General features: G+C 36.9%; 2 long non-coding RNA genes across 2 annotated transcripts; both read right to left on the reverse strand.

The window, feature by feature from the left end:
- Positions 1-20776: 20776 nt before the first annotated feature.
- Positions 20777-43712, reverse strand: LOC141633064 (uncharacterized). The gene is made up of 3 exons (XR_012537875.1): positions 43060-43712; positions 42712-42868; positions 20777-20847 (listed from the first exon to the last, which is right to left on the reverse strand). It is a non-coding gene; the product is annotated as an uncharacterized LOC141633064 (long non-coding RNA).
- An 8238-nt stretch (positions 43713-51950) lies between these two features.
- On the reverse strand, positions 51951-52362 carry LOC141633710 (uncharacterized). The gene is made up of 3 exons (XR_012538492.1): positions 52296-52362; positions 52100-52186; positions 51951-52016 (listed from the first exon to the last, which is right to left on the reverse strand). It is a non-coding gene; the product is annotated as an uncharacterized LOC141633710 (long non-coding RNA).
- Between the last annotated feature and the right edge of the window lie 19727 nt (positions 52363-72089).

Consider the following 72089-nt stretch of genomic DNA (forward strand, 5'->3'; position numbering starts at 1 on the left):
CATTCATAAAGTTAATGCAGAAACAAGAGTAGTGATCATTGTACAGAATCGGCGCAAACACAAGGTCGGAGTTCAGACGACATCTTCCATTGCAAGAATCGAAAAACACATTCCAGAATGCCAACAGCTTCTTACCTGGACCGTCAAGAGGGCTTGAGGAATCAAAGTTCTCTAAGAGTGAATAAAGAGGATCCTTCAAAATAGAAAGCATAAACAACCAAAAATAGTGCACAAGTGTTAACTTTATATCAATACTTGTGAGTCAATCTGTAGGTAATAACGCAAAATTGCAAAGGAAAAAACAAAATACCATATGACGAACTCCGAAAAACATTGAGCTTGGTTCTGAACGTTCCTCAAACTCCAACGAATTCAAAAGAATCGACCAAACATCCACTACTCTTGTTGTCATCATAGCAGCTGCATCTACAATGGAAACAATATCCCCCCTGTCCAAAAACACGCCGACGTCGTCGTTGTACAACACTAACATCTCACTGCATTCACAAACAATAACATAGGATGAGAATAGTGGAATTACAGTGGTATAACAACAGAGTAACAGTTCAATAACAGAACAATAACAGCGGAATAATAGTGATATAACAGCAGAATAACAAAAGGGAATTAACAGTGGGATTACAGTGGACTAACAGCGGAATAATAGTGGTATAATAAAGAGAATAACGATTCAATAACAGCGAGAATAACAAAAGGACCTAACGGTGGAATTAGACGACCGACTAGGTTGACAAAATAAAAGCATAATAACAGATTAACAACAGACTAACAAAGTGGGAAACAGAAAGACTAATCGAACAAAGAACACCACAATCAAAGAAATGAAAATTGACACATACTTTTCTTTCAACTGAGCGTCTTCACGAAGAACAAAGTCCACCACTTGCTTCCACACCTTCCGCATCTTAGAGAACTGTTTTTTGTTCTTCCGAAACAAATCCGACACCGCAACAAACTTACTGTCCTCTGGCCCGCAATCCATAGAGCAACCCAGCCCGTCGTCTGCCTTACCCCTTTTACGACTACCCAAAGCCGACTTTGGACTCACGGTGCTACCCACACCCCTGCTTCCCACTTGACGGCTGGCAGTAGGGGTGTTTCTAGAGAATTTAGTGTTGTCAATGACAGTAGGAGAAGCGACGGGCTCGACAACAGGTTGCGTCGTCTTAACCTTCTTACCAACAGTTTTCACCCTGCCAGAACCACGCCGTTTCTCTTCAAGCACACTCAGGGTTTCCTTTCTCGTCTTGTTCAACTCCTCCAAACTTTTCAACACATCTTCCATGGACTCGTTCATATCAGACAGCACCAACAAGGCAACGATCTCAGCGCGGTAAAGGGCTCTTGAATCAGAATTACCCAAGTCACAATCAAAAACAGTTCCACGGTAAAAGAGCATGTGCAACATCGTATATACACCGCAGTCCAAATTTTCAATCGCAGCGGTTTGCCAGGTAAAAGGGACATTGACAATTTTATAATCTTTAACCTCCCCACCTCGGGCAACTCCTTTGTGGACCAGGAAATCAGACATCAAGTTCACCTTTAAAAAAAAGGAAAAAGAAAACATAATTACTAACAATACTTAAACAAACTAGGCTAAACACCAAGAGAAAATTAACCACAATAAATGACTTACAACAGTTTGACAATACACCAAACGTACACACGCCTGTTGATCATCAGCAAACATCGCCTCTTGAAATACATTATCAAGATATTCAACCCTCTTCGCAATGAAATTGATGCACAAACAGCTAAAGTGCTCATGCAAAAGAATTGGGATGAAAATCTGGGAAAATATTTGGCCAAAAAAATTGTTACTAATTAAGTGGTTTTTTTAAAAAGCGAAACACAAACAGAATAATAAAGCAGAGTAATAGTAGACTAACAAAGAGAATAGTAGTAGAAAACACACAAAGTACAGAAAACATACCATATCAGAAGTAAGATCACACTCTCTCTTGTTGTTATTGACAAAGACAGTAAATGACAATATGACTTCCGCACATAAATCACTCCTGGAAGCCTTATCATCTTTCGACGGCATACAAAGTCGCCGCAATGGATACTAAACAAAAAGTGGAGAAAAGAGTTGAAACGTGATGCAAACATGAAAAATAAAGTAAAAGAAACGATAAGATAGAATAACTAACCGTTGCACCCATCCCAAAGAAAAGTCGACTTGGACTTCCTCTTATACAAGTATCATTAAGAAAGAGGGACCACCAGTCCACAACACCAAGCATTATCATTGTATCTGGAACCATCGATTCCATATCCTCTCGATTCGATGTAATGTTCACACCCCAAGTGACAAGATTTCTCCTTCAAAACCGAATAAACAGGCAAAATAAGAGTCACATGAATATATTTTTGAAGAACAAAAAGCAGTATAATATATTAAACAGAAAGCCGAAATTTTTTACAATAAAAACAAGCTCTTACCCTTGCGAAATGTTATGAATCATTCAAGAAGCAGTAGTCTGCAACCTCTTTCCGCTTGGATAACATTGGGTTGAAAACATGTCCCGTCGTTATCATTGATTTTGACAGCACAACTAGCTGAGGATCCACAGGACCACAATCATAGGTTCATCCGAAATTATGAGGCACAACAGACAACAGTAGCTCCTCATGTGCAGCAGAGTGAAAAGAAATAACTTGTACGAGATAGTAGGAGCATTCAACCCAAAGAACGCCATTGTCCTCTCGGACAGCCTCACCAACAACAAAAGACTAGCCTCCAACACAACCTCGGAATCCTGTTTATCAGATTTATCTATCTCAGACGCAGCCCCAAGCAACAAGTCTGCATGACAAGACATCACCACATCCGCTACCTCCTCTTCTGCAGTCACGAATGCTTCACTGCCAAGTTGAGTGGAATGTTGAGTGTCATTACGCAATGGAATGTCAGCACCGATATCCGTCACCTCCGTCTCAGGCAAACAAGCATCAGTCTTTGGAATTTGAGTTGCTTGAACCTCTACCGGTGTACACTCAACAGTATTAGGCACGTCCTCTGGCGGATTATCAACAAGATAGTCTTCAACTTGAATGTTAACGTCCTCCACATCATTGTTAACATCCTCCACGTCAATGGTAATATCCCCAACATCAACTACTTTCTCACCGACATCAGCTGGCTCTCCATAACAAAACTGAATGTCAGCACAGATATCCGTCGGTATAGAATCTAAACCGAGTGGTGACAATTGTGGAGTCCCCACCTTTGCACTTTGTTGAATGACGGGACTATGTTCAATGACCTTCTTTTCGCCTACATCCTTCTTTTCGCTATAGTCGGGTGCACATCCGACACCGACACACTCCTCATAAAATTGAGAAAACAGGTTAAATGATGGGGGTTCAATGATGACATCTTCATGTCTAGCTTTTTTGGAAGCTGGTTCTTCAGGAACAGTTGATCGCGATTTATTTGCCGCTTGCATAGCCAATACATGCTTTACCCGTTCGTCACGGATAACTTGATCTATGAAGAAAGATGGGGTGGCAACCAAATTCTCTGACCCTTCACAACCAACTTTTTCTGACTGTTTGTTTGTGCTTTCTTTAGCAGCTCGTCGGGTTACTTGGCTGGGCAACTTAGCAAAGAGGTGCTTGACGATAGTCTTTCTTTGGTTCTTCTTCATCATCTTCGACTTTATAAGTTCCGCCCGTTCCAAGTATCGGTGGCATAAAATCTGAGAGTCCCTCTCATTAAGCAGTATAAGTTGATGAATATTCTGTCAAGATAAAATCCCAAAATTTTACTTAAAATAGTACAATAATAGTAGAATAACAGAGGAATAATAGTACACTAAGACCAAAATAGATAACAGTGGATTAATAGTAGAATAATAGTGCAGTAATAAAATAACAAAGGAATAACAGTACACTAACAGCAGAATAAATAACAGTGAAGTAGTAGTGGAATAAAAGTGGAGTAACAGTTGGAAGGAAAATTAGAATAACAATGGAATGACAGTAGGAAAACTGAGGAATAACAGTGGAATAATCGTAAAATAATAGCAGTAGGACAACTAATGCTTAAAGACAATGAATAACATTTTAGAATGATTCGTTTTAAAACAATCAAACAGGTGCTTACGTCGACCGGCTGCGGATCTGTACTTGCTCATCCGTAAGAATATCATCGGTAGATCCAAAGACAAGACATCGACGTTGAGTACGTTGACCGAGCCAACGATGTTTGGACGAGACAATGGGAAAGCAACGTCGAACGCTCCCAGGTGCCCAGAGCACCGCGAAACGCCTCACGCCGCAACCTCTCATTGAAAGACTTAAAATCCCAATGTTTAATGAGCGGTAGCTCATTATTCACCTGATCACCGCTAAAGAAATAACGGTGAAAAAAGGTGATAGCCAACAGCACTACACAACAACGAATATTTTTCCTCCCGTTAAGCGTTTCACGCACAGAAGTCACCAAGTCTAAGAAGACAAACTGACAGCAGTTAAATTTCTTGATCCTAGAAACATCTTCCACAGCGCTTAGAAGTCTAAGATCAACCACATAACCCGACACAGGAGCAACGAAACACGACATGGCAAGCGAACAAAAGTCTTCTTAAACTCATCATCCGCAACCAAAGACTCTAGCAGGGTCTCCTGAACTTTGTTAAGTGGTATCCCACTTTTGTTATTGGCGATACCATACTTCTCACGCCAAGCACGCTTCAAAGCTTCTCCATCAGCGTCTGCAGAACCAGGAAACCCAGTAATAACGAAATCCAATTTTGGACCAGAATTTGGTAAACCAAACACATCGTACACATCATCTGCAGTCAACTCGAACTTCTCCGTTTCATATTTTTCAAAATACTTCCCACTCCTAAAAGCATATATAAACTCCCGGAACATGGTATGGGGGAGGGAAGAAGGCTTCAACTCAAGTAAATCCCCGAATCCCATTTCCCTAACAACCTCCTTCTGCTCCTCGGTGAGGGCTTCAATAACTTTGAAAAGAAAAGCAGCCGACAAGCTGACTAACAAATGGATCAAGCACTGCACACAAAGGGAAAAAATATACAATGCATTAAAACATTTAAGATAACATAAGTAAAAGCAGCAGAATAATAGCAAAATAACAGGAGAGCATAAAAAAATAACACGAAAAGTAACATATTAATAGCAAAATAACGACAAAATAAAAGTAGAATAACAGTAGTACATACACTGGGTTATTTCCTGCAGCAACTCCAGCCTGAGGTTGGTTGCTAGTTACCATAATTCCCTTCTTATGCTTAACTTTGCCAGCCAACTTACTACTAGTCTTTGGTGGACTAGACGACAACTTCGCAAGTTGGGTCTCGCCCTTTCGTTTGTTTTTTTAGTGGGTGGTTCGGTTGTACATATTTCTTGACTACGAGTACTCCTTCTCTGAGAAGCAGTGCTCTTTGATGGAGATGTGACACGGGATTTGGATGGAGACGGACCAGGAGATTTTGATGATGACGGTTGAGTAGACTTTGATGAAGCGGTGGATTTGATTCTTAACTTCATTTTCTGCTGTACTATCCAGAAAATAAAGATAAGGATCACTTTCAATGATAAATAGGTATTCAGCTAGACTTTTTTAATAATGACGCTTGAGAATGAGAGTACCGTAATGAGAATTACGTAACACTAACAATTAGTAAAACTAATAACAGCAGTGAAAACACAAAAAGAACATGATGGAAGTGTAAACAAAAACACGAAAGAGAATCAAAAGAAAGCCTCTTTGAATAAAGAGTCAAAGACAGTTTCAAAATTACATACGGCCTACATAAGCCTTCATAAAACAAAATAACGTACTAAATTACAACCAAAGACGGTTTCGAATTACATAATACCCAAAATACATTCTTTCCGAGGAAGAACCAAAATGTACTTCCCAAAAAAAAAGGACATAACGTAAAAAGTCAGTCAACGTCAACAACATCAACTGATTTATAATACAATTCGTGAGCAAGATCATAAGCAGAAGGATAATCCCTGAGTGAGTCAAAGTACTCGTGAATTAGCCTGATCCGTTCAGATACAGGTCCATTAAGGATCTTGTCATAATTGTATAAATACTGGCAAGCATGCAACACCGCCTTTGCTGGCTCACTTGCAAGCATATAGCACTTGCATCGTTTGGAAACTACTTTCGAGCCCCTTGACAAAATCTTAAAACCTTTACTGTGACTTGTTGTTAGAACTTTCATAAATTCGGCGTGAACACCGGGCGCACTTTTATGAAATAGGAACATTTGTGACCATTTCTTACAAACAAGAGACATATTGCTCTTGTCCAAAGTAGTCTCTACATAATCGAAAACATTTTCCATTAGGTCCTGGCTATTTAAAACTGCCGACATTGATTGATTACGACGACGAACTCGTACATTAACTTCAAAGCACTTCTCACTCTTATCTTCCAATAACCAACCCAATTTATTTTTCTTTTCAGTAGCGAACTCTCTAGCAAATAACAATTTATCTTCATTCACTATATTTATTGCCCATCCCTCACAAACTAAGTCCATTAGTGATGCTGAAACCTACAAACAAACAAAGCCAAACAAACAAAACCACTTGAATAACAACAGAATAACAGAAAAAGAATAACAGAAAATTAAACACAGGAAAAACACTACAATGACAGCAAAGGAAAAACACTACAATGACAGCAAGAGTAACGCTGCAATGACACCATAGGACCATTATAACAGCGGAATAACAGAAGTACTGAAAAGTGAAGACAACACGAACAAACACAAAAACCCTAGAAAAACACATTAAACAATTAAAACATGACAAATAACTTGACAACAAACTAAGCGATAGAATAACAGCGGAATAACACAAAAAGTAAAGTCTGTAGAGATCAATAGTAAAGTTCTCAACACAACGCGTCACATAGAACATGCAAATCACTTCAAAACTATAGAAAACTGCAGAAACGACTAAGAACATGCAAATCAGTTCAGGAAAAATTAGAAACTCAAAAATGCAGCATAATATTACAATGAAGAAACTGCATAAACACAATAACGACATTAAAGCCCTTGATTAAGTAAACCTAGCGATAATTAAACTGAAAAACGAATAAAAAAGCATGAAATAAAACAAAATAACAAAATAAAAGAGGAAAATGTCATGAAATTACCTTCAATCGGAAGAAAGAATGATGAACGACAAAGAGAAAACGGGAGAAAACACGAAGGAGACGAACAGTTGAAGAAGAAAAACACAAGAATAATAGAAGAGAGAGGAACGCTTGCACTTGATAATGATTATATAAACCGTTTTGCAGTAATGTGGAGAATTAATTAGAGAGGGAAACAGTTAAAGAGTTAATGAGGGAAAGAAGAGAGAGAGAGAGAAAAAAAAAGAAAAAAAAAAGAGAAAATAAACTAAATAACAATGCTTTTGTATGACAACTAAGATTAATCTTGGCCACTCATCTCTAATTTAATCTAATGGCTGAGATTCACCCAACTCACAACTCACCATAAGAACCAAAATCACCAAATCCAATCTCTCTCTCTCTCTATATATATATATATTGTGGACAAGGCCCTCGGGAACTGCGTCCGTGGGATCCACACTAGGCATAATCGACTCGAGGTTCTTTCGAATCGAATTAAGAGAAATTAGAGTCGCCACCAAGTTTTATGGGAACTTGGAACCGTTCAAGTCAACTTTACACCTTTCATCGAAAAGCATAAAGCCCATCGACTACGAGTGATTAAAGATAAAGACTTGTACCCTATATCACTCGATTTGAATGACTCTCGTAATCCAATGGTATTTAGACGGATCCACAAACCATAGATCTTGAGTAAGGGGTGAGGGTACGTGTTAGGAAGCCCATAAGGACACCTAATCCCGCCCGTCAATAACGGCCTCTACTAAGTCAAGTGTCGGATTTCAAACAAGGTCATAGCTACTACGATATATGATATGCAAACATCGTTTTCAAAACCCTAACATGTGAAGTTTCTATGTCGATTTAGATGCAACTAAACTAACTTTGTCAAAGTTGTAATTTAGCATGTGGGTTGATTGATCTAACAACATACAAAACAAAGCAAACAAGGCTTAGGGGGAATGAGGGAGCCGTTGGGATCTACCCTATTACAACCCAGGCATTTCATGCCGACACAACGATAAATTAAAGATACAACTCGATCTAAAATACAACGCTATACACAAAACCATACACGACACATTACACGTCCATTCGGCCTAGGAAAACGTGCACAAAGGGGTGGCCCACGGCTTACATGACTCACGGCCTTGGGTCACTCCTCGTAATGCGTGCTTTCACTTAATCTTATCGAATTAGACATAGGGTCACACACCAAAGCTTGCATTAGCATAAATCGGGCCATGTTGCTTTAAACAACATGCGATTTACTACGCTCTTACATGAATTGGAGCACAACCGTCTAAACAAATGAGAGTAAGGTTTTTGAAGAGGTTTTGACTCGATAGAAGTAAAACAAACTTGAAAATTACAACTCGATGAACAAATTATAAATTACAAGCTACAAAACAACAAAGAACAAACGATGTATAAAAAAACGAAGCAAGAAAGACAAAATACACGGCCAAGCACACGGCCAAGCCACGTCCACCCTAGTTCCTAGGTTAGATTCATTAGTTAGATCAAATGATTGCGAAACGAGTTAGAAAACAAGTTAGAAACGACGTTGATCGATTGAGAAGATGTCACGCGAATGTGTATTCTACACGGCCTAAAGGGTCCAACTAGGTCACAATATTACAAGAATAACGCTTACTCATCGAGTGTAAATAGGAAGGTGCTAATCACGCACTCTTATACTAGCGAGAAATCAAGTGAAAAGAGAGATGCATTCAATTAGGTTATAGAATTGTTAGTTGATTTTTAAAGCTATGTCGATGTACCCTAACGTGTCTAATTAGGTTATTAAACTGATCTAATGTCATCTAAACGAGTTATATGTTAACAATCAGAGGTCATACTAACATGTGACGGGTCCTAGGGTGGGTCGAATTACACGAAACAAAAGAGGGGTCAAAAGCGAAGAGCGAAGTTAGAATTCGTTTTATTAATGCCCTACCTTGAACACAAGGATATGTAAATGAGACGGGGGTTACGACCAACTGATGTAGCGGATTTCTTTCCCATCTCAAGTCAACGCGGGTGTTCATGGTGGTACTTTAACTCATACTCGGACTAAACTAGTTTCATAGTTAATGATAACAATCGATAAACAAAATCAACCGAAACAATAAAAAACAAACATAAAAAACGAAATAAAAGGGAGAAAGTGGAGGATTTGATGCACCCTCAACCTACATGTATCGTTGACACCGTCTTGGGTCGTAATCGATGGTAGATTTTATCTCGAGAGGCCGTCGTCGACGAAGAAACAAAGCAAACAACACTTTTTTTTGCAAATCTGGACAGCAACTTTCAAACTGCGATTTCTCTCTCGTTTCACGGTGAAAATTCGATTTAAAAGATGTTTTGAAAACTAGAAAGATAGGAGAACAGAGATCTTAAAACAATCCTTGCTCGTTTTGGGTTATTGGGCACGAAAAACGAGCACAAACAGAACTGGACAGACAGGAAAAGCCGCGAAAACAGAGTGTATAACACTCTGTTTTTCGAGGGAATTCGTGTACTCTCAAGGGCAATTTGGCTCGTAAATCTTTGTCTAATGTGTAGATGGATTTGTATGGTTAATTTGGAACAAGAAACTCGAATTTTGATGGAGGTTTGAAGGGAGAACGAAGGGTTTCAAAGAGGACACACAAACTGATTCTCAGTTTGTAAGTCGGTTTTGTCGAGGGTTTTTGAGAGGCAATTAGGGTTTGTTTCTGGAGTTTAAAGCTTGTGAATGACGGTAGTATGTATGGAGAACTTAGAGGAATGAATGTATGGTGAAGGGGGTGTATTTATATGGAGTTAAAGTAGGGTAAAAGGGAGCCATAAGCAGTCGGGCTCGGTTTGCATAGCTGCTGCCCATCAGCTATTCGTGGGGTTTTTTAGGGTTTTTATGGGGGGTTTTCTTGGTGGTTAAGCTAAGGTAATATGGGTAGGATACTAGGGTATGGGTTATGGTTAATGGGCACGGGTTTTGGTGGTATTTGGAGCGGGTTTTGGGCTCGGGATTTAGCACGCAAAACAGGGGGGGAGGCTGTTTGTTATGCGGGCTGTTTGGGGAGGATTTGGGACGAGATTTGGATGGGTTTTGTGGTGTTCTAGGTGCTGGGTTATCGTGGGTAATGTGGAGCACGGATTGGTGGTGATGGGTTGCGGGTTTGGACCAAGTTTGAGTCGGTTTAGAAAGGCTTTCGACGGGCTATGCAAACACGGGTAGAGGAAAGAAATTGGGCTGTGTTGGGGGGATGTTTGGGACGAGATTTGGGTGTGGATATGGGGGTTCGAACTGGGGTTGGATGGGTAGAGGCCTAGGTTGGTTAGTGTACTCGAGATTCGTGCTAACTCGTAAAGAAAACGGGCTCAAAAACCGAGCTATAATCGAGCTCCAAAACGCGTGGTTAAAACGAGTTTTCGATTTTCAAATTCGATTTTTCAAATCAAATTAACACATTAAAATAAACGATTTTTTCAAATCAAATACACTCATAAAATGATTTTTCAAATCAATTATTTATTTTATTTTCAATAAAATAAACTTGAGAAAATAAATTCAAAATAAAGCAATAAAATGAATTCACTTTAAAAAAAACATTTAATTTAAATATCATTTAAGTTAATAAAATACTCCGTCGACAACGCTCATTCTACATCGTAAAACGAACCCAAATAATGACAATGACAACTAATAAATACATGTGTCCTATCATCATCGGGTGTTTGTAGGGTTCTCTATAAATTCCAATATCGACGGATACGGGTATCTACAATATATATATATATATATATATATATATATATATATATATATATATATATATATATATATATATATATATAGAGAGAGAGAGAGAGAGAGAGAGAGAGAGAGAGAGAGAGAAAGAGAGAGAGAGAGAGAGAGAGAGAGAGAGAGAGAGGCCGGATCCGGTGAGGCCGTTAATTATGGCGAGGCGGACGGCCTCACCAAATTCCTTAAACTTGGGTGGACTGATTATCAATGTTCATTGGGCTGGATATTTGGGGTCATTCTTAACTTTTTATTTGGCCCAAATATTTTCTCTATCTAAAATAAATAATTAAGAGCACAAATACTTTACTCTCTCTAAAAAATATAACACACAACGTTGCAGCGATTTTCAAAATCTTGTTTCCAAAAATCCAATCAGCAACATCAATTGCAGCGATTTCCGACAAAATTGTTCGTAGATTTCATCAGTACGACATACAGCAACGCGATTTCAGCAATTTTCGAAGAAGATTTTGATTAATTTCCAGGTAATTTCATAATTTTGATCAAAATTGAGCATATTCATATAATTCTGTTAATTCACTCATAAATTGATGATATAAGGCTCGATTGATCAAAATTGAGCGATTTCCAAAATATAAGGTTCAAATTTTATGATAACCATTGCAACGGATATGGTACACCAGTGATGGAGTTTGAGATTGTTAAGAATTTTTTGTGAAATGGTACACCAGTGATGGTTATTTCATGTATTTCAGCTGAAAGTTTCACCTAGTTTGATACATTGAAGATTGAATCTTTGATCATCTTTTAGGTCGATGATTCCTTTGTATGTGCTCTGAAATGTATGAGAATTCATTGTAGTTTTTGTGATTATTTATTGATGGTTTGACGTATTAAACTTTGATGTGAAGTCAACTCTTTCGACATTTTGTGAAGGGTCAACTAGTCTTGCTTAAGACGACATTATCTGTTTTTATGGTAAAACGGATTCAAATAGTACCATCACTTGATTATAATCACAGACTTTTTGCTATTAACTAGAAAATTATCAAATGATACCTATTTAGATTCGTTATACCATTAACATAGATATGCCCATGTCTTAAATAAGAATTTGTGAAAAATTAAGCTAGTATTAGTTCCTTTGGCCTTGAATCTTGTTATATGAGAACTTTAATTGTGTCTGTTTGTTTTTATCTTAATTTTGTGTTTTTTTGGGTGAATTTATGTGTTGAAAAGGAAGCATTGGAGGTTTATGATGGATCTAGTAAAGGAAAATACACCATTGGACTTGGACAAGATTGCATGGCTTTTTGCACTGACGTAGAGGACATCATTTCCATGAGGTTTCTAGTTTAACTCCCTAATAAGCTCTATTTATCTACTGTTTGTTCATCACCGCTTCGAGCGAGGCAGAGGATACGTGATCTGTTGTTTCCGCAATTTGATGACTTTTGACATTACCACATAGTCAACATATTACTTGGGCTTCCTAAGATTATTGGGTCTCTCAATGAGTTTGTTCTCGATAGCGAAACATGTCTGGCTGCATTATTTTAAAACATGGTTACTGATTTCAGGCATCCTGAATCGTGATATCGTTATGCTCCCTCCACCCTGTTTGACTTTGGTGCGTTGGAGTTCAAGCAATGTCAACTTTGGCCGATATTTTCTGATTAATAATATACAACCTACAGAGTACAATTTTTTGTGAAATGGTTCTTCTGGTAGCTACTTGTATGATAACCATTGCAACTGATATGGTACACCAGTGATGTGGACTTTAAAGTGTTGAACTGACTAGCAAATGACGAAGTTTTATGTGACAATACTTGTCTCTTCCTTTAAGATTGTGTTTGTTGTTCTAGGAGATGCTTGCGTTTGTTTTGAGTATAAAATCCAGAAGCTTGAATAATAGCCTGATAAGTCCTCTCCGGCATTAAATTTGAAGGTTGTTCTGTTAACGTTCTTATCCACTGGTTCAACCGTTATGTTGCTTGGACTCGGTTAGAAGTATCCCACACGGATACGTGTCCAAGTGTCAAATACGGCTATTTTATGACAAAAATTGTGAAACTAAAAGGTAATATTGTGAAACGTGGTTATAAATGGTTGAAATCACCTATTTTGCTCTTGTTCTTATTTTGTAAATCCTAGAGCTTGTTTTGTGAATCCTAGACCTTGTTTTGTGAAACTTGGTCATAAGTGGGTGACATGAAGTTTATTTTTCTTATGTTGTGAAACTTGGCCCTCATTGTGTGAAACTTGACCCTCAATTTGTGAAATCGTTTAGTTAGGACGGAGATTAGGACGATGTCTATAACATTGAAGTTGATTTTGTGAATCCTAGAGCTTGTTTTGTGAACTTATATGGTAATTTTGTGAAACTTGATCATAAGTGGTTGAAATCATGTACTTTGCTCTTTTCCATATTTTGTGAATCACAGACCTTTTTTTGAGAAACTTAGAGCTTGATTTGTGAAACACAAAGTTAATATTCTTAAACTTGGTCATAAGTTGTTGAAATCGTCTGTTTTGCTATTTCTCTTATCTTGTGAATCTGAGACCTTGTTTAATGAATCTTAAAACTTGATTTGTGAACACAGAAGATAATACTCTGAAACTTGATTGGTTGAGATCACGTACTTTGCTCTTTTCCTTATTTTGTGAATCATAGACCTTGTTTTGGGAAACTTAGAGCTTGTTATGTGAAACGCAAAGCTAATATTCTTAAACTTGGTCATAGGTTGTTGAAATAACCTATTTTGCTATTTCTCTTATTTTGTGAATCTTAGGCCTTGTTTTGTGAATTTCACAGCTTGTTTTGTGAATCTTAGAGCTTGTTTTGTAAAACTAGAAGGTAATATTGTGAAACTTGGTCATAAGTGGTTGTTGAAATCACCTATATTCCTCTTTTCTTATTTTGTGAATCTTAGACCTTGTTTTATGAATTTTAGAGCTTATATTGTGAAACTAAAAGGTAATATTGTGAAACGTGGTCATAAATGGTTGAAATCGCCTATTTTGCTCTTGTTCTTATTTTGTGAATCCTAGACCTAGTTTTGTGAATCTTAGAGCTTGTTTTGTGAATCTCAGACCTTGTTCAGTGAATCTGAGAGCTTGTTTTGTGAAACTTGGTCATCATAAGTTGTTAAAATCACCTTTTTTGCTCTTTTCCTTATTTGGTGAATCTCAAACCTTATTTTGTAAATCTCATACCTTATTCAGTGAATCTTAAGGCTTGTTTTGTGAAACTTGATCATCATAAGTGGTTAAAATCACCTATTTTGCTCTTTTTTTTATTATGTGAATCTCAGACTTTGTTTTTTAAATCTCAGACCTTATTCAGTGAATCTTAGAGCAGTTTTTTGTGAAACTTGATCATCATAAGTGGTTAAAATCACGTTTTTTGTTCTTTTCCTTATTTGGTGAATCTCAGACCTTATTTTGTGAATCTCATACCTTATTCAGTGAATCTTAAGGCTTGTTTTGTGAAACTTGATCATCATAAGTGGTTAAAATCACCTATTTTGCTCTTTTATTTATTATGTGAATCTCAACTTTGTTTTGTGAATCTCAGACCTTGTTCAGTGAATCTTTGAGCTTGTTTTGTGAAACTTGGTCATCATAAGTGGTTAAAATCACGTTTTTTGCTCTTTTCCTTATTTGATGAATCTCAAACCTTATTTTGTGAATCTCATACCTTATTCAATGAATCTTAAGGCTTGTTTTGTGAAACTTGATCATCATAAGTGGTTAAAATCACCTATTTTGCTCTTTTCTTTATTAGGTGAATCTCAGACTTTGTATTGTGAATCTCAGACCTTGTTCAGTGAATCTTAGAGCTTGTTTTGTGAAACTTGGTCATCATAAGTGGTTAAAATCACGTTTTTTGTGAATCCTAAAACTTGTTTTGTGAACTTATATGGTAATTTTGTGAAACTTGATCATAAGTGGTTGAAATCATGTACTTTGCTCTTTTCCTTATTTTGTGAATCACGGACCTTTTTTTGTGAAACTTAGAGGTTGATTTGTGAAACACAAAGTTAATATTCTTAAACTTGGTCATAAGTTGTTGAAATCGTCTGTTTTGCTATTTCTCTTATCTTGTGAATCTGAGACCTTGTTTAGTGAATCTTAAAACTTGATTTGTGAACACAGAAGATAATACTCTGAAACTTGATTGGTTGAGATCACGTACTTTGCTCTTTTCCTTATTTTGTGAATCATAGACCTTGTTTTGTGAAACTTAGAACTTGTTATGTGAAACGCAAAGCTAATATTCTTAAACTTGGTCATAGGTTGTTGAAATAACCTATTTTGCTATTTCTTTTATTTTGTGAATCTTAGAGCTTGTTTTGTAAAACTAAAAGGTAATATTGTGAAATTTAGACCTTGTTTTGTGAATCTTAGAGTTTATATTGTGAAACTAAAAGATAATATTGTGAAACGTGGTCATAAATGATTGAAATCACCTATTTTGCCCTTGTTCTTGTTTTGTGAATCCTAGAGCTTGTTTTGGGAATCTTAGAGCTTGTTTTGTGAATCTCAGACCTTGTTCAGTGAATCTGAGAGCTTGTTTTGTGAAACTTGGTCATCATAAGTGGTTAAAATCACCTTTTTTGCTCTTTTCCTCATTTGGTGAATCTCATACCTTATTCAGTTAATCTTAAGGCTTGTTTTGTGAAACTTGATCATCATAAGTGGTTAAAATCACCTATTTTGCTCTTTTCTTTATTAGGTGAATCTCAAACTTTGTTTTGTGAATCTCAGACCTTATCTAGTGAATCTTAGAGCTTGTTTTGTGAAACTTGGTCATCATAAGTGGTTAAAATCACGTTTTTTGTTCTTTTCCTTATTTGGTGAATCTCAAACCTTATTTTGTGAATCTCATACCTTATCTAGTGAATCTTAAGGCTTGTTTTGTGAATCTTAGAGCTTATATTGTGAAACTAAAAGGTAATATTGTGAAACGTGGTCATAAATGGTTGAATTCACCTATTTTGCTCTTGTTCTTATTTTGTAAATCATAAACCTTATTTTGTGAATCTTAGAGCTTGTTTTGTGAATCTCAGACCTTGTTCAGTGAATCTGCGAGCTTGTTTTGTGAAACTTGGTCATCATAAATGGTTAAAATCACTTTTTTTGCTCTTTTCCTTATTTGGTGAATCTCAGACCTTATTTTGTGAATCTCACACCTTATTCAGTGAATCTTAAGGCTTATTTTGTGAAACTTGATCATCATAAGTGTTTAAAATCATCTATTTTGCTCTTTTATTTATTATGTGAATCTCAGACTTTGTTTTGTGAATCTCAGACCTTGTTCAGTGAATCTTAGAGCTTGTTTTGGGATACTTGGTCATCATAAGTGGTTAAAATCACGTTTTTTGCTCTTTTCCTTATTTGGTGAATCTCAAACCTTATTTTGTGAATCTCATATCTTATTCAGTGAATCTTAAGGCTTGTTTTGTGAAACTTGATCATCATAAGTTGTTAAAATCACCTATTTTGCTCTTTTCTTTATTAGGTGAATCTCAGACTTTGTTTTGTGAATCTCAGACCTTGTTCAGTGAATCTTAGAGCATGTTTTGTGAAACTTGGTCATCATAAGTGGTTAAAATCACGTTTTTTGTGAATCCTAAAGCTTGTTTTGTGAACTTATATGGTAATTTTATGAAACTTGATCATAAATGGTTGAAATCATGTACTTTGCTCTTTTCCTTATTTTGTGAATCACAGACCTTTTTTTGTGAAACTTAGAGGTTGATTTGTGAAACACAAAGTTAATATTCTTAAACTTGGTCATAAGTTGTTGAAATCGTCTGTTTTGCTATTTCTCTTATCTTGTGAATCTGAGACCTTGTTTAGTGAATCTTAAAGCTTGATTTGTGAACACAGAAGATAATACTCTGAAACTTGATTGGATGAGATCACATACTTTGCTCTTTTCCTTATTTTGTGAATCATAGACCTTGTTTTGTGAAACTTAGAGCTTGTTATGTGAAACGCAAAGCTAATATTCTTAAACTTGGTCATAGGTTGTTGAAATAACCTATTTTGCTATTTCTCTTATTTTGTGAATCTTAGGCCTTATTTTATGAATTTCACAGCTTGTTTTGTGAATCTTAGAGCTTGTTTTGTAAAACTAAGAGGTAATATTGTGAAACTTGGTCATAAGTGGTTGTTGAAATCACCTATATTCCTGTTTTCTTATTTTGTGAATCTAGACTTTGTTTTATGAATTTTAGCGCTTATATTGTGAAACTAAAAGGTAATATTGTGAAACGTGGTCATAAATGGTTGAAATCACCTATTTTGTTCTTGTTCTTATTTTGTGAAACCTAGACCTTGTTTTGTGAATCTCAGACCTTATTTTGTGAATCTCATACCTTATTCAGTGAATCTTAAGGCTTGTTTTATGAAACTTGATCATCATAAGTGATTAAAATCACCTATTTTGCTCTTTTCTTTATTATGTGAATTTCAGACTTTGTTTTGTGAATGTTAGACCTTGTTCAGTGAGTCTTAGAGCTTGTTTTGTGAAACTTGATCATCATAAGTGGTTAAAATCACGTTTTTTGTTCTTTTCCTTATTTGGTGAATCTCATACATTATTTTGTGAATCTCATACCTTATTCAATGAATCTTAAGTCTTGTTTTGTGAAACTTGATCATCATAAGTGGTTAAAATCACCTATTTTGCTCTTTTCTTTATTAGGTGAATCTCAGACTTTGTTTTGTGAATCTCAGACCTTGTTCAGTGAATCTTAGAGCTTGTTTTGTGAAACTTGGTCATCATAAGTGGTTAAAATCACGTTTTTTGCTCTTTTCCTTATTTGGAGAATCTCAAACCTTATTTTGTGAAACTTGGTCATCATAAGTGGGTAAAATAAATGGGGGTATGATTTTCTTTCACATTCTTTCAAGATGGAATGAACTAAAGCAGCACATATTCAAAAAAACCGCAATTAATTTTTTTCCTCAACATGAACGTGGAAAAAGATCAGAAGCTATATACACAACTATACTAGTACAGAGCAAAATACCAAAGTGACAACTATTTGTTTTCAGCGTAGCAGTTAACCAAAAAAATGGAAACTTCCAAGGTAAGGACTAGAGCACACCTCGAGAATCAATTTCTTCAGTCGTTCCTCTAATGGCAGGGGGAGCAGAGATAAGGGAACAACTCACATGATGAAAACTAGTGGAATGATTTAATTATTTTAAAACCAATTAGCTCAAATGGCAGAGCGTTGTGCAATCCACAAGGTGTGGGTTCGACTCCCATGTTGGTTATTGACTACTACTGTTACTTCAAAGCCTAATTGGTATTTCTCTAGTGGACTTTTGGGTTTTGGCCTTTTCTGTCATGTCCAATTGCACCCAATTTAGATAATTTCTAACATTGACTTTACAAAGGACTCAAAATTGTAATCCTTAATTGTGTTATATTGACCTGCATTAACAGGGCGGAGGTTAGTTTCCTCGCGCAATTATAAATGTCAATGATAATAATCGTTATGAGAGTTCCTTATCCGCTAATCTCAACTACCAACACTAATTAAGTTACTTCATACTTCTAATTTGGCTTATACAAAGTTTGTGACTGATGAGTGGGTGCTACCAGAAGCGACTCACTACGTACTTAACGAAACCAAAGAGATTTGAAAATCATACCTCCTTGCATTTTGGAGAATGTTGATGCAATAGAACCTTTATTAAGCTGCATCAAATAGCGAAAACCAAATTCAGCAAGCTTAGGCTCCATGGACTCCTCAAAAACTATGTTGCTTGTCATGACATCGCCATGCGGAATTGCAGGATGACAATTATGATGAAGAAAACAAAGCCCCTTTACAATGCCTAATACAATCTTATACTTGGAGGCCCAATCAAGTTCCAAGCTTATGTTTTCAGCCAAGTTGCCTTTTGGTGAGAAATCATACAGAAGATACAAAAGATACCAAGCAACCTAATGAGGTTCTTATGCCTCGTGTTGCCCAATCGGACAATGAACTCTTCCATAACATCCATTTTCTCCGGACTCAACTCAATCTTCTTTACTAAAACTGTAATTCCTGTCGGCAGTGTGATTTTGTAGACTGGAGATGATGTGGCTCTGCACGACGTTTTGGCTTATGCACGACGTTTGTGCACATCTAAGTTTGAGCTTCTTCTACTCATCCTCAATTTTGCACATCTGAGTACGGATTTGGCTAACTCATGCTCAATGTTATTGTATTTAAGTTTAATACACTAGATTCTTAAATTAACTAGGCTATATGAGATTCGAACTCATACCTTTGTGCAAGATTTGCACATTGCTCTCCCATTTGAGCTAATAGCCGTTAAGATATACGAGTACATAACAAAGATTAAATAAGGGGAACCTTAAGCTAATAGCCTTTAGATATGCAACAATGAAAAGCGTAACCTGCGATTGATTGTCAATGTGATGAAAAACCCTAGATTCATTACCATATGACTCCGTGATTGTAGAACGGGCATCAGGAACGAACTTCTGAAAGTCTCTCTCACAGCTGCCTGAAGTGAGATTCTTGTTACTTTCATAATAACAGGCATACATGAACTAAGTCCAACGTGCAGAAATCCAGCATGCTTCACAAATTAAACCACATAGTTTAGTTTAGGCATCACTTTATCAACCATATAACAAGGATACAATTGATGAATACTTGGCCGAAATAACCCATTTGCAGTAAACGCTTCACAAACACATTTTCAGAGGTGAAATTGTCAAATGAACAGAGGATGTACCAGAAACATGGGTGTCAAAAGTCTTCACCATTCTCCGAGCATGATCAAATCATTAACCTTGGCGCCATACATCAAAGGCAGTGACCAAAGGTTATTGTCAGAATTCTTTATAGGGCTTGCTATCTCGAATAGAAACACCGCGATGTTCATTGAAATCAGTATACTTCCGCAGGTAAAAAAAAACACAGGAAATCACTGGATTAATTTACAAGCATGCATTTGGTCTTCTGAAGTAGCTTATGCACCTCATTCAATCATACTTTAATCAAATTTCCCTTCTATTGAGGGATGTAGCAAATAGAAGAGGTACCTAACGACAAGGACGCATGACGATAACTGGTCTCCCTTTCTTGTCCACGGAGGCTGATCTGTATACTTTCCAAGTTTCTGCTTCAAAAGCAACATCTTCCTGTATCATTGGAAACAGACAAGTTCAACATATTGAGTGTTTTGAGTAAAGAGGAAACATTCTAGCCAATCCTATCCTATAGAATCATTAGATTTGGCAAGCCACAAAGTGACCCAACCTCAATCAACGCAACTTAAACCCGCCCTGAGTCGCTGAGCGTGAAAGAAACGTTGTCACAGACCTGATTATAACCGTAGCACAAAAAATGCTCCGGAAGGGCTTATTAATAAAGGTTTATCAGTCACAACCTGAAAATGACCTTATTGACCCAACTCATAAGGGTAGACTTGTGCCCTAGATGACCTTTACCCGAAATGATCAATAAGAGCACACTCGAAATGACTCGTTTGTTTGTTCTAGTTTTCTGCATAAGAAGTGTACCACATACCCATAGAATTTCGTTAGGCTTGTAGTCTGACCTCCATTTCAGACATTCTCTCAACATTTTAGTACCCTTTTGAACATTCCAATTATTCACTTGCAGGAATCTAGCAATGATTGCATCGTAAAAGAATATTTCTCAACTTCTCCGGCGCGGACCTAATCCCGATCTCACCTCATCAATCGAAATTAAGTAACGAAATTACGATCGTATTAAATGGGCAAACTCAGAGATGTGCAAACCATGATTTGTCAATTTTGACAACAGGAAAATTCTGGTATGTACCTTTTGCTGCTGTTCTTTTGTCGCCGTTTTTTCATGGTTTGCAGCAGTGTTCTTCAATTCTGTACTCATTGCTGTAAAAAAGGTATTCATTTTCATTTTCATTAATAGACTAACATATATAAGTCGTTGATAATTCATGTTTTCACCTGATGTATCACTTTCATATACACTTTTATAGCTCCCTTTATACCGCTTTACATACCGTTTCGTGCCTATTATATCATTTATATGCTTTATTTCAATGAATTGTCGATACTGCCGCTATTTTGTGTTTTGATGCAGAAATGACTCAATATGAGTGTGATCAAGCTGAGATTAGCATAGCGGAGACGGCACGGTAGAGTAGACGAAGCATGGCATGGGAAACGAGGAATCATGAAGACTAGAAGTGAAAGAAGAGAAGAAGGAACCTGTGAAGCTAGTTCCTCGATCGAGTCATCACTTGACTCGATCGAGTAGGTGTCCTCGATCGAGTCACCTCGACTCGATCGAGGATCCCTCTCAGCGGGTTTATTTAGGAATTTCCTAAAACGTTAATCTTTTGTTATAAATTAAAGACTCGTGTTTTATTGTAAACCTACGTTATACTTTGCTTGGATATTGCTGGAAAACTCTCTTAGAACCCTAATCTTCCTTTTGTATGGTACTAATCTTTCCTCATTAATTAAAATCATTATCGTTTTATGCTCTTGAATTATTGTTTTATGCTTGCAATTATGTCTTCATCTTTAATAGTATTTGTTATTGTTGTTATAATTATGAGTAGCTAATCCCCTCATCTAGGATGAAGGGGATCTAGGTTAATTAAAAAGGGAAAATCAATTAGTTGCTATTGATATCATAAAAGTTGTTGTTTGATTATTGTAATTCTTCTAGTTAATCACTTGAGGCCTGAGTTATTAATTAGTGTAGCGAATCGATCCTATCGCCGACCGGGTTAGAATTGATATAGGCTGCGATAATCAAATAGAGAGCATCTAATCATAGCGACCGCATGTTAGAATCGATCTAAAGGGCATAATTGAGTCGACCGATCTTATGACCTTAAACAACTTGATAGATTTAGTAATTGATTGATAATCCCCGACTGATTGACCTAGTGAACCTAATTCCTAGACTTTTAATAATATTGTTATTCACCTTTTATTTACGTTGCAATTAGTTTGTTAGAATCAACTCAAAACAAAACCCCCCCAAAATCGGTTACTTCTAGACAGCTTAAATACTCTTAGACTTAGCTTTTACCGCCTCCCTGTGGATTCGATACCTGTCTTATCACTAGCTATTCTTGTTAGTCCTGAGATATTTTACTTTGATTTGGTAATACGACTTTAGCCACATCAAATTTGGCGCCGTTGCCGGGGAGGCAACAATTGGTTAGTCTGTTTGTGTTTATTTTGTCTTTTTGTCTTAGGGAACCCAGTTCCTTGAGACCGCTCTCACACTTTCTTGTTAGTTCCGTTTATGCCCAGGTCTAATAGGTCCCAGATTATTCCTTTTGATCTTGAACCTGAGAAGACTTTTCGCTACAGACGGAAATTTAATCAAGAAGTGGGTCAAGTAGAAGACTTGAGTATACTTGACGTCGAAACGGCGAGATCAACTGAGACAGCCGATCGGTCCTACGAAGAGGAAGAGGACGAAATTCCTATTCCTGAAATTCCAGTTATCACTGAAAGTCCTAAAGCCCCCATCATGCCTACCTTAGCCAGTCACTCTGAGCCGACCTTAGACTCTATTCCACAAGGGTTTAAGTTGCCCACTACTACCAATGGAACATTCGAGATTCGACCATCTTATATCAATTTGGTGGAACAAAATATGTTTGGAGGGACAGCTGCTGAGGATCCTGCGACGCATATGGAGAAGTTTGTCACCTACTGCTGTTCTATCCCATTAACAGCTGGAGTGACACAAGATCGTTAAGCGGTGCTCTTTCCTTTCTCTCCGAAAGATGGAGCCGAGTGGTTGAGGATATGGATATGGATATCTTGAAGGAGTTACTGATTTGGAATTCCTTGGCTCTTGCTTTCTACAAGAGGTACTTCCCACCTCAAAAGACTAATGCTTTGAGGAATCAAATTACTAGTTTCAAGCAAGCACCATCGAAGATTTGAATGAAGCTTGGACTCGCTTCAAGCGTTTAGTTCGATCGATTCCCATCATGGTTTCCCAAAGTGGTTCCTTTGCAACCTTGATTTTATAACGGGTTGTTTGACGATCATCGTGCCCTTTTGGATTCATCTGCGAATGGGAGGTTTCAAGATAACACCAATGATGGTGACGCGTGGAAGTTGATTGATCAGATTGCTACCCATACCGCCAGGTATGGAAATCCTAGAGGAAGCACGCGAGGTAATCGGAGTTGATAGTGCTCTGGCGGCATAGTTGGAGACTATTTCAGCTAAAATTGCTGAGATAAAGACTACCCAATCATTGGGTAGTAAAGAGAGAGTTCATGCTATGAGTCAGCAAGTAGAGGAGACTTGTGCTAGATGCGGTTTAGATGGACATGGTGCAATTGATTGTATGAGCACATTTGAGCGAGTTAATGATTTTCGGGCTTACAAACAAGGTGCACAAGGTACACCTTTCTCCAACTTCTACAATGAAAGAACGAAGGAACATCCTTTCCTTCAATGGTCTAGTCAGAATGTGCAAAACCCAGCAGTCACAACCGCAGAAGAATGTTTATATCCCTCCCAACAATCGTGGTAATCAATCACAAGGGGGATATCAAAGGCAAAATCAAGGAGGCCAGCAGTTTAACAATCAATATCAATGACCTCCTCAAAGAAACTCCTCAACAAATTCCTCAACAAGCTCCGAACAATGATATGGCAGAGTTGCGCAATCTTTTGCAACAAACTTTGTCAATGCAAAGAGAAGGACGGCTCAAATTTTCGAAAGTGATTGCCCATAACAAGATACTAGATAATCGGTGGCTCGGATGGCGCTTCAAAATCCATCAAAACAGCCGTGGGTCTTCCTCCTCAAGGCAAACAAGCTCATGAGCAAGCTAATGTTATTCAGCTGAGAAGCGGTACTTCTTATACGAATCCCGACCTGCAAAGTCTTGAGAATGAAGTGCCCATTACTGTTGATGAAGTCCCTTACATGCATCCCAAAGGATTGGGTAATTTGGAGCTTAGTGATGATGAGAAAGAGCCTGACGAAGTTGAAACACGAAAGTAAAAAAGACGAAAAAGCTGAACCTGCAAAAGTTCCTCGACCGAGTCACAGGCGACTCGATCGAGGATCCATCCAGCTCGATCGAGTCACCCCTGACTCGATCGAGGATCCAATATTGCCAGCCGACGGTGTTTCAAAAGTTGTTTCTAAGGAGAAGTAAGCCGAGCCCATAACTATTTCTCTACCTTTTCCTCACCGACAACAAAAATCCAAGCTGGATAAGCAGTTCGGTAAGTTTATGGAGGTCGTGAAGAATCTACAGGTAAGTGTCCCTTTTACTGAATTGATTACTCAAGTGCCGGCTTATGCAAAGTTTATGAAGGAGATTTTGACAAGGAAGAGATCCTTTGACGCGGTGGAAACTATTTCTTACACTCAGAAGTGCAGTGCCATGTTGCCAATTAATACACCACCCAAATTAAAGGATCCAGGAAGTTTTTCTATCCCTTGTCATATTGGTCATCTTTTTATTAGTAAAGCTCTTTGTGATTTAGGAGCTAGTGTCAACGTTATGCCGTATTCTGTCTCTAAGAAATTAAATATAGGTCCGTTAACAGTTACTAATATGACACTGCAGATGGCCGATAGATCAGTTAAGCACCCACTGGGGGTGTTAGAGGATGTTCCCGTTCGTATTGGGAAATTTTACATCCCCGTTGATTTTGTTGTCATGGACATGGCTGAAGACAACCAAATCCCTATCATCTCGGGCGCACGTTCTTACACATCTGCGGGGGCGGTTATAGATGTTAGGCGGGGAGATTGACCTTAGTTGTGGGGGATGATACGATTATTTTCAACTTGGAAAAAGCATTGAAAAACCCCATGATAGAAGAGACTTGTCATAGTATAGATGTTGTTGATTTTACTATTGATGTGTGTCTTCCTATGTGTTTGGACAGGATCCTCCGGAGATTGCCCCGGTTTCGATCCCGGTGATCGACGGGTTCATGGAGTCCAGTTCATCGAATTGAGAAGCTTCTAATCGGAGAGGAATGCCCACATCGAAGGTATACGATTTGGGTGTCACACCTAAGGTAACCGAGGTAAAGAAACCTGAATTAAAACCTCTTCCCTCTCATCTCAAATATGAATTTCTTGATGACTGTGAGATGAACCCGGTGATTGTCAATGCTAACCTAATCAAGGTCACTATCCGCTTTTTGTCGATCGTTTTGAGAACTCATAAAAAGGCAATTGGGTATAGCATTGACGATCTCAAAGGTATTAGTCCCGACTTTTGTATGCATAGAATTCACTTGGAAGAAGGCCACAAGCCTAGTGCACAAGGTCAGAGACGACTAAATCCTCCAATGCAGGAGGTGGTAAGAAAAGAGGTACGAAATTACTTGATCGGTATTATTTTCTCTATTTCTCGATTCTAAATGGGTGATCTGTCCAAGTTGTACCTAAGAAGGGAGGTACTACAAAGTAGTAAGGAATGATAAAAATGAATTGATTGCTACTAGACTTGTCACAGGATGGAGGATGTGCATTGACTATAGGAAGTTGAACACGGCCACTAAAAAGGACCATTTCCCACTTCCTTACATTGACCAAATGTTAGAGAGATTAGCATGTCATAGTTATTTCTGTTACCTAGATGGCTACTCAGGTTTCTTTCAGATACCCATTCATCCTGAGGATCAGGAAAAGACCACTTTCACTTGTCCGTATGGTGTATTTGCTTATAGGAGGATGCCCTTTGGTTTATGTAACGCTCCTGCTACCTTTCAGCGTTGTATGATGGCCATATTTTCTGATTACATAGAGTCTATCATGGAGGTCTTTATGGATGATTTCGGTGTATATGGTGCGATTTTGATATTTGCTTGAGAAACTTGACTAAAGTTTTGCGTCATTTGTGAGGAGAGCAACCTTGTTCTCAATCGGGAGAAGTGCCACTTCATGGTCACTTTGAAGGGGTGGTACTCGGTCATTTGGTGTCGTAAGGGCATTCAAGTGGATAGAGCTAAGGTTGAGGTAATTGAGCAACTCCGTGCCGGTTAATGTTAAAAGTGTGCGTAGTTTTCTTGGTCATGCAGGGTTTTATCGCCGCTTTATAAAGGATTTTTCTAAAATTGCTCAACCTCTAACTCAGCTTCTTCATAAAGATGCTCCTTTTGTGTTTATTGACAAGTGTGTTCAAGCTTTTGACAGGATCAAACAAGCACTTATCTCAGCTCCTATTATCCGTTCTCCGGATTGGAGCCTTCCTTTTGAGATTATGTGCGATGCCGTGACTATGCGATTGGGGGTTTTTGGGACAAATGCGAAAGGACAAGGTGTTACATGCCATTTACTATGCAAGCAAGACTCTCGACGATGCACAAATCAACTATGCTACTACAGAGAAGGAGCTTCTTGCAGTTGTCTATTCATTAGACAAATTTAGAGCTTATCTTGTTGGTTCTAAAGTTATTGTACACACTGACCATGCAGCTTTAAAGTATCTTTTAACCAAACAAGAGGCTAAACCTAGACTTATTAGATGGATTTTATTATTTCAAGAATTTGATTTGGAAATCCGTGATAAGTCCAGTCTTTGAAAATGTTGTTGCGAGATCATTTGTCCAGATTGAGATTCTCGGGAAGAGAGATTTTGCCCATCGATGATTCTTTTCCAGACGACCATCTTCTAGCTGTAGCTGCAAATACCCCATGGTTTGCAGATTATGCCAATTATTTGGTAGGAGGTACACTTCTGTTGGGGTTGGTGTCCTTAACAGTTAGTGCAAGGACTTATAAACCTCTAAAAGGATCAAAGGGCATACTTTGGTATTATTATCAGTTGATCCACGTTTATCAATAACGGTTGGCTTGCTAGATAAGTTTGACGTTATTGTCATACGGATGGCGGTGATCAACTGGTCCCTAAAAGTCACACCTATAGGATACGTTTGAGAGACGTGAAGATGGAAATACGATCATGTAGATGCCAAAATTGACTAACCGGTTAGTCCGAGTTATTTGACTAGTAATTAGTCAAATATGTGATGTTGAGATATTATATTTAATACGGATTAAATATCATGGGCTATGGCGAATTAACTGATTAATTCAGAAATTAAATATAAACGATTTATATTTAATTAAATGTATATTGAATATAATTATACAATCTTTTTTTTCGGACACGAATTAATAATTCAACTAACCCGTATTATTAGCTGATGCCTTAATTTCCGATAACCGATGACAGTTTATAATATAACCCGTCATATACATTTTAGCATTTGCTTAACCGGACCTCGAGCTAAAATTAAGAGGAAGTGGAAGCCCACTTCCCCATGCATGCACTCGGTCCGGCCGAACCAAACAAAAGGAGAGACTCCCTCTCCTTTTGACCTAGACAATTTCATTTGCAGAAAAACTAGGGTTTTGAAGAGCATTCTCCTCTGAAAAACCTGAGATCTCTCATCTCGACAAAACTCACATCAGTTCTCCCTATATTGCAAGGCAATCGGAGAACACTGTTCTAGCACAAGGGCATATCTCGGACAAAGTCTTGGGTGTAACAATTAGGAGGAAATCGCTTTGATTTCTCGTTCTTTACGCCGCAATTTTAAAGGACCCGAGGTTATTTCTATACATTAATCATTTCATTGTGTTTATCGTTTTATGACTATAAATTGCATGTTTAAATTTACGTTATAGTCCTGCAATTTTAGGGTAGTATACGGATATTAACCCACAAGTGGTATCAGAGCGAGGCCACGTAAATTTTTATATGTGTTTTTCATCAAACGATTGTTGAAAACGATGAATTTTGGTTAAAATTTTGTCTCCTGCACCATTTTTTTTTCTCAGAAATTTTTTAATTTGCTGCGTTTTTTGGTTGCATTGGGAATCGTGTCTTGTTTACACGGTTGCTCTTGTTGTTGTTTTGTCTCAAAAACCAAACCGTGCCATGTTTTACACGGCTGTTTTGTTTCAAATTTCTTGTTGTTTTTACATGTTGATATTTTATACGGAGATTATAGCAACATGTCAAGTTTTTGTCAATTGTTAGATTTTGTTTTCAATCATTTTTGATCGAAAATTGCAATTGATTTTGTCTCAAAAATGTTTCACGAGGGTTTTAATTTTTCCAGAAAATTTTGAACTTGATCGAACTCGTTTTCAATCGATCGAGTGGTTTTTCTGTGTTGTTTTACTCGATCGAGTCCTTTGCACTTTCGATCGACGCTTTAAAACCCTCTCATCGCTCGATCGAGTTGTCCTCGATTTCGATCGAAAGCGCCTTTTGCGATATAGGTCCTCGATCGACCTCATGTTTAGTCGATCGAGCACCTCCTGATTGGCAGACCCCTCGATCGAATGGCAGCCTCATTCGATCGATCCCTCCTGTCCCTCGATCGAGCACTTGTGTCCCTGGATCGAGGGATTTTGCCTTTAACAGCTTTGAAAATTTGTTTCTTTTGATTTAAATTTTCTTTTGGCTTCAATATGTACTTTATACGGATATAGTACACTCGCTTAATAGTGAATCGGTTCACTCACGTACCATATAGTTGTTTTGAAGCGTCTTTAAAATGACGGATTATAATGGATTAAAATTAAATGATAGAAGCGGTTTTATCACATGAATTTTAATCATTAAAAGGTGGTTTGGATAAATTTAACATAATTACGGAATTATGTCACGAATGAATTTGTTTTTAGTTGATGCATTTTTATTTATCGTTTTGTTGAATGCCGTGAATGCCATTTTAATTACGTATTTAATTTTGCAATCAGTTGTAACTTAGTGTGGCCTTAGTAGAACGTGTTACCGTAATGATGGAACACGGTCTTGGTTGTATTTTGAGATCTTGTATCTCCGTTTTGGATTTTTCACTTGTAATTACAGTTTTTAATTAGAATGTAAATAGGTTTATATTTTGTAATTTTAATTGTAATTTTTGAGAAGACCAAAGATGGAGACCGGATGCTCACTCCCGCTACATGGATCAAGATGGAACATCAAGACAAGCTTTTCGGGTCCAACGGTGGATTCCAAAGTTGTATTATGTTCTTTTACTAGGATAGGCCACACTAGGACCTTTTATTTACGTATTGCATTCTTTTATTTATTTTTCGCAACGATAATTTGCATCATATTCCGCCTAAAAACCAAACCACCTAATTATTGCATGAAAACTGACACATATAGAGGTCACGAGTTAGTTTTCATTGACATTCGTATGTCACACGATCATGCTAAGCCATCATCTAAATTGATTCATTCACGACAGACGCTAGTTATTCGTTCACTTAAAATGAATTATAATTTTTGTTGATGGGATCTTCCTCGTATAAACTAAAATTGAGAACGGTCTTTATAGGTCAAACTCCAATGAGTCCCTTCTTCGTCGGTAGGCATACTATGACCCCTTCTACGTCGGGTAAGTTGGAACCGATTGACCTATTTTATCTCAACACCATGGTCACTCGTACGATCCTGTGACTATGGTGGACTATAGATAGGATTTACAGAAATCTATCGACCAAGAGTTCTTAGGGAAGAATTAGCTAAACAGTTGGCTTATCAATTTACGTAAATTGAGTCTTGGGATCACTTGTATCTTTCTTGAGGGAGATCAATTATGCAAGTGCAAGAGTCTACATGTTTAAAATGAATTTTAAAATAGACTTAAATCACCTCGATGAGTTGCTTATTTCGTTTTGTTTTTCTTTCTTTTTCGGTGTAGATCACGATTTTAAATCGCTTAACAACAAATGGTCGGGTTCAAGTGATAACCCAATGCCAAGTGCCACATTGGACCGTGAGACCTGGCTTAGGATCTTCATGAGTCGATGAATCGATCTACTCGATCGAAGAATGACGGATCCAACTTCGCGGGACCGGGAGGCAAAGATTACGGAATCCGCCGCCGCCGACGGAAGCTCGGATATCGCTGAGCCCATGCCGTTAAACCTGTGCCCCACGGTCGGGAATTAACGAAATCAACGAGTATAACGATTTCGCTTTAGAAGCGGGTGCGGTAAAGAACGTACTTATTTTTGCAATGGAACCCAATTTGCATAAACGCTTCATAGCCCAAGGTGCAAACAAGATTTTCACCACGCTCACTAAGGAATTCTCGAAAGCACCGAGAATCGTGACCTATGAGCATACCACTCGCTTCTTTGATGCGAGACTCCGGAAGGGCCAACCGGTTAGCCCACACATTCTCAGCATGATTGAGAATGTCGAGAAACTGGAGACCTTTAATCGTAACATCGGTGAGAACATTGTTATCGACCGTATTCTTCATTCACTCCACGATGGTTATTCGCATTCGGAGCGAATTACTATATGAATGATTTGAAGAAAACTCCCCATGAATTGCACTCCCTCCTCGCATGCACCGAGAAGGACATGAAGTTCGATGGGAGCTCGAAACAGATATTCTTGTTGTGTCAAACAAAGGGAAAGGTAAGGGCAAAGCTCCGTGAAACCTAACGAGAGGTAAGGCGAAGTTCAAGAAGTCGGGTTCGGGGAAGAGTGGTCCTGGTGAGGCGAGTAACTCATCGGCATGACAAAGAGCAAGAGTGAAAACATGGAATGCCATCATTGCCACAAGACCGGGCATTGGAGACGCACATGTCCTGTTTATCATGAGGACTTAAAGGCAGGTCGTGTTAAACCTGTTGGTATGTCTTCTCTCTCTTCTACTTTTATTCATATGATTGAGATTAACCACGCAAGTTACGGAACTTGGGTACTTGATATCGGGTTGTGGTTCTCATCCGTGTAATCATGTGCGGGGGCTCCGAAACATCGAACCCCTCGTAAAGGGTGAGGTGGACTGCGTGTCGGGAATGGAGCAAGAGTAGCCGCCATCTCCAAGGGGACATATGTGATCCAGCTTCCAAGCGGATTTGAGTTATCATTATATGATTGCTATTATGTTCCTAGTCTTTCCAAAAACATTATTTCGGTTTAACGCTTGATAAACTTGGTTTTTCATTTGTAATAGAAAACAATGCTTGCATTTTCTCATTACACGATATGATTTACTGGCGTTTCCATGAACGGAATTTATGTTTTAGATCGACCTCGGAAATATTACACGTAATGAATAAAAAGTTAAAGGTTGGTGACAAAGATCAAACGTATCTATGGCACTCCCGTATGGGACACATTAATGAGAAACGCGTAAAAATGTACGACTCATCAAACATGGAGCTATCTCGGCTTTTGATTTTCAATCATTTGGCACGTGTGAATCATGTCTCATCGGTAAGATGACTCGTATTTCCTTCAAAGGTGTTGGAATGCGCGGCGCCGACCTATTAGGGCTCATACACACGGATGTATGTGGTCCTATGTCAATCACCGCACGAGAAGGCTATAGGTATTTCATCACTTTCACGGACGATTTGAGTAGATATGGCTATGTCTACTTAATGAAGCACAAAAGTGAATCCTTTGAGAAATTCAAGGAATACCAAAATAGGGTACAGAACCTATTAGGTAGAAAGATTAAAACACTACGTTCGGATCGTGGTGGCGAGTATCTTTCTCACGAGTTTGATCAACACCTTAAAGACCGTGGGATCGCCCTACGATTAACTCCACTGGAACACCTCAATTGAATGGTGTGTCCGAACGGAGAAATCGAACACTACTTGATATGGTTCGATCCATGATGAGTCACACGGTTTTACCTGATTCATTATGGGGTTATGCTCTTTTGTCAGCCGCTCTAATACTTAACCGAAGTCCGTCTAAAGTTGTTGACAAGACTCCATATGAACTATGGAAGGGAACGGTCCCTAACTTGTCCTTTATACGGGTTTGGGGTTGCGAGGCTTATGTCAAGTGGAGACACGAAGATAAGCTCGGCCCGCGATCGGTCAAGACATACTTTATAGGTTATCCTAAAGGATCACGTGGTCATTACTTCTATTCGCCAACCGAACAACGTGTTTTTGTTGCGGCTAGTGCGACATTCTTAGAGAAGGAATTTCTCGAGAATGCAAAGAGTGATAGAACCTTCGACTTGTCGGAGATTCCAGAACCAAACACCGAGCAACCATTGGAGGAACCTATTCCTTCAATCCATTTGCGGTGAACATTCCGAGGAACCAAGGAGGTCGGGAAGAGTCTCTATTCCTCCGGACAGATACATCGGTATGGTCGAGGAACATGACATAGATGACGTTCTACTCTTAACGAGTAGTGAACCCGCAACCTATAAAGGTGCCATGACCGATTCGACTCAAAGCTATGGCTTGAGGCCATGAAATCCGAGATGGACTCTATGTATGAGAACAACGTGTGGGATCTTGTTGACTTACCGGCTAAGGTTCGTCCCCTTCAATGCAAATGGCTTTACAAGATAAAGCATTCTGTGGAAGGTCAACAAGATATCTACAAAGCACGACTAGTTGCTAAAGGTTTCACCCAAGTGCCAGGTTTGCACTACGATGAGATTTTTGCACCCGTAGTCATGCGGCGTTCCATTCGGATTATCTTAGCGATCGTCGCTTTTCATGACTATGAAATTTGGCAAATGGATGTGAAAACCGCCTTCTTAAACGGCTTTTTGGAGGAAGAGTTGTACATGGTACAACCCGAAGGTTTTATCGATCCAAAGACATCCTAAGAAAGTGTGCAAGCTTAAGCGTTCCATTTATGGACTTAAGCAAGCATCAAGGAGTTGGAATCATCGCTTCGACCAAGTGATAAAAGAAAATGGATTTACTCGATCCGTCGAGGAACCATGTCTATATATCAAGTCGAGTGGGAGCAAGATTGTCTTCCTAATATTGTATGTTGACGACATACTCCCGATTGGGAATGACATACCTCTCTTAACTTCGGTGAAAGTATGGTTGAAAAACCATTTCCGGATGAAAGATCCGGGAGAGGCGCAAAGAATTCTCGGGCATCCGTATCTATCGAGATAGATCACGTCGGATGTTATCTCTCGATCAGAGTCTTACATAGACAAAGTCCTAGAGAGATTCAAAGATGACTAACTCCAAGAAGGGGTTCCTTCCTATGTCTCCAGGGGTGCATTTGAGCAAGTCTCGTGCACCGAGACAGGAAGAGAAAGAGCGCATGACACGGATTCCTTATGCTTCGGAATAGGATCAATCATGTATGCCATGATATGCACACGTCCGGACGTGGCATATGCATCGAGTATGACAAGTCGATTCCAACAAAGATCCAGGTGAATCACATTGGTTAGCTGTCAAGAACATTCTTAAGTACCTACGGAGGACTAAAGATTGGGCATTGACTTATGGAGGCGAACAAAAGCTATGTGCAACCGGTTACGCAGATGCTAGCTTCCAAACGGATCGTGATGACTCGAAATCTCAGTCAGGATTCGTTTTTACTCTTAATGGCGCTGCAGTCAGCTGGAAGAGTTCGAAACAAACTGTTACAGCAGATTCTACGACTGAGTCCGAGTACTATGCCGCGTCGAAGCAACAAAGGAAGCGATATGGATGCGTCAATTCTTACATGGGCTATCTGTAGTGCCTAGTTCGAATGACCCGATCACCATCTATTGCGACAATAGTGGTGCCATCTTCCAAGCTAAGGAGCCTAAGTCTAGCAACAAGTCTAGACATGTACAACGGAAAGCTCATCTAATCCGGATTACGTGGAGCAAAAGAAAGAGTGATAGAAAAGATTGCTACGAGATGACAACATAGCAGATCCTCTCACTAAAGCATTACGACAAGATAAGCATGAAGGGCACGTTAATTCCATGGGAATTAAACGTGTTCCTAAGTTGTAGTACTCTTTTATGGATTAGATTCATTCGCTTTTGTACTCTATACGACCTCATCGTTTTGATATTTTATATATATATTTTGTTTTTCATGTGGAATTGTACGACGATTTTGAACACCACAAAGTGAACTGAACAAACATCATATCTTGTTAGTCCTTAATTGCCCACATGAGCTGATAACTCTGGCAATTATTTTGTGACGTTGGTTGATGGTGGGTTCAACGAGCCATAAGTCAACCGGTTGACTGACCAATCACAGAGGCGATTTATACGGATATTTCGTAGGACACAATTGTGACATCGACGTGGAGTCCTAAATGTTTTATAACATTCGTTGTCTTGGTCGTGGATAGGACTTCCATGGTGATCCTAAGAGTCGATTCTTAGACTATCGACTGTCTCTTGAGACTACGGCAGATTTTGGGTGACTTTGGTTTCTTTCTCACGGTCATCCGTAACAGGGGCCAAGTAGATTTTTTTCTGGGTCATTTCATGTTGTGCTTAGATCGGAAGGAGTCGAGTTGAAGGAAATATTCAGCCTTTATCGGGTACTCGATATTTCTCAGGGCCACTCGAGGAGTCAGAATCGAAATGCATGGCCATGCTCGGATACGGATTCGTTTTTATCAGTTAAGTTACTCTCTAGTCGGGGAAACCACTCTAGATACGGATCGATTGTAAAATACGACCTTTGTGGATCCAGATCCGCAAATTGTTTTACATTGAGTGGGAGAAATTTTAAATGAATATGAGAATCGGTTATCGCACATACACTTGTACGGACAAGTGGGAGTTTGTTGGAGCTTGTGTCCTCCGGTTAGTGCGGATAACGTCATTGCACATACACTTGTACGGACAAGTGGGAGCTTGTTGGGGTTGGTGTCCTTAACAATTAGTGCAAGGACTTATAAACCTCTAAAAGGATCAAAGGGCATACTTTGGTATTATTATCATTTGATCCACGTTTATCAATAACGGTTGGCTTGCTAGATAAGTTTGACGTTATTGTCATACGGATGGCGGTGATCAACTGGTCCCTAAAAGTCACACCTATAGGATACGTTTGAGAGACGTGAAGATGGAAATACAATCATGTAGATGCCAAAATTGACTAACCAGTTAGTCCGAGTTATTTGACTAGTAATTAGTCAAATATGTGATGTTGAGATATTATATTTAATACGGATTAAATATCATGGGCTATAAGCGAATTAACTGATTAATTCGTAGAAATTAAATATAAACGATTTATATTTAATTAAATGTATATTGAATATAATTATACAACACGCTTTGTCGGACACGAATTAATAATTCACTAACCCGTATTATTAGCCGATGCCTTAATTTCCGATAACCGATAATGTGATTTATAATATAAACCCGTCATATACATTTTAGCATTTCGCTAACGACCTCGAGCTAAAATTAAGAGGAAGTGGAAGCCCACTTCCCCATGCATGCACTCGGTCCGGCCGAACCAAACAAAAGGAGAGACTCCCTCTCCTTTTGACCTAGACAATTTCATTTGAGAAAAACTAGGGTTTTGAAGAGCATTCTCCTCGAAAAACCCGAGATCTCTCATCTCGACAAAACTCACATCGATTCTCCCTATATTGCAAGGCAATCGGAGAACACTGTTCTAGCACAAGGGCATATCTCGGACAAAGTCTTGGGTGTAACAATTAGGAGGAAATCGCTTTGATTTACATTCTTTACGCCGCAATTTTAAAGGACCCGAGGTTATTTCTATACATTAATCATTTCATTGTGTTTATCGTTTTATGACTATAAATTGCATGTTTAAATTTACGTTATAGTCCTGCAATTTTAGGGTAGTATACGGATATTAACCCACAACTTCCTCTTGACTTATCTTATCAGCAGAAGAAGAGGTTCATGCATGATGTGAAGAGGTACTTCTGGGACGATCCCTATCTGTTCCGAGAGTGTGCCGATGGTATATACAGACGATGTATCCCAGAGGGTGAGGTACGTGCCATCCTTTCTCATTGTCACTCTTCTTCATATGGTGGTCATCATGGTCCTTCTAGGACATTTGCTAAGGTAATGCAATCGGGTTTTTATTGGCCTACTATCCTTAAGGATGCTACTAACTTTGTTCGTTCTTTTGATGCTTGTCAAAGAACTGGCAATATCTCGCAAAGGCATGAGATGCCTCAAACTGGAATCTCCGAAGTAGAGATTTTTGATGTTTGGGGCATTGATTACCAAGGGCCGTTCCCTACATCTTTTGGGAACCAATACATATTAGTAGTGATGAGATTATGTTTCTAAATGGGTGGAGGCAATTGCCACCCCACTTGTGATGCTAAATCATTGTTGTTGTCGTTTAAGACTATATTTCCACGGTTTGGAGTGCCCCCGCAAATGATCGTGATGGAGGCAAGCATTTCAATGAGCGTCATCTCAATTCTCTCATGAAGAAGTATGGCGTTACACACCGAAGAGGATTGGCTTATCATCCTCAAACCAGTGGACAAGTAGAAGTTTCCAACAGAGAGCTGAAACAGATCTTGGAAAAGGTGGTAAGCAAGAACAGAAAGGATTGGAGTCGGAAGCTCGATGATACTTTATGGGCTTACCGTACTGCTTTCAAAACGCCGATTGGAACCTCACCTTACCGACTTGTCTATGGCAAGTCCTGTCATTTACATGTGGAGCTTGAGTATAGGGCTATGTGGGCCATTAAAGAGCTGAATATGGATCCCTCATCAAGCGGGTGAGAAACGATCGATGCGATTGAATGAGCTAGATGAATTTCGACTGCATGCCTATGATAGTGCTCAAGTATACAAGGATCGAACGAAGAAGTGGCATGACAAGCATATCTTGCAAAGAGAATTTCATGTTGGTGAGAAAGTTCTCTTGTTTAACTCTCGTTTGCGCTTGTTTCCAGGTAAATTGAAGAGTAGATGGTCTGGACCGTTCACTGTTACTGACGTGAACAAATTTGGGTCAGTTACACTGCATTCTGACAGAGGAAAGACCTTCAAAGTGAATGGGCAACGCTTGAAGACGTACTATGAAGGTGCTTTTGTGGGGGTAATAGAGGCTCTGGACCTCTTCCCCATTGATTCTTCTTACTGATGAAGAATTACGGTCGTGCGGGACCGTAAAAACCAGCGCTACCGAGAGGCAGCTCGGATTTTGTAAACTATTAGTTTATAATTAGGATTTAAATTCACGTATTGCTTTTGTTTTTATGTTTCTTGGAACTTGGAGAGACGAGGAGAGGGTACTTGATATGCTTTCAAGTGTCTTTTGCAGGAATTTTGATGGGATTTGAAGTTATGAGTAACAAATGGCGAAGAAAGGAGCGCATACCTACTTCCTCGATCGAGCCAATGGCGACTCGATCGAGGAACCTGTCAGCTCGATCGAGTCACCTGCGGCTCAATCGAGGAACCTGTGATGAATTAAACAAAGTTTAAAACGAGAGTTGGGTATTCCTGAAATTGGTTCCTCGATCGAGCCAGCTGCGACTCGATCGAGGATCCAATTTAGACCGGGTTCCGCGTTTTATTTTCACCGATTTTATGCTTTTGTTACCCTAATTTCTTTCAACTTCCTTCTTCTTTTCGTGTTATTTCCCTGCATTCTTCCTCCTCTACTACTCATTCTCTCTATATTCATCATCAATCATCATCAAAACCCACTTAAAACTTGTGCTTACTTGCTTATTACTTGCTTGAATCGTTCTCTTGTGCTTATTTTCTCAATTCCTTTGCTTAATTTGCTCAGGTAAGTCGCGATTTTGCCTTTATATGTCTCGAAAATTCTGATTTTTCTTGCTTAAATCTTGAGTTTATTGTATTGAATCTTCCCTTGCTAGTATACAATTGCTATTTCCTTGCTTTCTAGCCCCTTAATTGTTGAAATTCATGCCTAATTTGCTAATTTGGGAATTAGGGTTCTTCAAAATCCGGGTAGAAATTTTGCATTAAATTGGTTAGAATTGTATTCTATTGCTTGGAATCTTCCATATTTGATACATACTCATGTTCCCCTAAGTTTTTGGATGCTTTCATTGTCATTTGGAGTCTTAAAAATTGATTTTTCGGACCCATAAGTGCCAAAACCGGGACTGTTTTTCTGACATTTTTGAAGTTTAATTTTCTACTTGCTCTTATGTAGATAATGTCGACTTCCGGGCAAGGAAATAAGCGGACTAGAGAAAGGAGAGCACCGGTTCAACAACCCGAAGTAATTCCTGAGGAGATTGTGTCTTCGGAGGATGATTTGTCTCCCTTAGACGATTATCCATTTATCGAATTTCGTGACAAAGCACAGAAGGACAGGTTTGTGTATATGTTATCCAAGTCTATGAGTGCCACTCGATGTGTTGATAGGAAAATTTTGCGCACTTTGAAGATAGACGACATCATGTTTGGCATGTTTAATGAAATCGGGTTGCAGGGTCTTTTCACGCTCCACGAGTTATCTTACCCTGCCCTGACTCTTGAATCTATGTGTTCTTTTACTTATTTCCCCAGTGATCACCTAATCAGATTTCGTTTGCTTAATGTTGAACGGTCTTTAACCTTTGGCCGTATTTCTGAAATCCTGGGATTGGATAAGCATACTGAAGGGGACTTGTATGGTGTTGGTGGGTTGTCCGCGTTCGTTATTTTTCGTTTCTTGGTTATATGGATGCGACGTCGTGCTATGGCTTTGTTAGATATCCAACACGTTTGTCTTCGTATGTTTTTAAGGTATTTGAGCTATTTGTTGTATGGCCGGACCGATAAGAGCAAGACCTCCACTATTGAGGTCTTAATACTTGCTAGTTACTTAAATCCTTATAGGGAGGAGACATTCCAATTCTCTCCCCCGCTCTTGTCCGTTCGGCGTTTGATAGGATGATCGGGAGGCGGGAACCTTGATCGTGGTGCTCTTGTCACCAAGATTGCTAGGGTCATTTGTGACTTTGAGGGTGGTGACCCGTATGGGCCCATGGTCGACTTTGAGCCACTTGTTGATGATGACCACCTTCGCTATGACATTTCTTATCTTGATATTAAGAATGGGAAGGACCATTATCTTTGGAGGGTCCGCGGTGAGTCATGCATGCTTCTTCCTTGCGCCCGTTTACTCTTTGTTGACCCCCTCGAGGAGAGTACTACTGTGGAGCGACCTCCACCGTTACTTATCCGATTCCCGAGGATCTTTTGGTTACTTTTCCGGGTCTAGTACTACTACCACCACGGCGGGCGCCGAGACGTCGTGCACCCACTACCCATCTCGCTGGGTTCCTTCCAGCCGCTTCTCCTCCACCTCCTTCACCTATCCCACTTAGGCTATGCTCCGGTTACCATTTTGATCCCGTCATTGAACGGGAAGTGAGGATGCATACGGGCATCAACACTGCTTTGACAGAGAGGAGGATGTGGGAACAGATGGAGGCTATGACTTTAGCTTCGGGGCGATATCGCGGTGTGTCACCTTCTTACTACACTACTCCGGTGACGACAGTAGTGTGTTCCATCTTTACGGAGTGACTCTACGGAGTTTGGACGATTTAGCACCGAGTTTGGTGCATTAGGCCATCCCTTCTACACTCCAGTCCACCCTCTCACCTACTACTTTTTTTGCGGAGGACACCGACATCCCTTGTTCCCGAGAGGCCTGTTTGGCCGATTTGTCGCTTCTACTTCCACCTTTTGCTCCGGCGCACTCGTGGTCGAGGCCGTGTTCGGAGACCCACTCGTGGTAGAGGCCGTGGCCGCAAAGGTCGTCCCCGATCCCGAGCTTATGTCCTTATATGCCGATATTGATGATTTTGATGATATGGAGCCCAAGAGTGACAAATGGTCACTACATCCTCTCTTTCCGGTTTGGTTTGGGGAGGCTACTACATTACAAAATTTGGTATTATCTTTCTTGTTTTGTTTTATTGCATTTATTTTTACCCTCTTTCCTTTATTAGTAGTGTCCTATAGGTTCTTTGGTTTTTACGTGTGATTGCTTTATCTTTGAAAGGCGTCACAATGAGGACTTTGTGACATTTAGGTTTGGGGGAGTGTGTTTATTTCTGTTGTGTGCTTTTATTTATTGTTGTGTGAAAAAATTAGAAAATTCAAAAAAAAAATTGAAAAATTATAAAATACAAAAACATGTTTTTATTTACTTTTCTTTATTTTGAGTCGAGTCTTGGTGAATTGTATAGCAATGATGATAACTTGCTTTGTCTTTGTATTTGAGTCTCATTTAGTTGTCCATGTACGTGGTTTTGACCTGTTAGCTATGATAAACAAAGCTCTTTACTCAAGTCTTTACCGTCACAATATGCCTTATGCCGAGTAGACTTGACTTTATTTTGTTGGTAAACCACTTAAATTTCTGAGATCTTTAGAGCTTCCTAGGCCGGGAACATTAATAAACCGGTCTCATTGTTATTTAGGCTAATGAGTGTGGTCTCCTTGTGGTATATGTAATATCAAACTGCATAAGTGTGACATTAGTTTCTTAGCTTTTGCGCGTTCATTTGATTAAGTACATGTGGATAGGCGATTCTTATTGTTCAAATAAGCCTTCCATTACCCAGTTTTGTTAGCCCGTTTGAACCATGTAGCCATTTTATATCCTATTTCTTAGCTACATTCTAGAATTTGCCTACCTTTTCGGGATAGTCGCAGTTGTTTGAGCCTTATTGTTATAGCTACTTTGGTTGGGTTGGGACTTTTATTGTCATGTGGGTAGTAGCTATCTTTTTGTAGCAATTGTGTGACCTCTTATGTTGAAAAAGAGAAGTATTATGAAGCAGCGAGAAAAAGAAAAAAAAAGTCTCGAAAAAGAAAAAAAAAGAAAGAAAAGAAAAAGAGATGAAAAAAGAAAAGAGTTTCGAAAAAAAAGATTCAAAAGAGAAAAGAAGAAAAAATGTATGCTTCATTCGGATTTGTTAGGAGGTCGTGTGTGGTGATTACTGGAGTCTAATGCACATTTGGAGAGCCTTTACATTTCTCTCATATGTTGTCAAAGTTGAGATTATTTCTCCAGCTGGATGTTTGTTTTATTTATTATTAGATTTGGCTATTGGTCTAGTACTGCGACTACCGTCTGAGCCTCACATATCCATACGTGCTTTTGCACAAGCCACTTCTATACACATGCCACTTTACCACCATTCTGTCCTTGATACATGTACTTGGTCTGTTTCGTGAATGCGTATTAGTTGGAGAATCTCTTATCACATTAGATTGCATGCATATCTCATAAGTTGAGTGAGAGTCTTACTTCTTTCTATCTTACATATATCTCACCCATTATGAGTGCATGAGTGAAACCGCGAGAATCCGACAAAATGGTCTTGCAAGGTTGAAAGGTATTTGGTTGAGTCTCGGTATCATGTCACATCTTGAGTAAGAGCTGCGTTAGTCTATTACCCGTGCTTTTGAATTTGTTTTATTAGCACAATTTTGGTCATTACTTTGTTCTAGATATGGACAGCTGAGTCTTGTATGTGCATATACATTTGCTCTGAGTTATTTATTCACCATATGTCCGTTGTTCTTTGTTTGGTCTGACTGCTTTGCTTGAGGACAAGCAAAAGTTTGGTTTGGGGGAGTTTGATGTATCAATTTCATATACACTTTTATAGCTCCCTTTATACCGCTTTACATACCGTTTCGTGCCTCTTATATCATTTATATGCTTTATTTCAATGAATTGTCGATACTGCCGCTATTTTGTGTTTTGATGCAGAAATGACTCAATATGAGTGTGATCAAGCTGAGATTAGCATAGCGGAGACGGCACGGTAGAGTACACGAAGCATGGCACGAGAAACGAGGAATCATGAAGACTAGAAGTGAAAGAAGAGAAGAAGGAACCTGTAAAGCTAGTTCCTCGATCGAGTCACTGCTGACTCGATCGAGCAGCTGTCCTCGATCGAGTCATCTCTGACTCGATCGAGGATCCTCTCTGGCGGGTTTATTTCCGGAATTTCCTAAAACGTTAATCTTTTGTTATAAATTAAAGACTCGTGTTTTATTGTAAACTTACGTTATACTTTGCTTGGATATTGCTGGAAAACTCTCTTAGAACCCTAATCTTCCTTTTGTATGGTACTAATCTTTCCTCATTAATTAAAATCATTATCGTTTTATGCTCTTGAATTATTGTTTTATGCTTGCAATTATGTCTTCATCTTTAATCGTATTTGTTATTGTTGTTATAATTATGAGTAGCTAATCCCCTCATCTAGGATGAAGGGGATCTAGGTTAATTAAAAAGGGAAAATCAATTAGTTGCTATTGATATCATAAAAGTTGTTGTTTGATTATTGTAATTCTTCTAGTTAATCACTTGAGGCCTGAGTTATTAATTAGTGTAGCGAATCGATCCTATCGCCGACCGGGTTAGAATTGATATAGGCTGCGATAATCAAATAGAGAGCATCTAATCATAGTGACCGCATGTTAGAATCGATCTAAAGGGCATAATTGAGTCGACCGATCTTATGACCTTAAACAACTTGATAGATTTAGTAATTGATTGATAATCCCCGACTGATTGACCTAGTGAACCTAATTCCTAGACTTTTAATAATATTGTTATTCACCTTTTATTTAAGTTGCAATTAGTTTGTTAGAATCAACTCAAAACAAAACCCCCCAAAATCGGTTACTTCTAGACAGCTTAAATACTCTTAGACTTAGCTTTTACCGCCTCCCTGTGGATTCGATACCTGTCTTATCACTAGCTATTCTTGTTAGTCCTGAGATAGTTTTACTTTGATTTGGTAATACGACTTTAGCCACATCATCACCCTGTAATATTATACAGAGTACTGTATTTGTTAATGCAGGTCGAGTCATTTGGGTTAAAACCATGAAGTCAGTAACAACATTTTATCATTCAACTTTAAGAAAAAGCATCAAATTACTTAAATAATTAGTTCCCACTAATGAAATCCTATACATAAAAAAAACATGCTTGTGAAAGTCAAAACATAGGGAGTATAGGTAAAAATCTTACTTGCTTATAAAATGGAGAGGATAGGCAAAAATAAGAAGCAAATTCTTTTGTAATTATCTAGCAGTCAGTCAAAGAAGGCAGAAGGCCGGTACAACACAATGAAGAAGCAGGATTTGAAGTCGTATTCTTATCATTCACATTATCTTCATCTTCATAACTAGGCTAAGACTTCTTCAGCACAGGGTTAACAAAGAAAGGAGAGGTTAAGTAGTTGACTGGTTGAAAATGTAATGCTAAAACACAGAGAATAGAACTAACTACATTCATAGTACTCTACTTCTATATTTAACGGACTCAAAAGTCAAAAGATTCTTGTATTACTACCAATCATCACATTAAACGTTTTACCATTAATTAAAGTACAAGTAGTCGATATACGAATACGGAGTACTAATACTCAAAACCGGCAGCCTAAACCCAATCATTTTTGTTATTTCTTTTTTTCTTGTGCGTAGACATTACTTTGTGGTCTTCTCGGTATTCCCCCCTCTAATGGTGTCATTCCACAGTCTCCTATGCATACAAAGAGCCTAGCTACCCTTAAACACCAGGTAATTTCTCGAAAAGCACTATTAAAACAAGGAGTGCAATGTATAGTCGATATTAGGGGCTTACATCAATGAACAGTAGAAAAACGAAGATTACTGATAAAATTGTTGTGAACTATAGATTCCATGCAATAGAAAATAGATGTAAAACGAAGATTACTGATAAAAAAAGCTTACATCAAGTATAAATTTGCACCGTCTTTCACAGTCAACAAAGGAGATGATTGGGATGATTCCCGGGTGTGAGCACTCCTTAACTCGGTCACATTTTGATAAGTAACGATTGATTCTTCAGTCATTCTCGACGGTTTTCTATTAGTAGTAAACTGTAGACCATCTTCTGATTTTGTATCTACACAAACAAAAAACAAACTTCTGATTAGACCCGATAAAATTTTACCGGACTTGAAAATCCAGTACGACGTACTTTTTTAGCCAAAAACGTAAACTTTATTCGTGGTTCGAAAAACAAAATCCAGAATAACAAATTAAGCGAGTTAGAATGGATAACACTACCAGAAGCGAGTAAATGAACAGAGGAAAACCCTAAAATTCGAAGATCCAAACAAGGTCCAAATGCACACAAAATGTGCTAGTAATGAAATGACATGAAAAATTCAATACTCGATTTGAAACACTAAGTATGTACGGTTAGTAATTAGACAAGGAAGTAAAGAGTAACTACTAGTAGTTAACAGTAAGTATTAACAATAGTATTGGAATGAAGCAGACGGATTAGCAATGTCGAGCAAACAAGCTGAAAAATCGATCAAAACATGCAAAATAAGAGTCAAACTCAGTAATTAAACTAAATAAATAAGGTTATGACCAAAACTTAAGAAAATAATTAAGAAAAATCGAAATTGATGTATGAAATAGTAAAGAAACGGAAAGAAACATACGAACAAGTGAGAAATCGATCAAAACCTGCAAATAAAAAGAGCGAAACTCGGTGATTAAACTAATTTATGACCAAAATTTAACAGAAATCGAAATCTAGGTATCAAAAAGTAAATAAAGAGAATGAAACATACGAACAAGCAGAGATCGATCAAAACATACAAACCAAGAGCGAAACTTACCAATTAAACTACTTGATTGAAAATTCTAACAAATTGAATAAGTTTATCGAAAATTAGTGTGATGAATATAGAATGAAATCGAGATGCATCAAAAGGAAAATTAGTTGATCGAAATTACCGAGATCCGAACAAAAATTCGGATGATAATGACGATCAAAATTTGACTGAAAAAAGGCGATCAAAATTTGAGTGGTAATGGAGAACTGAAAAAAGAGAGACAGAGAGATAGAGAGAGAAAGTGAAGAGAGTGGGAGTGTACGGAGTAAATGAGTGAGTATGAGAGGGAAATGGCAGTAGTTAGATGTGTTTTGTAGGGGGACACGTGGCGAGAATCCAGACGTCTATAGTTTTAGATCTAAGGGTTTAGAATGAGTTCAAATTAGCATCATCCACAGAAGGGTCACATGATTCAATTTCTATATATATATATATATATATATATATATATATATATATATATATATATATATATATATATATATATATAGAGAGAGAGAGAGAGAGAGAGAGAGAGAGTTAGGTTCTTGTGAGTTTTGGTTCTTATGGTGAGTTGTGAGTTTGGAAAATCTCAGCCACTAGATTATATTAGAGATGAATGGCCAAGATCTAATCTTACCTGTCATATAAAATCACTGTCATTTACTTATTTTCTCTTTTTTCTAGTGCTACTCTTTTTTTTATTCTTTTTTTATCTCCTTTTTTACTTCGTGTTATTATGCTTTTTTTTACAACTTTGATTTTTTTTTTCTCTTATGTTTTTCTCTAATTTTCTAATTATGTTACCTTATTTTCTTTTTCTTTTTGTACCAATTTTTTTTTTACTTGAATTTTTTTTTACTCTTATTTTTTTACCTCGTGTTATTATGCTGTTATTGTGCTTTTTTTACTTTGATTTTTTTTACCTCGTGATTTTTTTTTGTACTTTGAAATCTGAGCCACTAGATTATATTAAAGATGAATAGCCAAGATCTAATCTTACATGTCATATAAAACCACTGTCATTTACTTATTTTCTTTTTTTTTTCTAGTGTTACTCCTTTTTTTTACTTTAATTTTTTTTACCTCTTTTTTTACCTCGTGTTATTATGCTGTTATTGTACATTTCGATTTTTTTTTTCTCTTTTGTTTTTTTTTTCTAATTTTCTCATTATGTTACCTTTTTTTCTTTTTCTTTTTGTAACAGTTTTTTTTTACTTTAATTTTTTTGTTCTCTTGTTTTACCTCGTATTATTATGTTGTTATTGTGTTTTTTTTACTTTGATTTTTTTTACGACTTTGATTTTTTTTCTCTCTTTTTTTTGCCACGTGTTATTGTGCTGTTATTCTGCTGTTATTGTTATTCTGGTGTTATTGTGATGTTACTCCAGTGTTACTTTGATTTTTTCACTACTTTTGATTTTTTTTTACTTTTTTCTACCACATGTTATTGTGCTGTTATTCTGGTGTTATTGTTATTCTGTTGTTATTGTGATGTTATTCTGATGCCACTTTGTTTTTTTTAATACTTTTGATTTTTTTACTTTTTTTTTACCACATGTTATTGTGCTGTTATTCTGGTGTTATCGTTATTCTGGTGTTATTGTGATGTTATTCCGGTGTCACTCAGATTTTTTTTTACTATTAATTTTTTACTTTTTTCTATCACATGTTATTGTGTTGTTATTCTGGTGTTATTGCGATGTTTTTTTTACCACTTTGATTTTTTTTTCTTATGTTTTTTTTTCTAATTTTCTCATTATGTTACCTTTTTTTCTTTTTCTTTTTGTATCGGATTTATTTTTACTTTAATTTTTTCACTCTTTTTTTTACCTCGTGTTATTATGCTGTTATTGTGTTTTTTTTTAACTTTGATTTTTTTTTTTCTCTTTTTTTACCACGTGTTATTGTACTGTTATTGTTATTCTGGTATTATTGTGATGTTATTCCGGTGTCACTTAGATTTTTTTTACTACTTTGATTTTTTACTCTTTTTTTACCACATGTTATTGAGCTGGTATTCTGCTGTTATTGTTATTCCGGTGTTATTGTGATGTTATTCCGCTGCCACTTTGATTTTTTTTTACTATTTTTGATTTTTTTACCCTTTTCTACCACATGTTATTGTGCTGTTATTCTGATGTTATTGTTATTCCGGTGTCACTTTGATTTTTTTTACTACTTTTGATTTTTTGACTTTTCAACCACATGTTATTGTGCTGTTATTCTGGTGTTATTGTGATGTTATTCCGGTGTCACTTTTGATTTTTTTACTACTTTGATTTTTACTCTTTTTTTACCACATTCTCTAATTATTCATCAACTTGAAACCTACTCCGTATATTACTCATCTGAGTGCATAAACCAAACTCATGAAGTGGAATCACTCTCTCCCCTGTCGCGACCTCTAATATCCAAATCAGATCATATACAAACTACAGAGCATTAAATATTTTAAAATATTCAAGAAATGGCCCTTCTAAGAAATGAAAACATCACTATACCAATTAAAAATGCTAGCACAAAATGTCCACAGCTATACTAGTTACGCCAATTCAAAAGTTACGACATAAACATAAAAGATGATCATGTATTCCTTCTCAGAAGCAATGACAGACCTGCTTCAATCTTACTGATTTTAATTTATCGAATGTATGTGAAGAGGATGTAGCGGAGCCTGATGGATCATACTTCTCAATAATCAGTGTGCTTGTTCCGTGAAACATACATAGTTCACCTTGAATTCAACTTTTTGACTCCTTTATTTACTTTGAAGTTCTGAAAGAATTATAAAACAACTGTAACATTTCCCTTACTCCTCACAAATGTCATTTATGGACACCTTAATCAATTAATCATACAACACTCCTCACAAAGAAGTCGAACAAATTATTGGACAAAGGGAGTACACAGTACACAACTACACATCTAAGCTACATATATTAAACAGATTCGCACTTCCAGCAATTCACCTTGATTCCGGTCAGATTCGTACCTGAGCAGACCGAAGATCTTTACCCGGCTACGAGCAGCACTTCTTGCAAAAACCAGCCTGCTTACTTGCTCCGACATCGACAACAACCACCATGAATAACCTTATCAATGGGTTCGAGCTCAGGCCAGTCACCTCGTCCTGGTTCCGGATTTACATTCATCATCATCAACAACAACAGAAACAACAAAATAACCTGATTATCTTGAGGTAATGAGGTTTACGCTTATCATAAGCAAGAAGATGAGGCCGAAGAACAAAATATCACTTATGAATATAAGATCGACCGATTTTCAAATCGTATAATTATAATCTTGATTTGAATTGTTCTGCAACAAATTCGCAATAATTCGCATATCAATTGTTCAAATTAACTGGAAATTGATCAATTATTCATAAATTTAGGAAAAAAAACATTGATTTTTACACTGATTTTAGTGATAAATTTGATCGGTGAAGATGAATTGCGTGATTTCTAGCTATTAATCATATTTCCAAGAGTTTTTTTTTTGGGATTAGAGAGAGGATCACAGGTGGGTTTATTTTGATATTCAAGTTGTCAGGCTTTCCTTTCGTGTGGTACTCTGGTTTTGTTAATATTAGGTTTAATCTTAGCCATTTATTCCTTTTTAAAGCACAAACTCACAACTCACTATAAGAACCAAACTCACGAGATCCCGCATATATATATATATATATATATATATATATATATAGAGAGAGAGAGAGAGAGAGAGAGGTCGGATCCGGTGAGGCCGCTAATTATACATGAGGCGGTACGCCTCACAATATTCCTTCATGGACTGATTTTCAATGTTTTTGAAATTTTGAAACTTAGGGTCATTCCTAACTTTTCTTTTGGCCCAAATATTTTCTCACACACAAAAGCCCAAATACTTTACTCTATATCTCTAAAATATAACAAACAAAATTCTTAAGCTACAGCTTGTGAGACTACTTGATTTATCTAAGCTTGGACCTGATTTTGTGAACCATATGCATGTTTTTGTGAATCTTCGACCTTATTTTGTGAATCTAAGACTTGAATAGGTGACTTTAGACATACATTGACAATGATAATTATTATATAATAATCGTATATTTATATTTGTTCATCTATGTGGGTCTCGAACCCACACCTTGCGCAATAGCACAATGCTCTACCTTTTGAGCTAATAGATGATATTGTACCAAAATTAAATTATGCATCAACAAATAACAAAGACATGAAAACATTAGTAACTTCATGTACATGTGAAACATGACACATTGGCTTATACAAGTATTTCTTACTATGAAATTAACCAATTTAAGTTCTACCTTCACAAAATCAGGTCCAGGTTTCACAAAAACAAGTTTCACAAAATTAGGTCTAAAGTTCACATAATCATGTCTAGGTTTCACAAAATCAGATCTAAGTTTCACAAAATAAAATCCAGGTTTCACAAAATGAAATTTCACAAAATCAAGTCGAGATTTCACATAATAAGGTACAAAGTTCACAAATCAGGTCCAGGTTTCACATAAACAAGTTTCACAAAATTAGATCTAGAGTTCACATAATCATGTCTAGGTTTCACAAAATCAGATCTAGGTTTCACAAAATAAAATCCAGGTTTCACGAACACTGAAAATACAAGGTCTATGATTCACAAAATAAGAAAAAGAGCAAAATAGGTGATTTCGACCATTTTATGACAAAATTTCACAATATTACCTTCTAGTTTCACAAAACAAACTCTAAGATTCACAAAATAAGGTATATGATTCACAAAATAAGAAAAAGAGAAAAATAGGCAATTTTGACCATTTATGACTAAGTTTCACAATATAAGGCCTAGGATTCACGAAACAAGTTCTACGATTCACAAAATAATAAAAAGAGCAAAATAGGTGATTTTGACCATTTTGTGACCAGGAAAATAGGCGATTTTGACCATTTATGACCAAGTTTCACAATATAAGGCTTATGATTCACGAAACAAGATCTATGATCCACAAAATAATAAAAAGAGCAAAATAGGTGGTTTCGACCATTTTGTGACCAAATTTCACAATATTACCTTCTATTTTTACAAAACAAACTCTAAGATTCACAAAATAAGGTATATGATTCACAAAATAAGAAAAAGAGGAAAATAGACGCTTTTGACCATTTATGACCAACTTTCACAATATAAGGCCTAAGATTCACGAAACAAGGTCTATAATTCACAAAATAATAAACAGAGCAAAATAGGTGATTTCGACCATTTTATGACAAAATTTCACAATATTACCTTCTTGTTTCACAAAACAAGCTCTAAGATTCACAAAATAAGGTATATGATTCACAAAATAAGAAAAAGAGAAAAATAGGCGATTTTGACCATTTATGACCAAGTTTCACAATATAAGGCCTAGAATTCACGAAACAAGGTTTATGATTCACAAAACAATAAAAAAAGCAAAATAGGTGATTTCGACCATTTTGTGACCAAATTTCACAATATTACCTTCTATTTTCACAAAACAAACTCTAAGATTCACAAAATAAGGTATAGGATTCACAAAATAATAAAAGAAGCAAAATAGATGATTTTGACCATTTATGACCAAGTTTCACAATATAAGGCCTAAGATTTACGAAACAAGGTCTATGATTCACAAAATAAGAAAAAAAGCAAAATAGGTGATTTCGACCATTTTATGACCAAATTTCACAATATTTCTTCTAGTTTCACAAAACAAGCACTAAGATTCACAAAATAAGGTACTCCGTATATGATTCACAAAATAAGAAAAAGAGGAAAATAGGCGATTTTGACCATTTATGACCAAGTTTCACAATATAAGGCATATGATTCACGAAACAAGGTCTATGATTCACAAAATAATAAAAAGAGCAAAATAGGTGATTTCGACCATTTTGTGACCAAATTTCACAATATTACCTTCTATTTTCACAAAACAAACTCTAAAATTCACAAAATAAGGTATATGATTCACAAAATAAGAAAAAGAGGAAAATAGGCGATTTTGACAATTTATGACCAACTTTCACAATATAAGGCTTAGGATTCACGAAACAAGGTCTATGATTCACAAAATAATAAAAAGAGCAAAATAGGTGATTTCGACCATTTTGTGACCAAATTTCACAATATTACCTTCTATTTTCACAAAACAAGCTCTAAGATTCACAAAATAAGGTATAGGATTCACAAAATAATAAAAGGAGCAAAATCTAGTCAGGTCTAGGGTTCACATAATCTAGTCCAAACTTCACTAAATAAAGTTCAGGTTTCACATAATTTTACTTTAGAATGACAGAAACCGTGAAAAAAACTATTGACATACACTAACATAGTCAAGGTTTGAGTAGAGAAACTGTGGACGAATCATTAATGTCGACCTACGCATTCCCAGTTAGGAAACCAGATAAGCTTATTTTTTTAGGTGTTTGGAGGAAATGTAAAGAAGCACATGACATACCTTCTCAATGCAACGAACAGCATCCAATATATGGCAAAAGTAGGTTAGCTGCTTATAAAGATCCTTCCTAGGTACCGCCTTCATGGAGAGGAAGAGATCGATGATGTTTACAGTAAGGTACAAAGTTTCCTGCCTAAGTTCAAACTTGCTGTGAACTTCAGTCAACCAGTCCATCAGGATTGACCTCATTTTCTCACTGATATCAGGTTGTGTACTCATGTAATCACGAATCCGACTTTCGTCCTCAACTAGTTTGTAAAACTTGTAAATATCCTCTACATACTCCACTACTGCCAACTCATCTTCTTTGCTACCCTCATCAATATTCACCAACAATTCTTCAGGTTTTCTAGCCAATCCACAGGCTTCCTTGCTTCGAGCCGTAAGAACAGAATGTTAAACTGGCTGGTTTCTGCTCTACTTTCTCATGTACTACAGAAGGGGCTTTTTCCGGGTTTATTATAGCCTTTTCGGTCTTCTTCGTCTTTTCCTAAGACTTTCTTAGAACTGCAATGGTTTTCTTACAAAGAACTACATTTCGAACATTCACACCGCTTGCTCTCCTTGTTTCTGCACATATCATATGACCACACAATTAAATATTGCTAATTCTTACATATCATATTACCACACAATTAAATCTTGTTAATTATTTATGTACCTTGTTTTTATCAAAGATTAGCCTAATTGGCAAGCAAACGGTGAGCACGTAAACTCCGGTCGAGAGGCGATTAATCGCCTGCAGCTTCGCAGGCCCGTTACCAACTCCACCTCCTCCTCTAACTGTCACTACATTCCCTATATCTCCTAGAGTTGTTCTTCTTCTTTCTCCTGGTCCTTTCTTCTGCTGAACTCCGCCTAAATTTACGCCACAATTTCCCAACTTTTCGATTAATTCTTCCAAAACAAACAATAATGAATCAGAAAAACCAGATGCAAGCATCATCAACTTTTTCAAAGTTGCCATCATCAAGATTTTGTGAATCATCTTGTACGTTGTGGAACACCTTAGAATTGAGCACCTAAAGTAAAATGTGTAAGTACTAAAGCCAAGGTTAGTTTAACATGAAAGTATACAGAAATGTCATACACTCAAACCTCTAGGAACTCTTCAAACAATTTTTTTAGAAATGTCGCTTCCACAGAACTTAAGGGATCGTAGTTTTCTTTGGCTTCTGCTTTTGTCATCTTTTTCCATTTATTTATCAGATTTGGATTAAGACACAGTTCCATCTGACAAGCAGCAACTCTATTTTCAGCGTACAAAAAAGGAAAGTGAAGAAAAAATTATTACTCCGTATGTAACCAAATTTCACCTGGAAGCGACCAAATGACAAGCTATGCCAGCATTGCAGACCAGCCAGCCTTAGAATAGTCTCACTAACGACTTCGTCCTCTAAGCTCTGCAGGTGCATGTAAATTATATGATAAAAGCGACAAAAGACAAAAACAAATAGTAACGATAACACTCACGAAGAAGCAGAAATTATAGTGGAGACGTGGAGTATGCACCTGAAACGCATTGATCATGAAAACCAAATAGTTCGTCTTCTCCGCAATACTGAAACGGTCTCCCTGACCAAAAGATAGCATAATGACCAATTTAAGATAACCCAATCAACAAACACTTGGGTTGTAGCAGCAATTACACTTGGGTCCCTTTTGGCAATGTTCCGTTAAAGAAGTTTGTAGCCAGTACCCTGCAGGAATGAGCAAATGTATTTTCTGAATATATGAAAGGTGAAAATCAATTAACATGGAAAACAACTTAAAATCGGTTAAAATTGAGAATCAAGAAAAATGATGATTTAGAATAATACCAGTTTGCATTTACAGTTTCGACAATGCAACAAGTCACCCTACCACAGTACCATCCAATTTATACTGTCCCATTCGACTTTTGTGATCAGACGAAGTCAATAACATCGACAAACATTACCTCATAATATGGTTAAATCATATTTTACATTGTATTTCTACTTAATATTCAGAAATTTCCTTACAGTGTGTTCTAATATGAACCTAAGGGCTTTCATGTACGAGTCCATGCGCTCATTTAGAGAAAAGATGTCATCAGAAAAAAAAACAGAAAATAGATTTTGCAATTAACAATGAAAACTCACAATGATTCCAAGTTTTTCAAATTCCCAAGAGACTTTGGTATAGGTCCTGCAAGTTGGTTATCTTCAACAGACCTGCAGTAGCACAGTGAACTTACTACTGAACAAGCTGTAAAGTATAGTGATTCATACTCTTTCCGTCTCAGGCGTTTGTTTACCTTTTTATATTTATTGTGAGGCGTATTTCAATCAAAGGCAAGCAAATGATTGGGACGGAAAGAGTACAAATATACTACAGAGGTCAGGTAATAAGACTAACAGTTTCTCTTCAGAAAATTATAGCAATAAAATTGACTGTCTATAACCAGTGGAAAAGGTTGAAAGTGCAGAGACAATGTTGACAGATTTCAAGTAAGCTACTAAGCTCCAAATGAATGAAAAACTCAATAAATAGGAAATAATAAAGATATGCATATTTAATATGGGAGGCAGACTATAATATGTTTCAACATTTTAACCACATATGCACTATCACTCTGACATTGCTTAGCTAAGTCTTGTTAGTAATCCTGTCAGAATATCTGATTTTTCATCAAAAGAAGTTGAACAAATATGCACTATCACCGGGACGGAGGGAGTAAAAGAGTTACTCTTATGAAAGCAATCTGAGATGACTTGTTCAGACAAAGAGAGTAGGCTATATTATGAGCAAATAGCCAAGAGAATATAGTACTTTCTCAGTTCAAGCGAATTTGATAAGTTTGATAAAATACACATCCCACAGGCACATAGAAAAAACGTATGGAATTGGCTTGAGCGGATGCAATATGATTTAACAGAGGAAATAGACGCCAATTTAAACCTTTCGATCCTCATGATAATCGTTTACTTCACAAATTGACATCATTTACTAAGGCTAGACAGAAGTGAAAATGTGTGTAACAAACAACATAATTGCACATGAATGCAAACAGTCAGAGATCAAATAATCAACTCGTATCATATAATCATAGAACGAAAAAAACAAATAAAATCAAATATCATAAATTCAAAAGAAATTACCAGTGACGGCAATCAAACTGCGCAGTTCAAACTTTGAGAAATACACCAGCTTCATTACCTCCGACTCTCGAGCAGCAAGCGCGGCCTCAATTTCTTCACACTTAACAATTTCGGACTCAATTTGCCTTGTAATCTGAATATTCGCTTCAATTTCATCATTAACCTAAAAAAAAGAGGAATTTTGATCATGTTTTCGAAATGATTAACTTCGACATTAACACCGTAGGTCCGTAGCAATCAAATAAGGTTAAAATTTCGAATAATTGATTCGATTTCATCATCTAGCAATAATGAAATAGAAACTTCTATTTTTCGTTTTGATTTCATCGTTAACCTAAATATAATTAAATCTTCGATTATTTGCAATAATTTACGACATTCAACAACATAGGAATTGAATGAGATGAAAATTAGAGTAAACCTTGTCAAGCATATCCTTGAGAGTCGAAATTTGGATAAGAATTGAGCTTGAGTCGTCCATGGTGATGCTGCGCGTCAAAACCTGAACGACAATGCCTCCTAATTTCTCCTTTGCTTCAAAGTTCGAATCACTGGAGCTGAGTTAAAGAGTTGAAGAGAGCGAAGGTGGAGCTGAGGTTTTTTTTTTTGGTACTGAGAAGGTGGAACTGAGTTGAAGAGGGAGAAGAAAACAAGTAAAATGAGTCGATTGAATGAGATGTTAGCTGTGAAGTGGTGATAATATAGTGAGGCACGTGGCATCATCTAGTGAGTCTATAGTTATTAGATCCGACGGTTTAGAATAGGTACAACTGCCTCACCCTAAGAGGGGTGCCTCACATGATTCAATTTCTATATATATATATATATATATATATATATATATATATATATATATATATATATATATATATATATATATATATATATATATATAGAATTAGGATCACATGAGTCCACCCTATCTTTTTGAGTCCGTGAGTCCATGATACAATATCACACGTCATATTAAACAATATCACAGCTTATACTACACAAAAAAAAAAAAATTCGTGATATTTTTTTGTAATACTATATCACATGTTATTCTAAACAGTATCACAACTTACAATATCATACGTTATACTAAACAATATCTCAGCTTACACTGAAAAAAAAAAGTTTTCGAAAAAAAAAAATTCATGATATTGTTTTGTACTACAATATCACATGTTATGCTAAACAATATCACACATTATACTAAACAATATCACAACTTACACTAAAAAAAATGATAGTTGAAACAGTAGAGTAAGTAAAATGATAATAATATTAAAGGCACAAAGGGTTAGTACAAAGCTGTGAATACAGTAACAAAATTATATAATCAATCAACCATTGATGTTGTTATATACGGAGTAGTATTCATTTTCCTTGTAGTATTTTATACTCGTGCGTTTTTTCAACAATACGTACCTTCAATGCAAGCACTACCAAGATCACCAGCCAGCGCTAGGGCGCTAGCAATCATTAACCTCACCATTGGCAACTTAATACCGACTAACCTATATGAATTACTCTAGACAATCCGTATAAATGACTACTTTCTCAAGCTAGATTTCCTCAACCCCATGAACACAACCCTCTCAACTACCCGTCATGTCTGAGCAAGTTTGAGAATAGAAGAATCACAAGGCTGATTTAAGGAAGACAATGAGAGGGTGGTCATCGTAGAGGTGTCATGGCGTAGACATCGTCGTGGTTATGGTGACCTCAGGCGCTCATGAGAGGATTCACTTATATTGAGAAAGTTGATTCCAAAATAAAATCGATACAAAAGGTAAATATAAGCTAAATGAACAGAAAGCATCATGTTTATTATCGGTAACTAACAAAATGTAAAAAAAATAAAAATTGTGGTCTGTTAGTAAATGAAGGGAAAAAATAAGACGGTGAAGAACAGCTAACCAAAAGTTCTCATTTCAGAAGCCGTGAAAGATGATATAAATCAAGTGAAAGGATATACAAAACTTTGTAGTCAAACCGCCCTTAACAGTTAACCAATAGTTCTTATTTCCCGTGCCTAGGTACGATACACAATTATCTTATGGTGATGGCATTTTGTGTACATTACATTAAAAAGAAGTGAATTGAGTGTTTCGGTGATTTGAAGTACTCAAAGAGTCGCTTTCTTTAACTACATCAGAAACTAAATTTGTGATATTGTATAGTTTAAGTTGTGATATTGTTTCGTGTAATATGTGATATTGTACAACTTACACTAAAAAAAAAAAATCGAAAAAAAAAAATTTTCAAAAAAGAAAAATATTCTAGTGATATTGTTATGTATAGTGCATGATACATTTGGTTGGACTCATGGACTCAAATATATAGGTGGACTCACCGGATCTTGCCTATATATATATATATATATATATATATATATATATATATATATATATATATATATATATATAGGCCGAATCCGGTGAGGGCGTTAATTATGGCGAGGCGGCCGGCCTCTCCAAATTCCTTCATTAATCCTTCATTATATAGACTAACTTCCTATTATCCATTGGGCTGACAATTTAGGGGTCACTCCAAATCTTTTCATTTAGCCCAAAATACTCTCTCTCACTAAAATATTAAATCATACAATAGCCCAATTACACACTATCTCTCTAAAATATACAAACAAAAGTGTTTCCTGAAAATTCTTCAACAAGCAAGCTCTCGTTCAACGGAAGTTCTTCAGCAAAGCTCATCAATTTGTTCATCGATTGTTCGTGGATTTCATCAAAACAACATTCAACAACGTTGATTCAAGTAATTTCAGAAGAAAAATCGATTAATTTTCAGGTAATTTCATAATTTTGATCAAAATTGAGTATATTCATACAATTCTGTCAATTCACTCATAAATTGATGATATCAGGTTCGAATTTGATTAAATTGAACGATTTTGTAAATAGAACGTTCGAATTTGACCAATATTATGAGCGATTTCCTTTTTCTCGTGATTTCGTACTACTTACTAAATTGTTTTTGACGATTTTGCAGCTCTAATTGCTATGGAGATTGTAGATATCACAATGACTGATGATAATAGTGTTATTGAATCAGGTATATCGTTTTTTATGTAATTTTTGTAAAATCTCATGTTTTCTGATTCAATTTGCATTTGTCAAAATTTCTGCTCGATTATTATGGTATATATGGATCGATATTGTATCTCAGTTTTTTTTGCAAGGTTTAGTTTATGAATTGAGTTGAATTTGTGAATCTTAGGACCTAATTGTGTGACTGTAAGAGTTGGTTGAATTGTTACTGTAAGATTTTATGAATTGAGTGGATTTTGTTGTTTGGTGAATCTCAGACCTTATTTTATGAATCTCAGACCTAGATTAGTGAATCTTAGAGCTTGTTTTGTGAAACTTGGTCATCATAAGTGGTTAGAATCACCTTTTCTACTCTTTTACTTATTTTGTGAATCTTAGACCTTATTTTGTGAATCTCAGACCTTACTCAGTGAATCTTAGCAAATGATGATAGTGTGATAATTAATTAAAACATAATATTCAGAAAACTTAAAAATCTTGTAATTTTTCATCACATAAAATTTCGCAGGTTCATGGCTTTCGAATTAACTAAACAACAACATTCAAAAATAAAATAAAATGAAAAACTGAAAAATTAAGCAAGATATGATATTTGTTTAGTTTATCAATCACCCCTATTTGTTCGAGGCAATGCACATAGAGCAATATTGATATAGCTATAGGTGTACCATTCATCTGCATCAGCGAGTGATCTTCCTGCGTGTTTAGATGAATATGGGACTCTTCTACATACTGGAGTGTAGTTAAAATATTTTGAATCAAGCCTTGATGCTACCCATAGAAAGGGCCCCTGAACTCGGGAATAGGTAGCCAGCCATTCAGATTATCTAGTACGCCCAAATTGCTCGAACTTCTCCTGCAACTTAAAAGCCTATTTGCAGCTAGTGTCATTTGTGCCAAATTGAATTAGTACTAATCCCATAAAATGACAAGTCTGCCTGCACATAACAGGCACCAAAGACTCTATCTCATAACCTTGGCTCATTAAACAATCTGCCAATTTAGAGAGGTCAGGACAAACATACTTCCCTTTTTGATCCATATAACCTGGAACATTCACCAAAACACAAGTATAGGGAAATACAAATAAATGAGACATTGTGTGCAATACGGATTTTTGAAATGTTTTACAGATGAGAGAAGAGAGAAGAGAGGTTATTGGTATATACTATTATGTTTCATAAATTAGATATTTATAGGCCTGGTATTTGGCACAACTATCAACAGTGCCTGTTCACATTACCCATATATTAAATTTTTTGATTGAATGCTTGATTGTTCAATGTCCTTTTCTTGGGAATGGAAGTGTTATTAACAAATCAACAAAATATCCTCATACATACAACCTGACCTTTTCGTAAAAGTGAATTCATAATCTTCACCAAATTTTTTTTAATTATTTGAACTAATAATCTGATAATTTATTTAGTGAATCTCGGACTTTATTTGGTGAATCTCAGCCTTTATTTAGTGAATCTTGGGCCATATTTTGTGAATCTCTGTTGTTAAACGTTACTGATGCAATTTATTTATTTCTTATTGTGTGAATCAGAGACCCTAGTTTGTGAAACTAGAAGGTTATTTTGTGAAACTTAATAACTAATATATACAACCTGGGTAAGATTAAAAACTGAACTAATAATCTGAACCAAAAAGTGAACTTGTGAATCTCAGTCCTTGTATTTGTGAATTCTAGAGCTCTTTTTGTGAACCCTTTAGAGGAATGACCTATTCTGCTCTCTTCCTTGCTCAGATAATATCCTCAGACTTTATTTGTGAATCACAGACCTTATTTAGTGAATCTTAAACCTTGTTTTGTGAATGTGAGATGTGACTTTGTGAATCTTTTATCTTCTTAGGTATTGATTCAAATGTCAACAACAACTCACAGTGTAGTGTGACGCCTCGTGTCGGTTGTGGTGAGGTTCCTTGCTCTAATGTTGGTTCTCGTCAGGATGGTGAGGGTTCTACCGCTGTCTTAACAACCCCTACAATGACAACTATTTCCACACCTACTACATTTGTAACTTACACACCGGGTGGCACTGAGCAATGGATAAGTAGGATTGAAGAGAAGTTTACACCCGTGCTTGGCAAAACATTTGTGGACTTAGAGTCAGCAATGTTGTTCTATAAAATTTATGCTATTGCTTGTGGGTTTGAAGCAAGGAAGTCTTCAACTAAGAGGTTTAAAGATGGTACTATTCGAACAAAATGCATGGTTTGTCATCGTCAAGGTTTTAATAACAGGAAAAATCGTCCTCCCAAAGCTGATGCAAAAACAACAACTGTTGAAACTGGTGACAAAACAAAAGCTGGTGCAATAAGTACAAATAGAAAAACAAAAACTGCTAAAACCAGTACGAAAAAGGGTGGAGTTGCATGTGCAGGTGAAGCTGAGTGTTCCAATAAGCAAAGTGGTACAAGAATAACTAAAATTAAAAGGTGGGGTTGTGAAGCAATGATAAAATTCATGTTCCATGAAAAGATGTACAAGATTGAACAATTCCGTGAGGGTCACAATCACCCAAATGGCCTTTGTCAAAAATAGGGAATTTGAGAAACTTGCTCTTAATATAAATCAATTGAACGAATATCATAAGCAATTGATTATCCAAAATTAGAGATTGAATGTCGAGGCTAGTTTAACATACAAATTATGCAAGGAACAAGCAGAGGGTTTCGAAAATGTTGGAGCTACCCTTACGCAGTTCAAGAATTTCCAAAGGGAAGTAAAGTGTCTACTTAGTGGCAAGGATGGACATATGTTCATCTCTCGTTTAGAAACCCTCCGAGAAACAAAAGGGTTGGTACTTTCATATGAAAAGATCTGATAAAGTGCCTTGACAAGAATTTTTGGACAAATGCGGATTCCATCGGATGTTACGCATTGTTTGGTGATGCTATTTCATTCGATCCAACCTATGGAACGAACAAATATAACATGAAATTTGCACCTTTCACTGGCATTGACAATCACAAAAAGTCAATAACATTTGGATGCGTGCTTTTATATCATGAAGACGATGACTCGTTTATTTGGGCATTTCAGCAGTTCCTGAAAGCAATGGGTGGCAAAGAGCCCAATTACATCATCAGTGACCAAGATGCCGGAATAATAAATGCAGTTCCAGGTGTGTTTGGAATATCTTACTTTTATGAAACTGGTTATTTATTTGGTGAATCTTGAAGTTTATTTTGTGAATCATAGAGCGTGTTTTGTGAAAGTTAGATCTTGATTTGTAAAACACAAAGCTAATATTCTTAAACTTGGTCATAAGTTGTTGAAATTGCCTATTTTGTTATTTCTCTTATCTTGTGAATCTGAGACCTTGTTTTGTGAATCTCAGATCTTGTTCAGTGAATCTTTGGGCTTGCTATGTGAAACTTGGTCGTGGTTTAAAATCATCTATTTTACTCTTAATTTTGTGAATCTCAAACCTTATCTTGTGAATCTCAGACCTTGTTCAGTGAATCTTTGGGCTTGTTATGTGAAACTTGGTCGTGGTTTAAAATCATTTATCAGTCTCTTAATTTTGTGAATCTCAGACCTTATCTTGTCAATGTCAGACCTTGTTCAGTGAATCTTAGGGCTTGTTATGTGAAACTTGGTCGTGGTTTAAAATCATCTATTTTCCTCTTAATTTTGTGAATCTCAGACGTTATCTTGTGAATCTCAGACCTTGTTCAGTGAATCTCAGGGCGTGTTATGTGAAACTTGGCCGTGGTTTAAAATCATCTATTTTGCTCTTAATTTTGTGAATCTCAGACCTTATCTTGTGAATCTCAGACCTTGTTCAGTGAATCCTTGGGCTTGTTATGTGACACACAAAGCTAATATTCTTAAACTTGGTCATAAGTTGTTGAAATTGCCTATATTGTTATTTTTCTTATCTTGTGAATCTGAGACTTTGTTTAGCGAATCTTAGAGCTTGATTTGTGACAAAAGATCTCTGACAATAGATAATGTGGATTTTGTGACTTGCAGCCGTGTTCAAAAAAGCAAGACATCGCTTTTGCATGTGACACATTATGAAGAAAGTAACAGACAAGGTTGGGAGCAAAATATGCAAAGAGACTGATTTCTTTAGTCGTCTGAACAATGTTGTCTGGAGCGAGGACTTGGAGCCTGAGGAATTTGAAGAGAATTGGGCTAAAGTCATTAGCGAGTTTTCGTTAGAAGAGAATAAATGGTTGACTGACAAGTTTGCGGAACGAGATCAGTGGACACCGCTTATTTCAAGGAATGTGCCGATGGGCAACATTTTAAAAACCACACAAAGATCAGAGAGTTCGAATAGCTTCTTCAAGAGATTTGAAAATAAATATGGGACTCTTGTAGAATTTTGGATGAGATTTGAGAGTGCCATGGACCAACAAAGGCACAATCTAAGGCTTCTTGAAGCATAGAGTCACAACTCAATGCCTGAAACCCTATTCGGGTCAAACTGGGAGGCCCATGCTGTAACACCCCCATATCCAGAGGAGCCTTAACTAGGCCTTCCTTAGCATATAAGGGCGTTACCATCTCGGTTGCCCGAGGACAGTAATAATCAAATGTCGATAGAAGAACGATTATGTTGTATTACAAGTGATTTAAAACCAACAGACGATATAAAAGATACAACTCAATGGCTACTCGCTATTACTATCAAATCTCGTGAAGACTAATCCCTGCCCGGACTCCAGCTATCAACGACATCAACACCTGCTAAGACAGACTGCTCACCATAAGGGATCACGGCAGACACACAAAACAACAAGACAACCACCCAAGGTCAGTACTGAGATAAGATATGACAATACCAACAACATCTATCAATACAACACCACACAATCAGTCACACACACAATCACACCCACTCCAATCAATCTCCGTCACCGACTGTCCACTGGACCAGCCCTGCCATTGGGGGACCGCAGCCGTACCCACCAAATCCCTGCTCATCATACCGAGCGATAACCCTGTCGCATTAATGTGCACATCCCCTCCCGTGGTGGGTTCCACGGAGGGCGAAACTAGGGCGGGAAGCCACTCCCACAAGTGACTCCACTCAGCCGAGAACGCATCTCGAGAACCAGAGGCAAACAATCACAGACAGCTGCAATACAACACAACCAACAAACTGTATGAAGAGTCTATCACACCCGAAATACTCGAGAGAGGGGGGAGGGGGGGGGGGGGGGGTTGAATTGAGTATTTAAAAATAATGCCTACTTTTTATTTTATATCAAGTTAATTAATTACTTAAAGTTTATTGATTAAACTTTAACTAATTAACTAAATGATTATTAACGTAATAAAATGACCGAAACGAAAGATGTAAGGACACACGATATTTGAAGTGGTTTAGCTTCACACGTCGAAGCCTACGTCCACTATTCTCGATTAATAACTTTAGTACCTTACTCCGGATTACAAAATTATCAACCCAACTCGTATAGTTAACTCTAACTATAACTCGATTTGAATATCACTAGATATTCGATTTGACTATCTTAAGTTACTAAGAAAGCACTTGATTGTTCTTCTGAGTGTTCTTACAATTGAACGAGTAAGAAACAATATGAAGTACTATTATCTTATGACGTAATCTTAAGAAAGATAAGCAATTTAAAGAGCACGACTTTTTGCAATATTTTCAAAAACAAAACAATAAGACAATTAAGATTTAAACTCAAATATGTTTTGCCACTACTACAAAAACAACATATACAGGCGCTCCTCTAACGACGCTATTAGAAAAAGTGTTGAAAAAGAAAGAAAACCACCAAAAATAAGGCGCTTTTAAATTGCGCCTCCACAGAAACTCTAGCATAAATTGATAAATTCACTCCCTGCTTATTTCTCTCTACTAGTCTACCCATACCCACCCTAAAAAAACCTCCATGTGTTCTTCATCCTTAGCAAACGCACGATGGGAATCAATCGAAACTCTACAGTGACCAGGTATGATCTAAATTTATTGAATTCTTAACGTTCCTTAGTTTTCTCATTGAAAATTGAAAATTAGGGTTTATTTTTCCTGGAAATTATTTACAAATTCCATTCCTCTTCTATGTTTCAAATTGAATATAAATACTAGTCTTAAACAAAGATTCAAACTTTAGGTTTTCATTATGCAATTAATTGAATTAATCCCACTAATTGAGATGTAAATTTTGATTGGGTGAAGTAGACTTTAGTATAATATAAGAATAAACTTTTGTGGATCTGTTTCAACACCTCAATTTTTGCTGACTTGGGTAGTGATATGAATGAAGAAGCAGTATCTCCGTTGCTTTTTTCTTCTGTATTTATCATTTTGATTATACAAGTTCATGAGAGTTTGCATTTCTCATCATAATTGCTTTTTAATTTTACTTTATTTGGGTATACGTATTTAAATGTAAACAGTAAATGAATACTCCCTCTGTCCCAATCATTTGTTGTCCTATCTCATTTTGGGTGGCTTAGTCAATTGTTATCCTTTTTATTTTAGGATTGCATTTGATGATCAATTTGATCTTTCTCACTCAATTTGGTCCATTTGTCATCTTATAACGGCCCCCCTCCCCACCTCTTTCTTTGGTCTTTGTGTCAAAACCAAAGGACAATAATTGACCGGGACGGAGGGAGTATATTTCTTATTATTCAATTGCACTTAAATATGGCATGATACATCACTAATGACGTTGCTTACATGTGAACTATGGTCATTGTGATGATATGTTTGTGTTGATAAACAGGGAGCCATACTATATATATGTTTTCAAATCCAACTGATAGAACCATGGGCAGAGGAAATTAGTGAAGAGATATTTGCATATACAATGATTTCTCCTTTTGAAAGGTTGGCTGTTTGCTCTTGTCATTATTTATAAAGATCTCTTTAAATTTATGTTTATTAGCTATTTACTCTTTTTATACTTTAATAGATTCTGTTAAACTATCTATGAAGTTTAGTGTCGATGAAGATGTTGATGGGCAGCTGTAGGAGAAACTTTAGCTATGGCTTATGAGTTCATGCTACCCAACTGGTTTATGTTCATACCTCCTTGACGACAATGAAGCACCGGTATAGCTACATGTCTTCTTGAGTTAATTCTTATAAATGTGTGTTATTCATAAGTTAATCTCCAACTCTTTGCTTTTATCCTTTTTAGGATAGAAAAACGAATCTTGTCTATGTTTTTGATGTTGTTTGTGTTATATTTCTCCATGTTTTGGTTTTTGTAGAATTTTAATTGTTAAAAAAAAGTAGCTGTTGTAATTCTTTCAACGAATTGTGTAGCCTTTCTTCGGAAACTGATACGAGTGATTGGTAACCTTCATCAGTAGTTGTGCTAACTTTTTTCCTTTACTTCATATTGCAGAGTTGGCTTGTGAGATAAACAAGTAGAGTATAGATGCACAAGTCCGGGCTGTGCAATGAAAGATGTTAAACAATCATTCATGTTATGATATGCCTTATCCTTTGATTAGGGGTTGTAATTAGAAGTGTATAGATATATCCAAGAACAGTATAGATATATATATATCCAAGAATTGTACATAAGCGTTATTAATTGCATGTATTTGACAGCAAATATGTTAATAAGAAAGTTGTTTATATTGAATTTCAAGATTATTATATATTTTTGTAATAAGGCTTGGTAAAAGCACAAACGTTTTCAATTAGAAGAAGACAAGCACACAGATCAAGGCACTTTTATAAGAGTTATTAATTGTATAATGCATGAAAGAGTTGGTATATCCTTCAAAACAGATCTGGTATTTGATCGCAACAAAGTAGCGGCGCTATTTTCTGACTATACCGACGCAAGCAATAAGCGTCGCAAAAGATGTTAGCGGCACAGGCAAAGCCGGCGCTTTTGATAGCGTCGGTAAAACCCCTTACGACGCTATTTAGCGCCGTAAAAATTACATTTTAAGCGCCGCTAAATACCTATTTTCTAGTAGTGTGCGAGGATTGTTTTATTTCGAAAAGCTTACTTAAATAAAGAATGATCAAGTGAATTGATAGTAGAAGAGAGAACTAGGGTTTGCACAAAACCCTAGGATGCCGTGAGATAGGCGGCAATGATTACAAGAGATAAATCTTTATCTCTTTCCTAATTTAATCCAAGATATTATAGTTTAGGTAAATAAGATAAAAGTAAATCTTATTTGTTTTCCAAAACTATATCTTTAAGAATTTTAGATAAGCAAATAAATCAAATCATATATTATTAAGATAGGAAAATATCTTATATAAATATAAGCTAGATTTGATTAGATAGGTTACTTATGCACAACAACTTCACACGCCCCAACGGTATTCAGCTCACGGCCGAAACCCTAAGCCCGTGCTCATCTTGGATAAAATCTATATTCTGGAATTAGGGTTAGGTTAAATAGACTTGTAAACCCTAGGTAACATGATGACCCATAAGTCGTTTTACTAACCAATAATCATTTAATTAATTACTTAAATTTTATTGATTAAACTTTAACTAATTAACTAAATGATTATTAACGTAATGAAATGACCGAAACGAAAGATGCAAGGACACACGATATTTGAAGTGGTTCAGCTTCACACGTCGAAGCCTACGTCCACTATTCTCGATTAATAACTTTAGTACCTTACTCCGGATTACAAAATTATCAACCCAACGCGTATAGTTAACTCTAACTATAACTCGATTTGAATATTAATAGATATTCGACTTGACTATCTTAAGTTACTAAGAAAGCACTTGATTGTTCTTCTGAGTGATCACAAAATTGAACGAGTAAGAAACAATATGAAGTACTATTATCTTATGACGTAATCTTAAGAAAGATAAGCAATTTAAAGAGCACGACTTTTCGCAATATTTTCAAAAACAAAACAATAAGACAATTAAGATTTAAACTCAAATATGTTTTGCGAGGATTGTTGTATTTCGAAAAGCTTACTTAAATAAAGAATGATCAAGTGTATTTATAGTAGAAGAGAGAACTAGGGTTTGCACAAAACCCTAGGATGCCGTGAGATAGGCGGCAAGGATTACAAGAGATAAATCTTTATCTCTTTCCTAATTTCATCCAAGATATTATAGTTTAGGTAAATAAGATAAAAGTAAATCTTATTTGTTTTCCAAAACTATATCTTTAAGAAGTTTAGATAAGCAAATAAATCATATCATATATTATTAAGATAGGAAAATATCTTATATAAATATAAGCTAGATTTGATTACATAGGTTACTTATGCACAACAACTTCACACGCCTTAACGATATTCAGCTCACGGCCGAAACCCTAGGCCCGTGCTCATCTTGGATAAAATCTATCTTCTTGAATTAGGGTTAGGTTAAATAGACTAGCAAACCCTAGGTAGCATGACGACCCATAAGTCGTTTTACTAACCAATAGAGATATGCAAGTTACCTACTATAACAACCCATATTTCAACTCTACTATATACACAAATGATTTCGAAATATGTTTAAAGAATTTTATCCTTTGAAAAATGACTTTAAAACTATTAAAATCGTGCTATTAAAATGCCACCTAAAGTTATAGTAGAAACAGCTATAACTTTAAGTTTGGTAAGTAAAGTTATAGGTGAAATAACTATAACTTTACCTTCCCAATATTCTTAACTTAAAATACCGTCATTAGATGAAGACCTATACTAACTAATCATCCTGGAGATCTTCATTAAAGGATCTTCTCTTTATCTTGACCAAAAGCTCTTCATCTTGAGCTTTGTTAAAGACTTGATCTAGCCTTTTGCTTGAATGATCATCATACTTGAAACTTGTTACAATTGCTTATGATGCTTTAAGAATCTTCAATGTTATAGCTCAAGCTACTATAACATTACTTGAATGATACCTCACAAATCTTTAATGTTATAGCTAGGAATGGTATAACATTACTTGCTAACTTGTAAATCTAAGTTAATCTGACAAAGACTAAACAAAAGATTACGAGCAAGAGTTTATACAACACGAGGCACACACTTGTCATTATCAAAACATAATCATATATCTATATGGTCCAACAAATTCCCCCTTTTTGATGATGACAAGTCTCTTACGATTTGTGACTAAGTGTAAGTTCCCCCTCAACATAATACTATAAAAGTCATAGACAGTTAAACGCAAGAACAATCACACTTATATACAAAGTATAGCATCTAAGGACCTTAAGAGATTAAAGGTTCCGACAAGGAGCAAGCTTAGGCAAATACTTAAGTCACAAGAATATTCTTCCCCCTCTTGACATCATCGGAAAGACGAGAAAAGACATAAAACAACTAGAATGATATGAGTCGAGACACGTATTAAGCATGCAAGGAAACATTATAAAACGAGAAAGTAATCTACATAAACATGCCAAATAGAAAATAAGTGTACTACAAAGCAAACTAGTCTATTTGCCAATTGGGCCGAATAAGAACAAGTGTTTTAGCCAAATGGGCCGAATGAAAAGCAAGCCAAAATGGGCCGAATTAGACAATTATTCAAAATATAAAGTCTAACAAAAGAAAAGGCAAGGAAAAGAGGAGGACGGGTTTAAGGAATGTCACGTTTCACGACATTGGGGTTGACATAACCGGGACGGGTCCTAAACTCAAGAGAGTCAAGACGATCAAAGCATGAACGGACATGGTTAGCTTGTGCCGTGAGACACCTTTCGAAATTAAGCACTTTCAAGGACAAGGCTAGAGTAGCCTCGTAAACAACCCGCATATCCTCATGCATAGCCTTCCCTTCTTTCCACAAAGCCCCACCTTGACTAGCTAAGTTAGCCAATGAACTAGAATGACGAACATATTCTTTGGCCGCCCTAGCCGCATCCTTAGTCATAGCATCAACCCGTGCTTCCAACCATGCAAATAAGACAAGACTTCACCAAGATCCGAACCCTTCGAACCCGAATTCTCATTCCTGTCTTTTCCCAAACCCGAGACCAACTCCGCAACCATCTTATTTTGCGCATCCATTTTTTCACAAATACTTGCCATAAAAGACTCCAATTTTTGTTCAACAACCGAGACCACATCCGACGATTTCTCCACCACATTCCCTTTTGCCAAAAACACCAAATCGGGTCCAATGGCACAAATTTTCATCAACTTAAGATGAGTGTCACACATCTCATCTTTCACCTTTACACCATAGCTAGAAATCCCAATCACCCCTTTTTGTTCCAAAAGCCGAGAGACCCACATTCCATACGACAAATCCAAAGTAGTATAAAACTTTTCCTCAGTGACACAAACACTTGTTTGAACGATTTTATGAAACACAAGACGAGGAAGACTAACTTTGGACCCTTCAAGCCACTTAGACAACAACACCATCTCATAACTCGACAATTTATCACGACCACCCCTCCTTGGAACAACCGTGTTCCAAATGAAATTAAGAAAGAATTTCAATTTTGGGGGTAAATGACCCCGCAAGCATGTTACTTGACCCCGTAGCATCAACATCAAACGACTTCTTAATTTTAAGCTTTTCTTCCTCCGTCTCATCTCCCCATTCCTTTTCGGATTTATTTCGATCCCATCATCAAGTGACCGAAAAACAGAGTAAAAAAATCGACAAGGAGATTTTGACTTGATTATCATTCACCACCGCATGCAACACATTATTTTTGACAGAGACGGAAGAATAAAATTGGATTACCTCAATAGGATAAACCGGACCAACAAAGGAACAAACTTTCTTCCATTCTTGAAAATTCAAGAAATCCTTAAAAAATTGCAAAGCTTCGATTTTTCCATACCACTTTTCGGAGTAGAAACGACCACCATGAATACCGTACCGCATAACAAAGTTGACACGGGTTCTTTCATCCGCGGCGAGTCGAAGCTTATCAAGCCCCATTGATGTTGCATTCGGCATGTATTCTCGAAACATTGTCCTTTGATGACCTTCTTGAGTAGCTACAACCTCGGTCTCTTCCACCGAATCTTGAAACCCCACGGCCTTCTTTTTCCCTTTATTTAACTTCCGTCTTTTCCCTTCTAAGTTAGGATCAACCCGGTTATGATCGGGGTTAGTTTGTTTTTGGTTTGATGAAGGTGAGGGAGTTTTGATAGGGACATAGGTTTTGTTGCATGAAGGTTTGGAGGACCCGGTCCGGGTTGTGGACCGAGTTGAGGGCGAGTGGAAGCGGGTTGAGGGAGGAGTCATGATGAGTATAGGATTTTGGAGGTTAAGTGTGTAGAAAAGTCTAAAGGAAGGTCTTTGGGTTTTGTGTTTGTGATGGTGACGGTAGGAGGGAGTATTTATGGGAGTATGAGATCAATTATGGTAAAAGAGATTTAAGGGAAATAGGAAAGTGGAGGTGGCGTGTGGAGAGGGAGTTAAGTAAGTTTTTTTTTTTTTTTTTTTTTTTATAAAAGATACTTACCATGGAATAAACAAGTGGTTAGGGTAAATTGTTTAAAAGATATGGTAGGATATGGTAAGATATGGTAAGAGATAAAATTGTGGAGAATTTTCGAATGGAGACTAATTTTCGGTTTTGGCAAGAAATTGGAACAATTGGTTACGACTTTTGGTTCATAATAAAACTTAAAATCTACATGACTAGAAAATGGAATATTCTCATAATATAATATAACATTTGACATAAATAAACTTGCAACGAAAAATACGGACACAATCATACAATCTCGTCCAATCTAGTCAGTCATATAGAGAATAAAATATTTGCGACAAGTTTAGTTGCCACCAATTAAACCAATTTCCAACCGCAAAATCTCAAAACGTTCTCTAGCCAATGCTTTGGTAAAAATGTCAGCCCATTGTTTTTCTGTACTACAAAATTCAAGTCTTATGTTGCCCTTATCTACATGATCCCGTAGAAAATGGTGTCTAATGTCTATGTGCTTAGTTCGTGAGTGCTGTGCAGGATTTTTAGATATAGTTATAGCACTTGTGTTGTCACATAAAATAGGTATACACCCTACATTAAAACCATAATCACATAGTTGTTGCTTAAGCCATTAAAGTTGAGAACATACCAGTCCAAAGAAAGAATGTATTAGAAGCCAGATAGATAATGCAACGGAATTTTGTTTCTTTAACCCCCACGTGATAATACAAGATCCAACAAATGTGGCTATGCCGGAAGTACTTTTTCTGTCAAGTGAACAACCTGCATAATCTGCATCTGAATACCCTATGAGATCGAAATTACACTCAAGAGGATACCACATATATAATTTAGATGTACCAGTTAAATACTTCAAGATTCTTTTAACTGCGACCATATGCGATTCTTTAGGGCATGATTGGAATCGAGCACATACGCATACACTAAACATAATATCCGGACGACTTGCAGTTAAATAAAGAAGTGAGCCAATCATACCTCGATAAGTCATCTCATCGACAGACTTACCGTTTTCATCCAAGGTCAACTTCTTCTCAGTGCCCATAGGAGTTGGCTTAGAGTTAGAATTTTCCATACCGAATTTCTTGATTAGCTCCTTGATGTATTTTTGTTGGTGTATCATAATCCCTTCAGGAGTTTGTTGGATTTGGAGTCCAAGGAAGAACTTGAGTTCTCCCATCATGCTCATCTCGAATTCTGAGGTCATTAAATCTGAAAAGTACTTACATAAACGATTATTAGTTGAACCAAAAATAATATCGTCAACGTATATTTATAAGACTAATAGATCGGAAACCTCAGTTTTCAGGAATAGGGTTTTATCGACAGATCCTCTTTTAAAACCACTTTCTAGAAGATATTTTGACAATCTGTCGTACCACGATCTCGGAGCTTGTTTCAAACCATAAAGAGCTTTATCTAATTTGAAAACATGGTTTTGAAACTTGATATCGAGAAATCCTGGGGGTTGTTCAACGAAAACCTCCTCATTCAAATAACCGTTAAGAAAAGCTGTTTTAACGTCCATTTGAAAAAGTTTAATTCCTTTATGAGCAGCAAATGCTATTAATAATCTAATAGCCTCAAGTTTGGCTACAGGAGCGAAGGTCTCATCGTAGTCAATTCCTTCTTGTTGATTATATCCTGTACAACCAATCTAGCTTTGTTTCGTATAATAACTCCTGTATCATCCAGCTTGTTTCTAAAAACCCATCTTGTACCGATAACCGTTCGATCTTTAGGTCTTGGAACCAAATGCCACACTTTGTTCCGTTCAAACTGTTGAAGCTCTTCTTGCATAGCAATGATCCAATCTGGTTCGGCAAGTGCTTCTTTGATATTTGTTGGCTCAATGGTTGAAAGAAAGGAGTAGAATGAGCAAAAGTTGTTAAGTCTTCTCCGAGTTCGAGCGCCTTCATTCAGACTTCCTAGGATGGTTTCCATTGGATGGGAATCCTTATATTTCCATTTCTTAGAAACAGGAGGCACATCTTCATCTGAACTCGTCTCGCCTTCTTCGAATGATTGGGGTTCAAGCCTTGTTCCCCCTGAATCCAAGTCTGGGGTTATAACAGAATCAGTTATAACATTGGACTTAGTTCGTTGATTAGAAGTTGAAGTTATAGCTTCATCAGTTATAACTTTGTCCTCTAACTGCTTAGATTGAGAAGAGGTTTTAGTATCATCAACTAAACTCTCAGTACTCTTTCCTTTATCATTTGAAGGGCTTCCTTGTTCATCATTTGTGCCATCAATTTCTTTATCTTCATCATCCAATTCTGGAAGTTCATCCCTGGATAGTCGGAAATCAGGTTCATTCAAATCTTCTTCCTCATTCTTCACTTTGTCAAACATATTATTCTCATCAAAAACAACATGAACACTTTCTTCGATGCATAAGGTTCTTTTATTGAAAACCTTATATGCTTTACTATGATTAGAATAACCGACAAACACCGCTTCGTCACTTCTGGGATCGAATTTGCTTAATCTATTTTTGCCATTATTATGGACAAAACATTTACTCCCGAAGCAACATAGATGTGATATGTTAGGTTTACGTCCCTTAAGAAGTTCGTAAGGAGTCTTCTTGAGAATTGGTCTAATCAAAGCTCGATTATGAACATAGCATGCAGTACTAATAGCCTCGGCCCAGAAATTTCGAGGTAGGCCACTACACAACAACATTGTGCGTGCCATATCCTCCAATGTTCTATTCATACGTTCAACAACACCGTTTTGCTGTGGAGTTCGTGGTGCT

The sequence above is a fragment of the Silene latifolia genome, chromosome Y, assembly GCF_048544455.1.
Source record: "Silene latifolia isolate original U9 population chromosome Y, ASM4854445v1, whole genome shotgun sequence".
NCBI classification, from domain to species: domain Eukaryota; kingdom Viridiplantae; phylum Streptophyta; class Magnoliopsida; order Caryophyllales; family Caryophyllaceae; genus Silene; species Silene latifolia.